Source organism: Meles meles, chromosome 12, assembly GCF_922984935.1.
Source record: "Meles meles chromosome 12, mMelMel3.1 paternal haplotype, whole genome shotgun sequence".
Taxonomy (NCBI): domain Eukaryota; kingdom Metazoa; phylum Chordata; class Mammalia; order Carnivora; family Mustelidae; genus Meles; species Meles meles.
In genome coordinates this window covers 36,045,260-36,117,348 of record NC_060077.1, presented here as the reverse complement: position 1 = coordinate 36,117,348, position 72,089 = coordinate 36,045,260, and the positions used below count along the sequence as shown (strand labels likewise).

Here is a 72,089-nt window from a genome sequence, read left to right as displayed (position 1 = left end):
ATCTCCTACCGACCTGCTGAGAGGTGAAAGACAAAGACCCAAAGGGATGATAGATGTATGCTGGAACCTTGGACTGAGCTAGTAAAAGCAATACCTAAGGGCAGCAGCAGGTGCCTGGGGGAATGAGGATGGAAGAAAGCAGAGCTGGTGGCCAGAAAGCAAACCCAGCCAAGGAACAGGTGTCTATAAAACAGAGACTCTGAAGACTGGGTATATCCGCAGAGGAGGTCAGTTTGAGAACCAAAGTCAAATGAGGAACTAAGGGACAGATAGGATGCAAGAATATATTTGAGATGGGGACACTTGAGTAATTTCCTTTGGGCAAGAGTTGTTTGCCAGAGCCTTCTTTGAGAGGCCCCGGCTCACAATCCAGGCTCAAGTTGCTGATGAGGAGCCCCCAGGAGTATAGTCAGAAGGCTCAAATATTAGGCATGGTCTGAATTGGGCCGACTTGGGCAGGGTCCCACAGTCGCCTGGGAGTGGCAGGAGATGCTGGAGTCTCCACTGAGAGGGGAGCAGGGAGTTGGCAAGGCTGCTGGGGGCAGTTGCCTTGCTACTGTTAGAGAAGGGCGATTTGTAATCAAGCCCCAAAGGTCAATCTCACAGTCTCCAGACATTCCCCTTTCTTCGGCTAGCCTTGCCCCTGTTGAAACCGTAGGACACACCCCTTGAAATACACCAAGGCATAGATGCCTAAGAGCTACTAGAAAAAGCCTGTTTAGGGAGGAGGAGTCAAGATGGCGGAGAAGTAGCAGCCTGAGACTACATCAGGTAGCAGGAGATCAGCTCGATAGCTTATCTAAACACTGCAAACACCTACAAATCCAATGGGAGATCAAAGAGAAGAAGAACAGCAACTCTAGAAACAGAAAATCAACCACTTTCTGAAAGGTAGGACTGGCGGAGAAGTGAATCTAAAACGACGGGAAGATAGACCACGGGGGGAGGGGCCGGCTCCCGGCAAGCGGCGGAGGAACGGAGCACAAAATCAGGACTTTTTTTTTTTTTTATTTGTTTATTTACAGTATAACAGTGTTCATTGTTTTGGCATCACACCCAGTGCTCCATGCAGTACGTGCCCTCCCTATTACCCACCACCTGGTTCCTCAACCTCCCACCCCACCCCCCCTACCCCCCACCCCCCGCCACCCCTTCATAACCCTCTGGTTGTTTTTCAGAGTCCATAGTCTCTCATGGTTCATCTCCTCTTCCAGTTTCCCTCAACTCCCTCTCCTCTCCATCTCCCCATGTCCTCCATGTTATTTGTTATGCTCCACAAATAAGTGAGACCATATGATACTTGACTCTCTCTGCTTAACTTATTTCGCTCAGCATAATTTCTTCCAGTCCCGTCCATGTTGCTACAAAAGTTGGGTATTCGTCCTTTCTGATGGAGGCATAATACTCCATTGTGTATATGGACCACATCTTCCTTATCCATTCATCCGTTGAAGGGCATCTTGGTTCTTTCCACAGTTTGGCAACCGTAGCCATTGCTGCAATAAACATTGGGGTACAAATGGCCCTTCTTTTCACTACATCTGTATCTTTGGGGTAAATACCCAGCAGTGCAATTGCAGGGTCATAGGGAAGCTCTATTTTTAATTTCTTCAGGAATCTCCACACTGTTCTCCAAAGTGGCTGCACCAACTTGCATTCCCACCAACAGTGTAAGAGGGTTCCCCTTTCTCCACATCCTCTCCAACACACGTTGTTTCCTGTCTTGCTAATTTTGGCCATTCTAACTGGTGTCAGGTGGTATCTCAATGTGGTTTTAATTTGAATCTCCCTGATGGCTAGTGATGATGAACATTTTTTCATGTGTCTGATAGCCATTTGTATGTCTTCGTTGGAGAAGTGTCTGTTCATATCTTCTGCCCATTTTTTGATATGATTATCTGTTTTGTGTGTGTTGAGTTTGAGAAGTTCTTTATAGATCCTGGATATCAACCTTTTGTCTGTACTGTCATTTGCAAATATCTTCTCCCATTCCGTGGGTTGCCTCTTTGTTTTGTTGACTGTTTCCTTTGCTGTGCAGAAGCTTTTGATCTTGATGAAGTCCCAAAAGTTCATTTTTGCTTTTGTTTCCTTGGCCTTTGGAGACATATCTTGAAAGAAGTTGCTGTGGCTGATATCGAAGAGGTTACTGCCTATGTTCTCCTCTAGGATTCTGATAGATTCCTGTCTCACGTTGAGGTCTTTTATCCATTTCGAGTTTATCTTTGTGTACGGTGTAAGAGAATGGTCAAGTTTCATTCTTCTACATATAGCTGTCCAATTTTCCCAGCACCATTTATTGAAGAGACTGTCTTTTAAAAGTCTGTTCCACTGAGGGACATTGCTCCAGAGGCTAAACCAGGGTGAAGCCCACGCAGGGTCAGCGTGGCCCCAGGTCCCGCAGGGTCACAGAAGGATCGGGGGTGTTGGAGTGTCGCAGAGCTCGCAGGTATTAGAACGGAGAAGCCGGCTGCAGAGACAGAGCCAAGGACTGAACTCTCAGCTCGGGGTTACCTTGAACTGGTCGCGGGCTGGGTGAGCTCGGAGCGCGGCTAGAGGCTGGGGATACGGGAGTGATTGGGTGCTGTCCTCTGGGGGCGCACTGAGGAGTGGGGCCCCAGGCTCTCGGCTCCTCCGGGCCGGAGACTAGGAGGCCGCCATTTTCATTCCCGTCCTCCGGAACTCTACGGAAAGCGTTCAGGGAACAGAAGCTCCCAAAAGCGAACCCGAGCCGATTACTTAGTCCGGCCGCCAGTAAGGGTGGTGCAATCCCGCCCCGGGCAAAGACACTTGAGAGTCACTACAACAGGCCCCTCCCCCAGAAGATCAACAAAATATCCAGCCAGGACGAAGTTCATCTATCAAGGAAAGTAGGTTCAATTCCTAAGACAGAAGCGCAATTCCAGAGGAGGAGAAAGCAAAGCACGGAACTCATGGCTTTCTCCCCATGATTCTTTAGTCTTGCGGCTACTTCAGTTTTTTTTTTCTTTTTTCAATTTTTTTTCTTTTTTCTTTTTTCTTATTCTGCTAAATTTTTTAAAACTTTTACCCTTTTCTTTTTTAACGTTTTTTGACTAGCTTATCTAAATATATATATTTTCTCTTTCTTTTTTATATTTTTTCTTTATTTGTTTTATTTCTTAAATTTTTTTCTTTTTTTTTTTCTGAACCTCTTTTATCCCCTTTCTCCCCCCCACAATTTGGGGTCTCTTCTCATTTGGTTACAGCGCATTTTTCTGGGGTCTTTGTCACCCTTTTAGTATTTTATTTGCTCCTTCATATCCTCTTATCTGGACAAAATGACAAGGCGGAAAAAATCACCACAAACAAAAGAACAAGAGACAGTACCGAAGGCTAGGGACCTAATCAACACAGACATTGGTAATATGTCAGATCAAGAGTTCAGAATGACGATTCTGAACATTCTAGCCGGGCTCGAAAAAGGCATGGAAGATATTAGAGAAACCCTCTCTGGAGATATTAAAGCCCTTTCTGGAGAAATTAAGGAACTAAAATCTAACCAAGTTGAAATCAAAGAAGCTATTAATGAGGTGCAATCAAAAATGGAGTCTCTCACTGCTAGGATAAATGAGGCAGAAGAAAGAATTAGTGATATAGAAGACCAAATGACAGAGAATAAAGAAGCTGAACAAAAGAGGGACAAACAGCTACTGGACCACGAGGGGAGAATTTGAGAGATAAGTGACACCATAAGATGAAACAACATTAGAATAATTGGGATTCCAGAAGAAGAAGAAAGAGAGAGGGGAGCAGAAGGTCTATTGGAAAGAATTAGTGGAGAGAATTTCCCTAATATGGCAAAGGGAACAAGCATCAAAATCCAGGAGATGCAGAGAACCCCCCTCAAAGTCAACAAGAATAGGTCCACACCCCGTCACCTAATAGTAAAATTTACAAGTCTTAGTGACAAAGAGAAAATCCTGAAAGCAGCCCGAGAAAAGAAGTCTGTAACATACAATGGTAAAAATATTAGATTGGCAGCAGACTTATCCACAGAGACCTGGCAGGCCAGGAAGAGCTGGCATGATATATTCAGAGCACTAAAGCCGATATATTCAGAGCACTAAACGAGAAAAACATGCAGCCAAGAATACTCTATCCAGCTAGGCTATCTTTGAAAATAGAAGGAGAGATCAAAAGCTTCCAGGACAAACAAAAACTGAAAGAATTTGCAAACACCAAACCAGCTCTACAGGAAATATTGAAAGGGGTCCTCTAAGCAAAGAGAGAGCCTAAAAGTAGTAGATCAGAAAGGTACAGAGACAATATACAGTAACAGTCACCTTACAGGCTAATAATGGCACTAAATTCATATCTCTCAATAGTTACCCTGAATGTTAATGGGCTAAATGCCCCAATCAAAAGACACAGGGTATCAGAATGGATAAAAAAACAAAACCCATCAGTATGTTGCCTACAAGAAACTCATTTTAGACGCGAAGACACCTCCAGATTTAAAGTGAGGGGGTGGAAAACAATTTACCATGCTAATGGGCATCAGAAGAAAGTTGGGGTGGCAATCCTTATATCAGATCAATTAGATTTCAAGCCAAAGACTATAATAAGAGATGTGGAAGGACACTATATCCTACTCAAAGGGTCTGTCCAACAAGAAGATCTAACAATTTTAAATATCTATGCCCCTAACGTGGGAGCAGCCAACTATATCAACCAATTAATAACAAAATCAAAGAAACACATCAATAATAATACAATAATAGTAGGGGACTTGAACACTCCCCTCACTGAAATGGACAGATCATCCAAGCAAAAGATCAACAAGGAAATAAAGGCCTTAAATGACACACTGGACCAGATGGACATCACAGATATATTCAGAACATTTCATCCCAAAGCAACAGAATACACATTCTTCTCTAGTGCACATGGAACCTTCTCCAGAATAGATCACATCCTGGGTCACAAATCAGGTCTCAACCAGTATCAAAAGATTAGGATCATTCCCTGCATATTTTCAGACCACAATGCTCTGAAGCTAGAACTCAATCACAAGAGGAAAGCTGGAAAGAACCCAAATACATGGAGACTAAACAGCATCCTTCTAAAGAATGAATGGGTCAACCAGGAAATTAAAGAAGAATTGAAAAAATTCATGGAAACAAATGATAATGAAAACACAACAGTTCAAAATCTGTGGGACACAGCAAAGGCAGTCCTGAGAGGAAAATATATAGCGGTACAAGCCTTTCTCAAGAAACAAGAAAGGTCTCAAGTACACAACCTAACCCTACACGTAAAGGAGCTGGAGAAAGAACAAGAAAGAAACCCTAAACCCAGCAGAAGAAGAGAAATCATAAAGATCAGAGCAGAAATCAATGAAATAGAAACCAAAAAAACAATAGAAAATATCAATGAAACTAGGAGCTGGTTCTTTGAAAGAATCAATAAGATTGATAAACCCCTGGCCAGACTCATCAAAAAGAAAAGAGAAAGGACCCAAATCAATAAAATCATGAATGAAAGAGGAGAGATCACAACTAACACCAAAGAAATACAGACAATTATAAGAACATACTATGAGCAACTCTATGCCAACAAATTTGACAATTTGGAAGAAATGGATGTATTCCTAGAGACATATAAACTACCACAACTGAACCAGGAAGAAATAGAAAACCTGAACAGGCCCATAACCAGTAAGGAGATTGAAACAGTCATCAAAAATCTCCAAACAAACAAAAGCCCAGGGCCAGACGGCTTCCCAGGGGAATTCTACCAAACATTTAAAGAAGAACTAATTCCTATTCTCCTGAAACTGTTCCAAAAAATAGAAATGGAAGGAAAACTTCCAAACTCATTTTATGAGGCCAGCATCACCTTGATCCCAAAACCAGACAAGGATCCCACCAAAAAAAAGAACTACAGACCTATATCCTTGATGAACACAGACGCAAAAATTCTCACCAAAATACTAGCCAATAGGATTCAACAGTACATTAAAAGGATTATTCACCACGATCAAGTGGGATTTATTCCAGGGCTGCAGGGTTGGTTCAACATCTGCAAATCAATCAATGTGATACAACACATTAATAAAAGAAAGAACAAGAACCATATGATACTCTCAATAGATGCTGAAAAAGCATTTGACAAAGTACAGCATCCCTTCCTGATCAAAACTCTCCAAAGTGTAGGGATAGAGGGCACATACCTCAATATTATCAAAGCAATCTATGAAAAACCCACCGCAAATATCATTCTCAATGGAGAAAAACTGAAAGCTTTTACGCTAAGGTCAGGAACACGGCAGGGATGTCCATTATCACCACTGCTATTCAACATAGTACTAGAAGTCCTAGCCTCAGCAATCAGACAACAAAAAGAAATTAAAGGCATCCAAATTGGTAAAGAAGAAGTCAAACTATCACTCTTCGCAGATGATATGATACTATATGTGGAAAACCCAAAAGACTCCACTCCAAAACTGCTAGAACTTGTTCAGGAATTCAGTAAAGTGTCAGGATATAAAATCAATGCACAGAAATCAGTTGCATTTCTGTACACCAACAACAAGACTGAAGAAAGAGAAATTAAGGAGTCAATCCCATTTACAATTGTACCCAAAACTATAAGATACCTATGAATAAACCTAACCAAAGTGGCTAAGAATCTATACACAGAAAATTATAAAGTACTCATGAAAGAAACTGAGGAAGACACAAAGAAATGGAAAAATGTTCCATGCTCCTGGATTGGAAGAATAAATATTGTGAAAATGTCTATGCTACCTAAAGCAATCTACACATTTAATGCAATCCCTATCAAAATACCATCCATTTTTTTCAAAGGAATGGAACAAATAATCCTAAAATTTATATGGAACCAGAAAAGACCTCGAATAGCCAAAGGAATATTGAAGAACAAAGCCAAAGTTGGTGGCATCACAATTCCGGACTTCAAGCTCTATTACAAAGCTGTCATCATCAAGACAGCATGGTACTGGCACAAAAACAGACACATAGATCAGTGGAACAGAATAGAGAGCCCAGAAATCGACCCTCAACTCTATGGTCAACTAATCTTCGACAAAGCAGGAAAGAATGTCCAATGGAAAAAAGACAGCCTCTTCAATAAATGGTGCTGGGAAAATTGGACAGCCACATGCAGAAAAATGAAATTGGACCACTTCCTTACACCACACACGAAAATAGACTCCAAATGGATGAAGGACCTCAATGTGAGAAAGGAATCCATCAAAATCCTTGAGGAGAATGCAGGCAGCAACCTCTTCGACCTCAGCCATAGCAACATCTTCCTAGGAACAATGGCAAAGGCAAGGGAAGCAAGGGCAAAAATGAACTATTGGGATTTCATCAAGATCAAAAGCTTTTGCACAGCAAAGGAAACAGTTAACAAAACCAAAAGACAACTGACAGAATGGGAGAAGATATTTGCAAACGACACATCAGATAAAGGGCTAGTATCCAAAATCTACAAGGAACTTAGCAAACTCAACACCCAAAGAACAAACAATCCAATCAAGAAATGGGCAGAGGACATGAACAGACATTTCTGCAAAGAAGACATCCAGATGGCCAACAGACACATGAAAAAGTGCTCCACGTCACTCGGCATCAGGGAAATACAAATCAAAACCACAATGAGATATCACCTCACACCAGTCAGAATGGCTAAAATTAACAAGTCAGGAAATGACAGATGCTGGTGAGGATGCGGAGAGGGGAACCCTCCTCCACTGTTGGTGGGAATGCAATCTGGTGCAACCACTCTGGAAAATAGCATGGAGGTTCCTCAAAATGTTGAAAATAGAACTACCCTATGACCCAGCAATTGCACTACTGGGTATTTACCCTAAAGATACAAACATAGTGATCCGAAGGGGCACGTGTATCCGAATGTTTATAGCAGCAATGTCTACAATAGCCAAGCTATGGAAAGAACCTAGATGTCCATCAACAGATGAATGGATAAAGAAGATATGGTATATATACACAATGGAATACTATGCAGCCATCAAAAGAAATGAAATCTTGCCATTTGCGATGACGTGGATGGAACTAGAGCATATCATGCTTAGTGAAATAAGTCAATCGGAGAAAGACAACTATCATATGATCTCCCTGATATGAGGACATGGAGAAGCAACATGGGGGGTTGGGGGATAGGAGAAGAATAAATGAAACAAGATGGGATTGGGAGGGAGACAAACCATAAATGACTCTTAATCTCACAAAACAAACTGGGGGTTGCTGGGGGGAGGTGGGATTGGGAGAGGGGGAGGGGGCTATGGTCATTGGGGAGGGTATGTGCTATTGTGAGTGCTGTGAAGTGTGTAAACCTGGCGATTCACAGACCTGTACCCCTGGAGATAAAAAATACATTATATGTTTATTAAAAAAAAAAAAATTTGGAAGGGAGGCGAACCATAAGAGACTATGGACTCTGAAAAACAACCTGAGGGTTTTGAAGGGTCAGTGGTGGGAGGTTGGGGGAACAGGTGGTGGGTAATAGGGAGGGCACGTTTTGCATGGAGCACTGGGTGTTGTGCAAAAACAATAAATACTGTTACGCTGAAAAAATAAATAAAATGGAAAAAAAAATAAAGAACAGGTGAAAAAAAAGAAAAAGCCTTTTTAGGTAGCAAGCGCTGGTCTCCTTTTGAGCGGGGGAGGGCATAGATCCCAGCTGGTCACTGTACACACAGCCTTTTCCAAGACCCTCCCCTGTTTCTGGATTTTAAACTGGTTCACCCTAGCCAAAGGCAAAAAGCCTGCTTGGCCCCTGTTTGCACAGCAGTGGTAGAGAAATGGCCCTGAGCTCCTATTAAGCTAGCTGACTCACACTGAAACTCCGGATTTATTTCCAATTAGCAGTGCTGTTAAGTAGAAGGTGCTCCTCAGACAGTCTTGAAACACTCCCGCTGTGTCAACACGGTTCACAAAGCTTGTGTTTGGAGGCATTGTCATCCAGCAGGCCAAAATGGAGGAGGGATTAATTCGGAGCAATAGAAATTCATTTAAAAACCAATATTAGTCACTTTAGTGTACACCCAAAAGCTGACAAAGCCAGAGTGGGCACGCCTCCTCACTGATGTGAAACTTGGAACAAAGATTAGAACAAACCAGCACGCACAGGGTCAGAGTGGGAGTAGAAAAAAGCCACAAATGAACTATAAAGTAAACGGTGTTCCCGAAGGGGCAAGATGCCTCCTTTACAGGAAGCGGCGGAGTAGAGAATGTTCTGGGCACAAGAGCTGAAAGAGCTTCTCACTTCCTCCCCTGTCCTCGGGCTCCATAAAGAATGAAGGCTATGGCCACTCTACAGCTGGGAGGTTGTCAAAGTCATGGTGTCAACACGCCTAGTGAACAAAGAGGCAGGGCAGTGCAAACGTTCACAGTCTCCTATCTCCGCCTCTGAAAGGATGCTCTGTTTATCAGCACCATCCTCTCAGCTACCCTCCAGTCTTCAATGCCTGGAACCCAGGGCAGCAGGTCCAGCCATCGGTTGGCTAGAATATTTCCTATCTTTCCCCCTTACCCATCACAACTCAAACACCTTGCCTCAGGTCACACCCGCTCTCGCTGGATCCTTGAATTCACCCCAGCGTCGTCTTCTTCCTGGCTCGCCTTCCATGGCTCCCTCTTTTAATGGAGACCATCCACCAGACTTTTGAAGTGATTTTCCTAAAACATAAACCTTAGTAAGATTCTCTACTGAGGGTCCTTTCATGGCTAACATGGCTTCCCTGTTAGGGAAGGTAAAGCCCTGTGACTTGGCTCCAGGGAAGGTCGGGGTGTGACTCATGCCCACCTGCCTGGCTTCATCCCCTGTCATTCCTAAGTGAACAACCATCCAGGTTTGTCCTGGTTTTCGTCTTGTATCCTGGGAACCTCCCAGTCATTGAACAACCAGTAGGACTGGTATCCCCACTGGGGCCCTTCTCTACAGCCCTAAGGGCTATTTATAGCTTCCCAGAGGCTCCCTGTCTAGGCCCTCACACTCCATAGACTTTCGAAACCTAGAATGATCCTGTCTTTCTCCTTTGACAAAACTCAGCCGAGCACCTCATCATCTGGGACAGCAGTTCCCAAGCAGGGGGTCCCCGGTAGCAGGTTCAGCATGTTCCCCTGTGAACATGTCAGAAGTGCATAGCCTTGGGCCCTACCCCAGCCCCACTGAATCAGGAACTCTGGGTCGGAGCCTGCTAATCTGTGTTATAACAAGCCCTTCAGGGGAATCTGATGCTCCCTGAAGTAGGAGAACCACGACTCCAGAAATCTTCCCTGAGTAAGTGTCCCTCCCCCGCAGCAGCCTTGCCAACTGCCTGCTCTCTGCTACCAGGAGGCTGGTTCAAATTTGGATCGTTGTACTTAGACACCAAACTGCAGTTATTTGAAGATATAGCGATCTCCCCAGTCTGACTACAAAGTTCTTTGAAGGTAGCCTCCCCACTTTCTATTGCTTTCCAGGTGATACCAGTCTGTTTATAAATTTGGGGAAGTTTTATTAGCTCTTTTATGAAGGGAACAGACTTACTAAATTATATTTAGTTCCCTAAGTCAAACCATGTTGTCGAGAAGTGTGTAATCCTGGGAGAAAGAATGTCAGAGAACGACGAAGAAGCAGGTGTTCGAGTGCTGCCTGGAAGAATCGGTAGATTTTGCCCTAATTCTCATTAAAAGCCACGATTCTTGGCTACTCTTATTTAATTGTAACGATAGACATTCTTTTCCTGCTCAAAGGATTATCACTGCTTTTCAAAATATCTTATTCCTTGAGCTAAGTCTCCACACTACATTTTTAAGCATTAAAAAAAAAAAAAAAACCCCAAGGGACTAAAAATTGATTTTGAAAATTTCACAGCCTCTGAGTTTGCACCGTCTGTGTGCTATGAAGAATCCACACTTTTGGTCTCAATTAAAAACACTGCCACATGTCTGCTATTAATAATGACAGCAATTTACTTCTGTTGAAATTAAAAGCCTTCAATTCTCTTTGAAAAACCTAAATGCAATTCACGTGGTTTACAGACATGTTTCAAAGCTTTCTTCCCCTCTATAGTTTTTTGTGTCTGCGGGGAGGGGGGTGTTGTTTTTTAAAATAGACTTAAATCTTCAAAGTCTATGATTGCCATTTGGTGTCTGAAGATACAGATCTGAGCACACACATAAGCATATGCCTGTGCGCGTTTACATTGACATTGATGTTTGTATGTTGCGGCCAAACAAATAGTCCGCTTTCTGAGGCAACTTGTTATTGGTTCATACGAATGTAATTTAACTGATATTTTTTTCCTAGCATTTTTACTTGACATTTAAGAGTCAGTGAAACTATGAAGAGAAAAAAGAAAAGAAGGAAGAAGAAAACCTTTCAATGAAAACACATAATTGTTTTCTGTAAACCACATGTGCCATTTCAGATGTATGTTTTACATGGTGTCGTCTTGAAAGAGTATACATTAGGGGAAATTTTTTTAAAAGTAAATCATTAGACAAAACCTTAAACAACTAATTAACATTCATCAAATACATAAGAAGAAGAGATGCAATTTGGACCACATCAAATGTCCAAGTCTTAATGGTCCAGTTTCAGACACTGAACATTGGAAAAACAGATTCTGATTCAAAAGGATCATTCCCTCCCCCAAAACAAGTGCATATGTTAGAGTTGCTGGTGTGGGTTGGGGAGAGCCATCTGGAAGCAATTGGAAAAGACTTCCCCAATACTCACCAGGAAGCAAATCCTATGCCAGGGTCCTGGATTTCTGAAGGACTAGGAAAATTTAGGGTCAAAATTAAGTGGAACGTTTTTAAAGCAATAATGCAAAAAATTCATTTAAACATTTTCTTAAAGCCATTAATAATGATGCTTGAGATTTTGTTTGATATTTGTTCAGTTTGACCCATGTCCCTTGATATTTGTTGAAAGGGCTTGTCTGCCCCATTGTGCTGAAGAGACACAAAATAAACTCATATGCAATCATGTAATCACATACAATACAGTTCATACAGAAAACGTTCTATATTTATGATAGCGCAAATGGGCATTTGGGGTTTTTTGTTGCCCCCACCCCCATGGCCGTTAGTTTTATTTATTTATTTATTTTTCTTTCAAGATTTTATTTGAATTCAAGTTAGTTAACATATAGGAAAGTGTGAGTTTCTTGTCAAAAGAGCATTTCGCCTTATGTGCTTATCTGCTCACTGCTGAAACAATGATTGGTTCATTATAGATGCTTGATGGGTTAGATGTGTTAGTAATTGTTCAACCACTATGGTAAATTCCTAACAGACATTATCTTGCACTATATTGTCTTTTTAACTGAACTTTGTGTGTAGGAGCTGAACAGACCAGATATTTCAGGGTTATTCAGTTTGGCTATATTGGGAGACATGATATGAAAAAGAGTGTATAGATACATAGACGTGGGTGGTGATTAAGGAGAAACTAGTTGGAAGTGACCATGTTTGGGTGGATCAAAAGTAACCAGGTAAATAGACCCAAAACCCAAATGCTGCTGTCACTAGCTCCATAGGATTCTGTAATTAAAATCAAGTAAAACACTAATTATGAAGAACTAAGTTAACATAACTAGACTTCGCTGAACCTGTAGAACATATAAATCTTTTGGATGAAGTTAATGTGGCATAAACATTCCCCAAACATCCACTTAAAAGTATATTATTTATGTTCTAAAAATCATTTAAAAAAAAAAAAAAGCTCGGATATTTATTAAACCATTATCTAAAATGTCTCAAAATTAGAAGCTGAAAATAAATATTTTAAGATAAATAGAAATTAAACAGCCTAAAATTCTTCTGACTATATTCAACTGGTCAGTTTTGTCTGTCCTATTATAATTTTCAATCTACTACAACCAACTGTTTTTGACTTTGACTTATTCAGGCAGTGTTTTAAAAAATTTAATAATCAACATATTTATAAATAGCTCAGCAAAATCATACACATTTTCTCAAGTTAATACTTTAAACTTTGTCCTTAACTTTCTGAGACACAAAACTGGCAAAGTTCAATAAACCCCTTGAGGTTTTAAATTTAGCTTTACATGGTACATGCCTCTAACGGATGAGAAGACCATCTTCCAATTGCCTTTCCTATAGGATGGGGTCCAATTTTTTCCAGTTTTATAAAACATCTAAAGCTGAGATCTCTTAACATTTTTGATTTTATAGCCCTATCAGTTAAAAAAAAAAGGCAGTACTTTACGACATCCTTGATAAAACATACATAAAGACGATTTTTAAAAGGATGAAATAAAATTAAACTAAACGGTATCTTAAAAATTATTAATGGTGTTAAACAATATCTTTTTGCTTTATTCTTTTTTTGGACTGTGTTGTTTTTTAAAAAATCATCTTTGAAAATCTTGCTTTAATACTTTGTGATAGGGAGAGTTAAATGGTTATCTTCATTCTTGGCTGTAAGATCTCTGGCAGCTGAAGCAGGCAATACTCACTTACATCCCTCCAGATGGAAGAAACTTTGTATTGGTGGGTGCCCTGAATCATGACATTCATTTTTCAATCCTATCTACCAATTTGATCAAGGTTTCTATTGAAATTGGCTAAAAAAAAATTCCATTTTCTTATGTCAATCAAAACTTCGAACTGTTCTGTTTCATTGCAAACTAGTCGGAAACTTTGACACTTTAAGTATCTGGGCATTTCATTGGACAGTTTAGAAAGTTTTCTTTCCAAGTGTTTTAGGGGAAGAAATATGAGGGTGTTTATACTATGTATATTATGTGTTTATACTGTACGGTGATTACAACAACTGCAAGGATATATTTGCAATATTTGAGGGTAGAATAGTCTCTTTTGAAAACCAGTTTCTTCCTCATTTATTATTTTTAAAGTCACCTTTGCTTGGAGGGTAATAAGTAACTCCTGATTACTTACTTTTGAGCCTCAGTTTTTCAAAAGATTACTTCCCTCATCTGCCCCTTCCCCACCTATCCCCCCAAAACACCCTACTAGGTAGCTTTCCATTGACATGGACTTATGGTTAAAGAAAAGGTCAGAGTTCCTTGGGTTCCTGGGTGGTTCAGTTGGTTAAGCATCTGCCTTTGGTTCAGATCATGATCCCAGGGTCCTTGGATTGAGTCCCGCATCGGGCTCAAGACTCCTAGGATATGCACAGCTGTGCCTCCACAGGCCGTAAACAGCACCTGTGAGGGTCCTGCCAGGGCCAGGCATTTGATCCCTGAGACCACCTCCCACCCCACCCTCCCCCAACATGCACAGACCAAATGAGGGTGACAGGTCAGTCTCTATGTGAAAAGTTAAGAAACCTTCATTCTTTTTTCTTATCTTTGACACAAGAATAAAAGTGCTACTATCTTCTTCCATCCTCTCTTGAGCCAGGAAGTGCACACAGACCACTTTAGAAGTCGCTGTCTTGTGGCTTTCCCACACATGTCTGTGTATCCATCCTCCTATCTCCAATCTAAGGTCTGGGATAAGGCAAAAGTATAACCACATGGTATGATGTTAAGTCAGCCCCTGACAGTTATATTCAGAGAAAGCTGATGCTGGCAGCTCTTTCCTCTCCACGTCATGGACCCCGGAATAGGGAAAGCATTGGTGAGCTTTCAAGAATTTTCCTGCCTTAAGGAGGAGTAGAAGTTCCATGAGCTCCCAGTTGGGGCTCCAAGAGCTTCTTCAACGCTCATCAGTACACAGGGTTGGGACAATCCATGCTCCAGCCAGGCGACAAGGCATAAGCTACTCTGAGCTGACTTCCCGGCAACCCAGGGGCTCTCCCTGAGCTCGGAAGGAGAGCCAGTGATACGCTGGGGATTTTGAGCCTGTGCCTATGGCTGACTTCCCTTCTCAAAACCCAGTGATGTCCTCTTTCATACTCATATTTCCATATATTGCTTTCTATTCCCACTGTGTGTTCTGTCATTTAACCCCCTAGATGTCTTCTGCATGGAGAGCCACCAGTTCCCACTTTCTAAGCTTCAGGGAAAACAGAGACCGTTACAGATGGGTAGGCCAAAACACCCAGAGCCCAGCCACCAACCAGTTCTCAAATATCCCTTCTTGAGCCACAGTAGGCAGGTGCTGAAATGAACTTGATCCCCACTCCGGTATCAGGCAGCCCCTAGGGGGCAGTAGTGCAGCCAGCCAGAATGAGGGCACCCTCCTTCCCCAAAGAGTAACTTCAAGGGATTCCAAGGGTGCCAATCCAACTCACCCACCCCAGGTTTGTAGCTGGAGTTCATGGTGACAAAAAGGGTCCCCTAGGAATCCATCCTGGTGTGGGTGGAGCCAGCAGGTGAAGTCCATCATCACCTTTGAGGGGAAGGAACAGTAGTTCTAGTGGTCATTCCCAGGCTTCAGTTTCAGTGGGGTCCACTGGGCAATCTTCACGGTCTGGCCCAGGGACAGCCATGGCTGTGTCTTTACCTGACCGCTATGTGCTTTCAGTTTAAACCAACTGAAGTTGGTCTCTGTTGCTTTATAGGCAAGAATCCTAACTTGTACAATTAGTGATTCAAACACATTTCAGGGAGAACGTGAAAAGTTTCCATGGGCTCTCATACTGGCTGCTGGCACCATCTAGCACCACTGAGAACTCATCTGCCCAGATTATCGCAAAGGCAGCTCAGCTCTTCCCACTAAACACTCTTTTATTGGCATCTGCTAGGCGCCAGGCATGGTGCACAGAGCTTTCGGTGTCATCTCAGCTAATCCTCACACGATGCCATGAGATCCACACAGCTGTCATTACCATTTTACAAAAAAAAAAAAAAAAAAAAAGGGTTTCGAGAGATTAACTAATGCACCAAAGCCCCATCGCTATAGTAAAGATTCGAAACTGGGCCCATCATACACCCAAGTCCACGTACTGACCTCCAGTCCTGTCTTCTCTTTCCCCCAGATGCATAGTTATCTACCACCGCGCAGACCAACAACACGTTCCTGACCCTGACCGGACCTCATAATTTGATCCGGCGTGAACTAATTTTAAAACTGGGAGCAGACTGCAACCTAGACATCAGAACTTTGCTGCCAAAATGTAGGTTTGAGAGATAGCTGTCAACTTGGCCAGTTCGCGTCACTGTAGCCATGGCCATGACTTTCAGGGTCACTGAAAAAGAAATTGCCAAAAACCATGGTTGATGCCATAGCCTTAAGTAGCAGAAGAGAAACCTGTCTCCCACTGTGCAGCAGTCTGTGGGTCTCTCTACTGGGACAGAGTACTCACTTGAATCAAGTGGTTGAGTGACCTTATCTGACTGAATGCTTACCAGGAGACATTATCAGAATTTTTCCTAAACATCTCATCAGCAGCCTTCCTGCTTTGTATCTAAGCCAGTGCCCACCACATAGGTGCTACCTAATTGAACATCTCTTTTGTCATCTGTCTTGAGGCTGAGCAGCATCAATGCTGATGCTGGAACAATAGAAAATCAGCGCACTGAATGCTCTCATTCATTGCAGATCCTAGCCCCGGTCACGCCTTCCCTGCGCACCGGTCCTTGCCCAGCAGATGGTTTAGTTTACTTTTACAAAGCTGTGTTGTCTAATCTAGTGACACCATCTACACTTCATACACTTCATAAAAGGAGTTGGTTCTCTTCGCCGTGGTTTTAATATTTTCCCTCTTTGTAGGAATGTTCATGCTCAAATGCTCACAGGAGATTGTTAACTGGCTGACATGTGAACTTTGTCCAGTCCTGTTGTGTTTTTCTCTGGTTTATTCATATTACCGTGTTTGTTCCGTGAATATGAAGCAGGCACCCCCCACCCTCACACCCACACAAGGCTTGATTGTTTAACAGCTGCCTGAAGATGGCTTCATTGTGTAGTAAGATACAATGTTGTTTAATATGATTACTATTTTTCTTTGTGTGTGTGATTTCAAGCTAGCTTTTAGCTATACTGTATATTTTATGGATTATAAGTAAAACTGAGCCCCCAAAAGCAAATGAGTTAAAACTATTCCATTTTTCCTTTGTAATAACTTCCATTTCCATTGGAAATTACCTGAATAGGTTGAAGATGCTACATCTTTGAATTACTAAAAGAAGTTTTTCTACTTTGAAAGAAGAAATTAAGCCAAAGGGAAATTTTAAATAAACATGGACAGCCCACCTCTCAGTGGGACAACAACAACAAAAATACACACCACTTTTCTTTGCATTTCCTATCTCATAAAGAATCACAAGGCTTACTGCAATCCAGAGAAATGTTTTTCGTTTTACTGTTTGTTTTCTGCCTTCTTATTTCTATTTATTTTAGCTTCAAAGAACATTGCATCCAAAAGAAATAGAAATTGTAAAAAGTTATTTTGGAACTCTGATACGAAAATGTCTCTGCTTTCATCCTCAAAAGGGCAAACCTCTTTCCAAATGAAAGAAGTGAGAGTAAGTTGTTTGCTAGAGTGTGTCCTGTTTATTTATTTATTTAAGCCAGCTACACTAATTTTCATAATGAGTTAAAAAATAAGTTTGTTATAGCTGAAATTTATCACACCAAGTCCCACATGTAAAAACAGACTTAAATTTTTCCCTTAGTTAATACTGAAATAGCAGAGTGACTTTCTCAGCTCTTGGGCCAGGCAAACCTCAACCCCAGGCCACCATGACCATTTCCAGGGTCTTTGACCCATCTTTAGATTCATCTAGATCCTGCAAAGTCCATCCTGACACAAAGGGCTGCTTCTGGCGGCCATCCACATTTCCCCATTTCATAAAGTGCTCTTAGACAGCAGGGGAGACCATCAGCGTGTTCAATGATGGGACCATCGACCACCTCTTGAAATGCACCAACTTCCCATCTATTACAGAGAACTCATCTATTACTAGAACTCATCGGGATGCCCCTGGCCAGTAGAGAACAGGAGCCAGGAATCTCGATCCCTGCTGACTGATGACGGAGAATTCACCACCGGGAAAGCTAAGATAGAGCAATCTGTGCAAAGCAGGGAATGAAAACCAGGTAGAACTTCTGGTTATGCCCTGTACGTCAAGCCTTTCCCCAGTAATACTTTAGAGATGATAGTGACTAGCCAAGCGATAGTAAAAGGAGAGGAGAGGAGAGAACTTCTTTACATGTGAGAAGCAAATGATCCTACAAATCTGACTAAATATGGGGGCACCTGGATGACAGTTAAGTGTCTGCCTTCAGCTCAGGTCATGATCCCAGCGTCCTGGGATCGAGCCCTGCATCAGGCTCCCTGCTCCGAGGGGAGCCTGCGTCTCCCTCTCCCATTCTCCCTGCTTGTGTTCTCTCTCTCTCTCTCAAATAAATAAATAAAATCTAAACAACAACAACAAATCTAACTAAATAACGTACACGACTATCTGTAGCCATGTCTCATATTCCTCTCGGCTTTCACGTGGGAAAAGGAAGGGTTTTGCAACCCGATGAATGGTTCAGGTAATCTAGATACTGAAGTTATATTACATAAAGTGGAAAACAGAATAGAACGAGATAACACTTACAAGTTAGAACAGAACGAGCAGACAACACTCCAGTGGTATCACCAAATTCTCCACCCCCAGCTAGAAAGAAAACATAAAACAACCAGAATCATAATGTAAACGAAAGAGAAATCTGGCTTCTCTGGAGTTCAAAACAAACACAGCAAAGCCAAGTCTCCACCACTCCCTCACTCACACCCCCACAGGGGAGTGAGCAGCCTCTTACATACGAGCACAGAGGTTCACGGGCAACGTGAGTGCTGCAAGAAGGTGAGATGCTCTGGGATCTGGCAGTTACTCAAAATGGTGCTTGGATATCCTTCTACTTCCAACTGAGATGCTCTGGGGTCGGGGTTGTTACTCAAGACAGTGCTTGGAGAGCCTTCTGCTTCCAACTGATCCCTAAAATTCCATCTCTCCATTTTCATTCTGGGTCAGGGTTTCATCTGCAGTTTAAATGCTGACACTTCAGACTTACTAATTCTTTGCATTTTAGTATGAATGGTTTTATGAGATCAATTCTTGTTTTGTTAGGGAATAAGGGCAGAGGACATAAGGGCGTTCTGGTATCTTTGGGGAGGATGGGCAAAGGAAGGAAGAAGGTCAAGTCAGATGAGTGCTGAACATGACCCAGGGCAGCACCAGGGAGAAGGGGATCTTTTGGAGACTTATTTCTCTAATCCTGATGCTCTTCTGTGTTTTTCTGTTAAAAATAGTGATGCACTTATGTAAACACCATCTGGAATACAGTGGATGCTAAGTCAATGTTTATTAAATGAATGTATGATTTAAGGTAGATGCGGAAGGCTCTTAGGCTGTTTGAGCAATATTATAAAGGAGGCCCAGAACGCAGGAGGACCTCATGGCCAGAGCAATATCCTTTGGAGAACCTATTTCTTAAGATCAAGTTCACAAGCTACACTTTCAGTGCGTTCTGAAAAGTACATAGCATCGTGCCGGGAAATCAACAAAAAGATAATTTAGAGTTTCCCCCGGCTGCATTTTCTCCTTCTAGCAAAGCCCAGTTGATATAAAAATTCTTCCACTCCTCTTTCAAGACAGGACTTAGAAGTGGGAGGGGCCTAAGAAAACCCTGACCTTGCAAATAGGGAAACTGAGACCTTTAGCTGTCAGGAGCAGGGCTGAAAATAAATGTCCCAACCCTCCCAGGGTCTCCCAGATTCCCTGTGGTCTCATGTTGCCCTGACTCAGATTATCAACAGAATATGTCCAGAAGAAGATATGGTTCTCAACATACTCTTCACGCTGACTGTGAGCTCCCAGGGGCAGAATTCTATTGGATTCTCATTTATCTTTCTAGCACCTAGCTAGATGTCCAGAACATGGTATTCATTCTCTTAACCATTCAGCAAAAAAGTAATTAATGCATAGTTGTGCTGTGCCTGTCTTCGAGGCTGGCCTGAGGTCCTGCCTTCCCACAGTCATCGAGTCAAGTGGACAGGCATCGCTCCTTGAGGTCCAGGCTGGTGTGTAGCATGGCCTGAGGCCCAGGAAGTCTTCCAGGAGGAAGCGGCATCTGAATTCTGACCTGCGGGATGTGTAAGAGGAGAAATAAGACTCAATGATTATTTGTTAAACAAAGCAAAAAATATTTTGAATATTTTCCTTTCTTTGCATTTGGCTCTCTGTATACATCAGCTTTATCCTAAGCTTGTTCAGTTACATTTTTTTTTCCCCTTATTCTTCTTTATGCTTAGCTTGTTCTTGTTCTTTGGCTCATTGGAGAGAGCTGCTATTTGTTTTCAAATTATTTTGTTATCATAGGATTTCTGTGATTGCTTGTGCAGAAGTCTCCGATTAGAGACATGCTTAACCACCGACTTATCTCTTTGAGCTGACCTGGTCAGCCATGGAACTTACTTATCCAAGATGGGAGTTTTGTTTTGTTTTGTTTTGTTTTGAATTAAGTTTTCTATTTTAGTTCCCGGATAGTCAAAAGTGATTCAACACTCTCATACATCACCCAATGCTCATCATCACAAGTGCCCTCCTTAATCCCATCACCTACTTCACCCATCCCCCACCCACCACCCCTCCGGTGACCTTCAGCATGTTCTGTACAGTTAAGAGTCTGTTTTTCCCTCTGTCTCTTTTTCCCCCCCTCTGTTCATTTGCTTTGTTACTTAAGTTCCATATATGAGGGCAATCATATGGTACTTGTCATTCTATGCTCATTTCACTTAGCACTGTACTGTCTGGCTCCATCCATGTGGTTGCAAATGGCAAGATTTCATTCTTTTTGATGACTGTGTAATATTCCAGTATGTATAGAGTGGATATGGAATTCCATAATATGTTCCATATATAATGGACATATATACCATATATATTATGGAATATATTACATATAATGGAATATATTATATATAATGGAATATATTTTATATGTAAGGGTATGTTGGACACTTTATATGTAAGGATATATTGATGGATACTTGAAGGTGAAGATTTTAAAAGTGTTGGAGACAGACAACTGCCCATGTGGCTTTGTCCCCTGGCAGGCATTGTAATAACCAGTGCTGACTGTCCAGTGCTTTGTGGCTCTTCTGCTCCAGCGCCCACCTCCTGCGGCCAGACTCAGCTCTGTGCAAATACTTGGGCTCCACGGAAAGGTCACATCTCTAGGGCAGAGCTGTAGAGGTGTGTGTGGGAGGGGGGAATGGAGGATCTTCTGTGAAAAATTGTGTCCAGGAGACTGGATTAAGATGTTAAATCTGAGTCACTGAATTCAAGTATCATATATGGGGTCAGCCGTCTTCAAATGGCCTTCCAGAAAGCTGTCCCACCTCTAAAAAGTGGCAAGCCTCAGGAGGTCTGTCTGTCACTGTGGCTTCCATGGAATTGATGGCAATAGGACACTGTGTTAAATTCAGTGTGGGTCAGGCATGCCTCAGCCTCTCCTCCGTGAAGCATGGAATCAACCCCTGCCCCTCTCCCTACCTACCACGTTCCTGCAGAACCACCAAGTCTTGGCATACTTGCCAGTTATGCAATGGCAAGGAAGACATCTCTGCATTTCATTCTGCATTAGAATATTAGAAAGATGAATCAGAGGGTCTATGAAGGTATGACAGAGTCTATATCAACACATAACCTCCAATTTCTTTCCTTGTCCGTCTCTCCCCAGGCCTGCTCCACAACATGAATGAATTTTCAAGAGTAGTTTTCCCCAGCAGGTCACCTCACAGAATCACAGTGGCCCTTCTGCACAGAAGGGCACAAAGTCAACAGCTACCATGATGGAGACAAAAAAAAAAAAAAAATTGTAAGTACCACAGATAAAGTTGAATCACTTAGTTTACCACGTTAAAAACTTATGAGATTATAAATTAGGCGCTTTTTGTAAAGTAGAAAATATTTTGATCCAGGACAGAGGGACCTCATGTACCTCCAGAAGCAGCAAAGGCAGAAGAGATGCAGTGAAGGAGAGAATTAATGATGTAGAATATACATTGAAGAGGAAATCCAAAGTATAAGCAATTCAACAAACCTAATGCCTCATGAGGTCCTGCTTTCTGGGATTTTCCCACGTTTTTGATCATTATGAGAAAGAAAATACAGATCTGAAGCAACAGGTGGAAGGGAGAGATGATCTGGAATGAGATGGGACACCTGGAGTCTGGCCCCAGCTCTGGACCCAGACCCTGGTTTGTGTGACCTCGGGAAAGTTTGACATCAGGAGGCCTCCATCTCCTTGTGGCTGTGAACCCTCTGGTTAACCTCAAGGTGGGCGGGACTCAGATTGTTCCCTCCTTGTCTGTTTTTCTGCACAATTTGCCAACATGTTTGCTGCTTTTCATTTCACTCGATGGAGCCATTGCAGTACAACGTTAGGTTCGATCCCATCTCATCAACTGAGGGTCTGTGAATAACTACGAATTTAGGCACCAGGCTAAAGCATATGAAAAATCTAGAGATAAAATGTGAAAAAAGTAAACTATATACCCTTATAACTTACCTAGATTAATGTGATTAATTTATTTTTTTAAGATCTTATTTATTTATTTGACAGAGAGAGAGCACAAGCAGGGGGAGAGGCAGAGGGAGAAGCAGGCTCTCTGCCGAGCAGGGAGCCCAGTGTGGGGCTCAATCCCAGGACCCTAGGATCATGACTTGAGCCAAAAGCAGATGCTTCACCAACTGAGCCACCCAGGTGCCCCTGATTAATTTATTTTTAACTGAACTCTGGTGCTTTTTAAGTGCTCTGTCTATTCAAAGAAGATTCCTTCTGCTGCCTGCATAAGGGTAGAGGCAGCAAGGACATCAAGTTCTGTATAAAAAACAAAACGCTTATGGGGGTCTGGGTAGCTCGGTCATTAAGTGTCTGCTTTCGGCTCAGGTCAGGATCCCAAGGTCTTGGGATGGAGCCACGCATGGGGCTTCCTGCCCGGCAGGAAGCCTGCTTCTCCCTCTCCAACTCCCCCTGCTTGTGTTCCCCCTCTCTCTGTCAAATAAACAAAATTCTTAAAAATTTTTTTAAAAATAAAATAAACAAAACAGTTAGGGCCTAAGCTAGGGCCTCCTGTGTCCCAACAGAGCTGGAGTAATATTGTCAGTGCGTGGAGATGCAAAATGGTCTAGTGTTCTGTGTCATGTGTTCTTAGCACGGCCATCGTAATCCTCTCTGAAACTCGAGTTGGCATCCCGACATCAGCACAGCCCTGGCGGTCCTCTGGCCTTCACCAGATTGTATGAAGGTCAAAAGAGAACGTGTCCTTGGATGTCTTTTGAGAATTATAAAGCGTGACACTGTCGTGGAGGTTAGATGTTGCTACGGACTCCGTGAGGTTGCTGTTGGTGGCCCAGAGAACTGTTTTGTTTAAGTGGGTTAGAGACCTGCACTTCAGGAAGATGAGATAGGAGCGCATCTAGTTATGCCTGCGCAGCTCATCACTCCGCATGTACGCCACAGAGTGCATATAAGCCTACGAAAGCATGAAAGCACGGTGACAGACGTGGACCGTCTGATAGGGCTGGGCCCGCCCTCCTGCGGAGAAGTTGAGAGACTCGAGGCAGCGCGCAGTCCCCTTTATGACCTCCTGCTGCACCGCCCTATCTTACAGACCTCAAGAATCTATTAGAAATTAGACTCTTTGGATATTTTACATGTGGAGCTGCAGCACCAACCATCCAGATGACCATTGCAAGAAATGTCCAAAGAGCCTCAATGGCATTGTCTTTTTTAGTTTGCATGTCTCAAAACCCAACTCAAGGTTGTTTGTTTGTTTTTACTTCTGAGAGGTAAAAGGCACTTATTCTTGGTGGTATGGCCTTAGAGCTGAAGGTAACACCTCCTTTGGAAGTGAGGAACCCTACCACCACCGCCCTTGGAAAGCTGTAAGGCTTTTATGCAAACCGTTTAATCTCTTTGGCCTTGACCTTAGCGTTCCCATCTGTGAAGAGAGCTAGTAATTGTTGAAGTATCTAAATCAAAGATAAACAACATTTGAATGTGGTATCATGATGATGTAATCAGATGGTAGAATGCCACACCAGATGGTCAGTTGAAGTAAAACATATTTGGTTTCGTATAATCAAAACGTATCAAGTGAATTAAAGAATTGAAGTTATTATAAACATTTGCTGCATGATTAATTACAATAGAACTCACCTCAACTTCATTCCTCTAGTACTGTTACTCAGACTTTTCTCATTATTGTCCCCCAAGGAGCCTTTTATTTTTTTTTTTTTAAGATCTTATCTATTTATTTGACATAGAGAGACACAGTGAGAGAGGGAACACAAGCAGGGGAGAGGGAGAGGGAGAAGCAGGCTTCCCGCTGAGCAGGGAGCTCGATGTGGGGCTCCATCCCAGGTCCCCAGGATCATGGCCTGAGCTGAAGGCAGGCATTTAACAACTGAGCCACCCAGGTGCCCTGTCCCCAAGGAGCCTTTTAGACATCTGTTCCTAACTGCTTCCTGCCCCCATTAAATCGTAAGTAATGGGACGCCTGGGTGGCTCAGTTGGTTGAGCGGCTGCCTTCGGCTCAGGTCATGATCCCAGCGTCCTGGGTTCGAGTCCAGCATCAGGCTTCTTGCTCAGCAGGGAGCCTGCTTCTCCCTCTACCTCTGCCTGCCACTCTGTCTGTCTGTGCTCACTCTCTCTGACAAATAAATAAATAAAATCTTAAAAAAAAATCGTAATTAATCATAAGTAATGTGGATATACGGTACACCTGTTTAAGCCCCGTGTTGCTTTGGAGAGCCACAACCCATCAGAAAGGCTTTGTTTTTGGTTTTGATTTTGTTTTCCACACACACCCTCTTCCCACCCAAACTCAATTTTCACGCTCTTGGGGATGATTTCACCATCACTGAGAATATGTGGGCTCATATGATGTCATCATTGTCAACGAGTGATTTATTTCAGGGTGCTCTGGCATGGCCCTTGACCCTGTGCAGGCATCTTCTACTCTTATTCCCACTTCACGGCCATGTTAAATAACTTGCCCAAGGTCCTGGAGCTATGAGACCTGAGCCTGGTGGATCTGGCTCCTTACCAAGCGTGCCACACTGCCTCCCCATTTGACAAACATGTTTGAGCGTTGCTATGTGTGCCATAACAACACAGGGCGTGCCCGGATTGAAACTCGGGGTTTTTGTGTCTTCCTGTTTCTGTAGTTGTGTGCTGCAGTGGCTTAGGGAGGTGTCGGCCTCATAAAGACCCTTTCTTGATGGTCTGATCTTATCCTTCCTCATCTACCAGCCCAACAAATGCCCATTATGGAAAGACTTGTGAAGGGAGGGGATGGGGGGAGAGGCAAATATAATACCCAATTTTCTTCTTGCCCTCCAAGAGTCGAGTAATTTCGTTAAACAGATAAAGCAGTTAGACCTACAGGGCAACCAGGCGGACAAGAAAGGATGTTATAAGGCACACATGAAAGTATAGACAAAAAATGTTACTGAGGTCCGTTACTGCCTCCTGTCCCCATTGATCTCATATTTTCCTTCGGTGTTAAGGGTCCCAAGTCTTGTCATTGGCCCTGTAAAGGCTTGTGGCATGGGATAAATGGATGGGTAAGCTGGGCCATCCTCGTATACCTCTCTCCCTATTTTGGGATGATTGTACATATATATCTATATTCAGCAGTGGTCATGTGTTGGATGATTGACTGGATGGGTGAATGAATGCTAAGGTCACAGACATTTTAGTGGCTTCCTCTGATAACCTCCAAGAGGATGCAATGGAATGTAACCTTTAATTTCTGAAGCTCAGAAGACCATGTCACTCAGAAACACAGCTCAGAAACCACACTTTATTTTCAAAATAGAGTTTGTTCTAGCAAATGTATTTTTAAAATGTAACTCAGACGTATGTCCCTTTCTAAGGACTCCTCAGGATAATGTTATTAGCTCTGCCTCTGAGGAAGCTGTACAAGATTTTCTAAATGTAATGTCTTTATCAACTGCGAAAGTCCTGCTAGGAACAAAAGACTGAGAACACTGACCCAGGTGCTCAAAGCGGGGGCCGAGTGATGACTAGACACCATTCCTGTCCTCCAGCCTCCCACACTCAAAGGCATTTCCACGGTGTCTTAGGTTGGTCACTGATGTCCAGCAGGTTTCAAGAAAAGCCTATTCCCAGTGACCCTTCCCATCTTCTGAGGATTCAGGTGCAGTAAAATGCTTTCACCTTTATTCATAGCTGACTCCATTTCAGAATTCGTGTTTTCATTCCTCCGACCCTTCTTGACACTATCATTTTCTCCAAGAAAGACATGGAACCTTCAACATTACAAATGACTTACTTGACAGTACGCCTTCAGTCAGTTTTCCCAAGAACTGACTGGGAAACCAAATTTTGGCACAGGTTTTAAAGGACATTGGTCCTTGTGCCTTCCGGGATATCAACGCAGTTGAGCCTTCCGCTACTCTGCTCGGTCATACTTGGGACGACAACCTCCTAAGAAAACCAAGCCAGGGTGATCCACTCAAGCTATGTGGCCAGTACAGTCCATTCCAGAAAATGCGCTTATGGTTCAGAGTGACTGGGAAAGAGCAAGAGGGTGGTTCTGACTCAGAGACGGAGGCGAATGCAGAGGCTCAGAGTTAGGATCAGCAGTGATGGTGGGAAAAGACCACTCCCTGAACATGTGAGAGGCCTCGTGAGCTGGTGATCCAACAATTACAGAGTTCCAAGTGCACCCCTGACTTGCCAAATGCCTGAGAATTTAGCCCCTTTGACTTTCCTCTTACCCATCGACACGCCCAAAGTTAATTGAGTAGCTCTGACTATTGCAATGTACTGGTCAATACTGGTGAGGGTATCTTGTCCAGCTGTCCCGGCTAGGGACTCTCTCATTATCACCAGGACCTGGCTACACACACTCCTGCTCAAGGAGTCATTGAATGTGGACTTGGTCCTTGCATGTGGCCCCGGGAAAATTCCTTGCAGGTGGCCAGCTTCTGAGCTGAAACTCACTGCCACTCTGTTACCTCCCAGAAAAGGCCCTCCCAATTCTATTATTCTAGCCACATACTATACAATCACTCTAATACAAATTCCTACTGTTGTTTTCATTAGTCCCTTCCAGAAGCGAGCACACTCAGGGCAAAAGCAAAAACGAATACAGAGAGTGAACCCTACAGCTAGGACAAGGCAGAAGGCGATGAGGGAATTTCTGGGAGCAGCGATTTGGGCTGGATATTATGTGGAGGGTTGAGGGTCAAGCCTTTAAGTCTATGACACTACATGTAGAAAATAAACTGGCAAAACACATTTTAAACTGATGACACCATTCTGGCTATGTTTATACCATACCAGTAAAACCAGTTGGAAAAACAAAAATTGAATGAACTTGACTGTCCAGATGACACCCAATTATTGGCTGGCCTGCTGATTTTCTTCTTCTTTTTCTTAAATAACAGAATCAAATAATTATTTAACTAAATACATGACCTAATTTTTCTGCTAACATGTGAGGAATGACCTTAACCTTTTTCAATTACTATCAACTCAGTCTCTTATTCATCCCTAACGTTCTCCCCTCTTGTTTGCTTCTTTCAAATATTCGCTGATAGACTTAAAAAGCATCAAATGACTAGAAGGCATAGAAAAGTTAAACACTGCCTAGTATGTGTTCTTGGTGACAAGGCGAATGTTCTGCTGGAAGCAGCCAAGTTGTCTGTTTACATCATTTCCAACTGCCCAGCACTTGTGAGGAAACCAAGTTCCTGCTTTAAACACGACTGACCTTTGGGCAGCATTCAAATCCAGCAAGTCATAATCTGCTACCCAAACCTCCTAATGGGGACAAGCCAGAGGCGGGGTACAAAATGGGCCCAGAAAGATGCTGCAAAACAAATCCAGCACAAAAGAATGCTCTGGCTCAACCTTGCCTTCTCTCACACAGTGAGAGAGTCTTTCATCTCTGAGATTTGCAAACATTGGCTTGGAATCCTCACAACAACCTTGTGAGCCAGGCAGGTGGTACATGTTATGATCCCCTCATATTAAAGATGGAAAAGATGAAAATTATGGTGATAAAAACTGAAGCACATAAAACAGTATCAGCACCATCCCATGAAAAGACTCATGGCTTTCTCAGGAAGAAAGAAAAAGAAGGAAGGGAGGAAGGAAGGAAAGAAAAAGAAAGAAAGAGAGAGAGAAAGAAAAAACGGGAGAGAGGAAGGAAGGAAGGAAGGAAGGAAGGGCAAAGTAGAAACTGTCAAATACATTCTTATCCATTTTACGAAGTTTTACACCCATGCTAAGGTCCCACTAGTTTTGAAAGTCTAGAGCATAAAGAGTTGAATTGTTACATTGTTCAAAGGGGCAGAGAACTCTCTTGGGAAATTAGGCATTCTTTTTAAGTGTTTTATTTATGAAAAACACTGGCAGAGTCAAGAAATGTTCTCTTGATTCCATCTGGCCCCGTGGCTGCTCCTTATCCCAGTGTGAGGAGGGGGTGACATTTAGCCTAAGAGCCTGCAGAAACCTCCAGGGAGCTGGTGAACGGCCCATGGAGGAGCTCTGCAGAGGCTAGGGCTCCAGAGAATTCAGAGAGCCCTGGCACATCAGCCCAGCGGGGTAGCTGCCATGGACGGAAACAGCTTGTACCCGCGCCCCGGGGGAATCAAGGGAGGGGAAGCCATTCCCGCCGCCGTTGGGTCTTAAAAACCACTGTGAAATTGACCATACCCCACAAAGGCCCACAGAACACAGATAAAATCGAGTTTTGGGCCGGACGAGAGGGGGAACCAGAGAAAGGGCCTCGGTGCACTGACAGCGAGTGTTTCTCGGAGATTTCTCCCGTGTTTCAACAAGCCCTTTGCCTCCTGCAAGGGGAAGGGGAGCAAGAGCTCCTGTTGCCTCCACCATTCCCTTCACAGGTTGGGGCCTGCGACCGGGCTCCTTGCTCCCTAGGGTAAGATTGTCGGCGAAGCCGCGCACGGCACCCCTGAGGCAGCAGACACTGCAGCGTCCCCACCCTGAGCAATTTTCCAGAACTCAACTCCTCTTTGCACTAATCTCCTGTCTCTCCTAGTCTCTTTTTCCCTCCTGCGCCCGGACACGCGCACGTGCGAACACACACATACACGCACACCAATCCTTGCAAGCGGACTTTTCTCAGACGCCCTCCACAAGTCCTCCAGCCCCGCAGGACCCCCCCACCCCTCTTCGAAACACCTTTCACAAGCGGTGCCCCCACCCCTGCGGAGGGAAGGAAAAGGGTCCAGAGCGCCCGGGGTAGAGGCCAGGATGGCGTAGGGCACCTCTTTCCTGGCCGGCGCGGGGAGGAGGGAGAGGGGCGCGGAGCCTGGGGCTGGGAGAGGGGGACGCTGGCGGGAGGGAGGAGGTTAAGGACTAGGAGGGGAAGGGAAGGTGGAGGGGGGCGGCGGCGGGGAGGGAGAGGGAGGAGGAGGCGGGAAGAGGCGAAGGCGCAGGAGAGGAGGAGGGCGGGAGAGGAGGCTGGAGAAGGAGGCTGGAGAGGCGGTGCCCCACGCGCTCTTTCAAGTCTCCGCGCCCCCGGCCCCCGGCCCCCAGGCTGCGGCCCGGGAGGCGGTGGCCCGGCGGTACCGCCCCGACTCCTCCCCCGACTCCTCCCCCGGCCCCTCCCCCGGCCCGCGGCCCGGCCGCCCCGCCGGCTGCGCTCGGGAAATATGAAGAGACGCTGCAGCTGCGGCGGTGGTGGCCGCCAGTGCAGCTCGGAGCGGCTCGCGCTGCGGTGGCGGCGGCGGCGGCGGCCGGGGAGGGATTCAGAGGGCCCGGGTGCCGGGAGGCCGGGAGGGGGACAGGACCGGGCCGGGAGCGCGGGGCCCCGACGGCGCCCAGAGAGCGCGCGCCCCGCAGCCCCCGCGCCGCGCCCTCCGGGCATGGGGCGCGCAGCTGCCGCCTGACGCGCGGGGCCTGGGCCGGCCGCCCGTGTCCCCGCGCCGCCGCGCTCGCCTTGCTGGGCGCCGCCGCCTCGTCGCATCCTCCGGGCTGGAGGCGGGGGAACAGAGCGCGCGCGGCGCCGCGGCCGTTCCCGGGGAGCGGCGTCCCTGGACGGCGGGAGGCTCGGGCGGTCCCGGAGGAGGACTGGAGATGTCCGGTCTGTGCCGCCTCCTGCTCGCGTACCTGTTCCCGGCCCTCCTGCTTCACGGTGAGTTCCAGCGCGGGCGACCGCCGCTCCCCCTGCCCGCCTCCCGGGAGAGGGGGCTCGCGCGCGGGTCCCCCGGCGGCGCCCGGAGCTGGTTTGCGGCTGGAGCTTGCTTTCTGGAAGGGTGCGGAGCTCACACACAGACCCCTTTTAGCTCCTGAATGGTTGCACCAAGTTCCAGGGGAAACTTTTATGCGCTCTTGGGGTTTCAGAGTGCGGACTGTCATGAAATCGTGGGTTTGGCCATCCCGTCTCCAAAGTGTCAAGAGTGCCTGCCAGAGGGGCTCTTGATGTGGTGCAAGCTTTTGTGGGCCTGGAAAGCGAAACTGTGGTCATTTAAGGGGGAAAACAGCCCGCGCGCGTTTCTCTGTGCCCTCAGAGAGGACTAGTGTTTGCTGAAGGGGGGGTGGGGGGGGGCTCCCCCCCAAGTGGACTGGGTGCAGTCTCCAGGAGCAGGGGACTCTGAACAGCCAAGGTGTAATCATGAAAACCGGTCTCCGAAGGTTCTCCGGCCCCGGACACCTTGTTTGCCTTCAGATTCTTGCTTGATGGTTTTGTTTCTGCGCCTCATGGGCCCCATTTCCCCGGGGGCTCCAGTAAACCCTTAGCCAGAGAACGTCAGCTCTTTCAAAGAGTTCCAGGAATTGCACTGAGAAAAATAAGGCCGATTTTGTGGGAGATTGGTGTTGATCTTCGCTGCAGGCGGTGGCAGAACACGTTGTGCTGATTGAGAAGTCCTGAGTGAACTTTCCCTAATGGTGGCCACCTGACATTTAAGGGAGCGTCTCCACCCGGAGCTTGGCTCTCCTTCCTCCACTCGACCAAGCCTCCCTAACCTCTGCAGGTCAGATGAGCACCCTCAAGGACAGTCAGTTTCTCTCCGTGGAGCTTCAGAATGCATGGATGCACTTGTGGCTAGCACCCAGACCAGACTGTGACCCCCATCCCACCCTCCCTGCAGCACCCCCCCCCCCCCCCCCCCCCCCGCATGATCTAGAAAGGCAGGAGCCAGTGAATCCTGGAGCTATGGAAGTGGCTCTTTGCTTTGTAGTCCTGCTTCAGGGCAGACAGCTCCAGGCCCTGCTAAGGTGTCAGTGGGGCCAGACCTGCCTGATTGCCAAGGTGTGTCTGCCGAGCCCCAGTGATCCCAGACTTTAAAAGTCAGGATGGAAGGCTTGCAGTCGAGGGCCAAAGAGAGAAGGTATAATTATAGGGTTGCACTCCTAGGCCCATCTGCTTAGAATTACAGAGCAGTTTTAATCTTTGGCTGAAACATGAAACAAATCAGAGCCAATGAACAGATCAAACAGCAGCTGCCACACACACCAGAAGAAAGAGTGAGAGAGATGAAACAGAGAAAATTGTCCCCCTTAAAAAAAAAAAAAATCTGTTGTAATATCTGCAAACAAAAATGGCAGGATGGTCAGATGACTTTAACATGAGAAATTACTTGAAAATTGGGCATAAACGGAATTTTTTTTTTGCATTTTGAACTACAGAAGCGGTCCTCATGTACGTCTTGGACCCGCTAATTCTGAATGCTTTCTCCCTCCTTTCAGAGATGGGTGTTGTAATTATACTTATTACCCTGCCCACTAGTCTGAGCTGGAATAGTAACTAATAGTTAGAAATAAAAGCCCCAGTATATCCTTGTGAGTGTAGCCCCAAATCTCCCAAGTTAAGTCTGTATTGGCCTGAACTTCTTGGGATTAGAGATTGACCCGGTTGAGCTAGGAGGAGAACCTTGTGATGAGGAAGGAAGGGGTCAGTCTGCACTCTAACCCAAGTCTGGGGGGGTGGGGGTGGGCATCAGACCCTGTGCATGGTGATGAAGAGGATATAAGAGAAAAAAGGCTTTTGCAGATTGTAACTGGATGATTGGATACCCTGAAAAAAATGACCCAATTTCAAAGTGAATCTGCAATGGCAAAATTATTCATGCTGTAGTTGCTCACAGATCCCCTTGGATCTGGCAGGGAGTATTGGACTCTAGCACAAGAAATAAACAGATGGAATGGTGGTTCAACGTATAAATCCTTGGGATTTAAGGAAGGCTTGTCCTAATTAGTTAGGATAATATGAAGCACCAGGAAACGATTGCGCATTCTCCTTTTCCTCCTGATTTTTCCCAATTCATGTAATTTTGACTGAAAATGGGTGTTGATCGTCTTAACCCTAGTGAATGGCTTGATGAATGTGTCCTACTCTATAGGAGGTTTTACAAGCATTTAAAAATTCTGTAGCGACAGATGAGCTTGATCGTATATTTTAATAGTTATGAGTTGAAGGAAATTACCTGAAATCTTCTTAGAATGGTTTAATTGGTTTTTTTCCTGATACCTAGGCATCTTCTTTTACTAACCCTAGGACATTATTTGTCTGTTTATGGTAGCAATTGTTAGGTAACAACAGATTTTCTGGGGTCAGGAGTGTATTTGTGACAAATTTTAAGTACAGTTTCAGACATCATTTATAGATAGTTACACTAGCAAGTACAAGATTAAATAGTACAAATACAAGATTAAAAAGTACATGAGGCCTTCAGGAAGATTTGTGTAAGGATGACAGAAAAACTATGATGTTTGGCCTCCAGTCTTTGCTCAGTTTGTTGGTTACTTTTATTTCAACTCATTGCAAGTCATAAATCACCCCTATGTCCTACTGGTGAGTAAATTAGGCTCTGGCCAGACTTGGAGCCTGTTGTTTGTTTTTGCTGTTTTTTAAACTGTAAATGTAGAGCAGGACTCAAGTTCAAAATCTAATGGCATAAAAGTATACACGTCAGTTTTACTTTCCTCTCCTTCCACTTCTGAAAACAATTGAATTTCTTAATCCAAATAAAACCTATTGAATGTCACGGAGGTATGCAGCTGGAAGACGTCCGTTATCACTGTTTTCTTTGCTTAGATGAAAAGCCACAAAAATCATCTGGCTCCAGAAACACAGATTAGCATGAGGTATTCCAGAATAAGTGGTGCTTTAATGCACAGCAAAGTGCAGACTCCCCTTGCTAATGGAAATATTTGATTTTAAGTTTTGGAACTGAAGTCGAGGGAGATGTTCTACCCCCCCACGCCGTTTACTTGTGTAACATTCGTTGACTTTTCTGAAAGGCGAAGGCACTTTTGGGCTATTCCCTTTCATCCAAGGAATTCTAGCAAAATGAAAAAAAAAAAAAAAAGAAAGAAAAACTAAATTTCCAAATGCGAGCTCACCCAACAAAATTGGCCAAAACACTTAAATAGGGTAAAATAAGAATCTTTGAAATACCATTTTACTAAAGAAGACAGTTTTTGTAACCAAGAAAACACTGTGTTTTCTGCACCCTCTCCCCCTTGGTCATAAAATGAAATCTTGAGAAGAAATCTGACTCAGTGGTACATAACAAGGGGCAAGGGTCTTAGATGTTAAATATTCTCTTGTGAAATCAATTGACTTGCTTCAAACACGCAGCTAGGCAGATCTGTAATAACAATGTTCATTCTTTTTCTCCCCAAACAAGAAGAGAACTAAACCTTAAGTGAATGATATGACTGTGTAATTACATAGTGTTTAGGGACAGACTGATGACAACTTGATATAATCAATTAAAGTGAAGCATAAAACATTTAAGACTCGAAACATGAAAAGCTAGGTTAGTGATTGTATACATCTGCTGAAAGCTCACACAGCAGGACATGTCTTCGATAGACCCCCGCCTGTGCTTTGAAATGAAGACCCTGCCATCGGTGTCCACGCACGCCTTCTTACTGTGTCAAGATTCTGTGTTTTCAGGTCCTTGTGTAGCTCTGATTTGGGTATAGAATTATTCTGGGATGTTATGGGATGGGTATCGAGGTCAGAGAAATGATAGGGGAACACCCTCAAATTATTAAGGGTGTTCTGTTCTGTAAGGGTTTTCCAGTTGCATTTGTTCGGCAAGTACATTTATGAGGTCCTACTGTGTGCCAGGTACCACTGTGTGCCAGGGACAGGAGCTGTGAGGAGGCTCATCCTCCCTTTCCTGCAGAGCCCCAAAGAATGTTGAGGGGTGAGGAAGGAAAGCTTGTTGCAAGGCTCCAGAGCTGGGAGGATGGCATGCTCTGTAGAACTTTCCTTGCTGAGAATCCCACCAAACTGCCCCAAACCTACATATACCCCCACGCACACCATGCACGCGTGCTTGCACATGCGCGCACATGCACACACACACACACACCACGGACACCTGCACGTGCGCACAACTGTGCTGAAGAGCACTGTGCGGCAGCAGCAGTCAGCTACAGATGCTACATGCAAATTGTGCAATTGACACAGGATGTCAACCCCAGTGTCTAGCCTGGGGACTGTGGCCTTAGAAGAAAATGACATAGACAATTACCTCATTTGCAGCTACGGTTGAATGGAGCCAGGAATTTGAAATCTTGACTTTATTATATTTCTCATAAAGGGAAAAATAGTTTTAGATAAAAAGGTTTAAAGATTGGCAGGAGCAGCTCTTTCAGCTTTTATCTCAAAAAAACAATTTGGAAATAAAAATAAGAGCTTGGTAGGCATAGCTACCCACGTGGTAGTCAAATCCAGTTCGTCTGCAACACATACAGGATTTTATTCCAACAGCATGAAAAGCTGTGCTGGAGTTTATCTAGCAGAATCCATGGTAAAGCATACATTTACAGTAATGACTGCTTATTTAATTGGGCAGGGCAATTTCATGGCTAAGTAATTACCTGCATTTAATCTAATCAGTCACATTTTATCTGCTTTGGGTTTTTACATATCCCACCAGTTCTAACTTGAGAATACTTTCTCACTCTGATTATCCAAGTGATACATGTCACATTATTTAAAACAGAGGCATGCAAAGTGAACGAGAAAAGAATCACTCAGAACCCCCTCCTTGGAGACAACCATTGTTAATATTTTTCCGTATGCTTATTTAGCCTTTAAAAAGTTTCTTTAAAGCCTTGCACTACATGTTATAGAGACTGTCCTGATCAAAGATGAGTTCAAGTCCCAAGTGTGCTTGAAAATCATTTCCTTCCCCACTAATTTTACATTTTATTACACATAAAATAGTGTGGAGCTTTTGCTTCTCCATCTCGATTGGCAGGTGAGAAACTCTGGAGTGTATCTAAATAATTCATATTTTTAAAAATGTTATTGAAAAATTGGGGATTTGGACATGGGGTATATTTTCCTTCTATTTCATGTTTCCTTTCATTTAAAAACAATGGCCCGTGCGTGAGAGAGAACCTTACATGTACTCAGCTATTTGATAAATGAATGAATGTTGACTTTCAAACATTCAAGTAGTCACTGCTCACCCGTCCCCTGTTCACCCATTTTTCACTCTTCTGTTTAGTCCCTCCCTGTCCCTGGACCGACTACTTTCTGAAAACACCCTGGATTTAGGAACAAGCTTTGCTGGGGATGACCACAGCAAAAGTAATATATTCATTCCCTTTGACAGCTATGCTAAGGACTGCTTTCTGAATGCAAACTGGTGATTTCAGTGGTGTCAATGGTCACCTGGTCACACGGTCTTTGTATTTGGGGTGTCAGTCTCTGCCTAAATGGTCAGCCCTATGCTTCCTTTCATTTCAGGAAATCTGGGGCTTTTATCGATGTCCCTGAGAGTTTTCAGTCCCTGAACAGTAGACTGTGACAATTATGATAGTGCTTGAGGTCCTTCTGCAGTCATTTTGGATTACTGTTACAGAATGATTTGTTCCCTGGGAGTAAATCACTCGTGCACGCACACGCACACACATGTAGACATGTGAGTCAGCCTTCCAGAGCTCCGGGATCTCGTTTAGTTCTCTAGAAGTGGTAACCTGTAAAATAATACCCTAAAGCCTTTAGGAATTTTTTTTTTTCAATAGGTGAATAATTTCCTTCCAGAGTCTACTATTCTCTCCCACACTTACTTGAAAGAAATACTCACTTGTCATCATAATTTTACCTGAGCCCAGGCCCTCGGACCCCGAGTCTTGGAGACCATTTTATGGGGAAGTCCTTTTCCTGATTGAGAGCTCTGCTGGACAGGGAACAGGGCTATGGAGAGCTTCCCGCTTTGTTGGTGTCGTGGACTGGCAATTTATAGAATACTGCACATTCAAGAGTGGTTCTGTGCTTCTAACTTTCTTTACTAGGTAGTAACTGGCATTTGAGAATGAGATAGCCTGTGCATAAAGTAAATTGTTCATTGTCACACAAACTTTGCTTATTATTATCATTGTTACCATTTTTACTTTTATCCAAGTAATAGGCACATATGGGATGATCTGCCCAAAGCCATCTTGAAGACCAAATTCACAGTCACTTTCTTACTGGGTGGTGGTTGTTTTTTAATCCTTTGAGGTATTTTTTTTCCCTTATTAAGCAAAATCTTAATAAAACAAGCCAATTAACTTATCTTCTCAGTTAACCAAAATATCTAGAATCCTCAGTTGACCCAAATGTTGACATGATTTGTGTCTGCCCTCGCCCCACACAGACTTTGTCACTCTGGTCTTATAAGAAAAAAAAGAAAGAAAGAAAAAAGAAAAAAACCGCTTCAGGGCTTAAGCAGGGTGGTTACCTGTTCGGTCCAGCGTCTCTGTATCTGGCACTGATGTTCCTCATAATGACCTTGAGTCACTTTGAAAACCTGAATCATCAAAGAACGACCATAAATGTCAACTGCATTCAACATAAAACGGCAGAATTTTCAACACCCAGCTCTTGTGATTAGCCACACTTTGAGTTACGTAGGTAGTCCAGTTAAATGGGGATTTTAAAAAGTTATTATATATAACAAGCAGATTTATTGTAAATAATAGACAGCAGCTATTCTAATAGTTGCCACCCCTGAGTACTGCATTGCTAAGTACCAGGATGACGGATTTACACAATTTAAGATTAGGACATATAGGACATATAAATTAGGACACATAGGACATAAAAATATTTTGCACAAGTCTTTTTAGATGCAGTGCTAAATTAGTATTCATTCCTGCTTTTCACTCTCCCTCCCTTCCCTCCTTTTTCCTTTCTTTGACTATAACTTCTTATATACCTTCTCCACAACATGCAAAAGATGGTCAGGACAAAAGACTCAAGAGACTACGAAAGAGATTTACTGCTGTTTGTGCAGAGTGCTTCCCATCTCTTATCTTTCTCATTTACTCAGGCAAAAATGATATGCTGAGCCATCATCATAGACGCTTCAGAATGGATCTTCCTGTTTCCCATCTGTTTCCCATACCTCCCATATTGGGAAAAGTGATCTTCCCAAAATGGAATTCCTATTGTGCTAGTACACTGGTAACATCTTTTGTGGTTTCTCTTCACCTTTCCAGTGAAGGGCATGCTCTTTCTGCTATGTGGCACTCTTGATCAAGGGCCTGCTTCTCTTCTTCTGCTCCTCTGTTGTGGGCCACCCCATGGTGCCCATTCCCTGAGCCCAGCCCCAGCTCCTACATGAACCTCTTCTGTCCACCTCTTTATATTTGGATATGCTGGATACTCTGCCCAGACCACTTCCATTCTGCATTCAAGGCACAGTTGCCCCTCTACGAACCTTCCAAGGATGAATTCCGAGCCTGTTCTCTCTGTCCTATGAGTCCCTCTATAAACCCACTTGGGGTCTGGTTTCTGGTCCAACTGAGACTCCCTCAGGTCATAATGTTTACAGCTTCCATGTCTAGAACAGAGCCTGGCCCTTCAGAACTTTTCTGATGGTTAGAATGAATGAGCTGCTAGTTTCAGTCCCAAACTGGAATTGACCTATTCTGAGCGACACAGTGAACACCTGGGTCCCTGGATTGACCAGAAGTCCTTGGAGGGCACTCCATGGGTGATCCTAAGATGGAAGTCTGGGGGATAAGGAAAGCTGTTAACCTTGACCTCTCCTGCAGCTAGACTTGGTGCTTCAAATGGCCTTTTAATTCTAAAAGGCATTTCATAGAAGTAGCACTCATGAGAAGGCCAACCAGAGTTTCCATGCCAGAAAAACTAAATAAATATTGGAGACCACTCTTGGCAGTTGACTGTAGACCTAAGAGACAAGTTTCTCTGACTGTACAGCAGCCCCAGCTTTCATATGACCCATTTAATTTTGTTCCCACCAAGGTTATGGGTACTGGAAGGGCAAAGATAGAAACCCATTTTTTTCTACCTTAAAAATACAGTATCAGCCTCAAGTATGAACCCTAACTCACTGTATGCTGAAGAGCTATGCTGACTGTAGAATTCCACCCAGCTGTTCATGCTGCTGCTTTTCAGCACTGACAGTCTTGCTGTCTGTGACCTTTGGTCTGTGACCATGAGAGCAATGGCCAAGTGCAGAGTTGTCCCTAGAAACCCGAGTGACGTATGATCTCGTGCCTGCTTTCGAATGATCGGGGTATTGGTGGTTCTGGGATTTTATTTCTTCCACCCCTGGTTAAAAAGCATCTCTGTAGTTTCCTTCCTTTGTGACTGGCCTTCTGAACGACCCCTGCATATTCTGACCACCACTCCCTCTTCCTCTGTCTTTGAACTCCCAGCTTCCTTCCCAGAAACCCCCTTCATCATCCCCACCCTTGTTCTTTGACATTCAAGCCAATGAGCCCCTGAGAGCCTCAGGGTCGGAAAAAACTTATCTGCATTCTTCTTCATGCTTCCGGCTCCTAAAATACACAAAGAGTGAATAGGTATTTGTTAAACTGAGCCACAGAGCCTGGTGCTTTGGGTCCTGCCTCTTCTGCACGGGGGTCACCAGTTAACTCGGTCATGGCGCCCAGTGTCTTTTTTTACTCTGAGCTCTCTGGCCTCCTCAGCGCTCAGAGGGAGCCTGGCTGTGGCTGACTTTTGCCGTTATTTTAACTCTGCTGTTAGTTAGGAAGGACTTTTTGAGGGTGGTCTAAAAGCCTAATCATTATGGAAAAAAAACAACACATTTCATGAGAACTATGTCTGCTCTCAGGAAGACAGTCTCAGGAAATCCTGAAACCAACCCTGAGAGACGGGTAATGTTATCCCCTCTTCACAGATGAGTAGACAGAAGCTTGGAGGTTAAGTTGTTTGTTTCAGGTAACCACACTAATGGTGTGCTTCATTGATTGGAAGACCTACCTTTTTTTTTTTTTTTTTCCTATTTTAAGATCTCTGCGGTGAAAGTGCATCTGAGGGTTGGTGGGGGTCCCAGTCCACGTTAGCTTGCAGGCAGCAGTCACGGGCAGGGTGCTGCAGGCTTGGCCTGGGTGAATCTGGACACAGCAGCTCACACTGTCATCACATCACTTCCTTTACATAGCCCCTAGTTACTCCCCGTCTATGGACTAGTTGCAAATAGGTCAGTTTTGAAAATAGAGGCAATGTCTGAATCACGCGTGCTTGGCTATTTTCTCCATAAGTCACTTAATAAATTTCACCCTTCAAAACCAGCATGGCCTTGGAGCAGAGCAGTGGGGGGCAAGTTTGGCCTCAGTGTGGCAGATACTTACATTGCAACCGTCAATTACGTAGAAAGGAAGATACCCACCAAAAGATGAGGCTCTGTTCCTGTTTTACTGTTGAGATGTGTGCAAAGCAAACCCATTACCTGTCACACATGAAGCGTTGCAACAGAAGGCAAGAAATGTTGCCAGATCTCTCTGAACAGAGCAATAGCAGAGAAGTAGGGTGCTGCTGTGCAGGATTCAGGGGGATTTCGGGACGCTTGTGCAGACATCATTGAACGGCAAGTGTTTTTGTCCTGGTTGTAAAATAATAGTGCATCTTAACAATCCTTGAAGTCTTGGATTCGGGGAAATTCTCTAAGTGGTAGATCTAGTTTCAGACTCAGGCAGACTAGCTCCAGAATCTGCCCATATCCACTCTCCTTCTGGCTTTCATCATCTCTATGGGAAAGCAGTTGCAGGGTGTAAAGGGGTTTACAAATCAATTTTTAGAACACAGCATGGTCAATAGGGAGATGATGATGGTTCTCTGCCGCACGCTCGGTGTCCCATTTAAAGCAGCATCTTCCCCAGCTCCCAGTGCTTCATAACTTGACTTCAAATCTGTTTTAAGTTAACCACATCGTAATTGATCACACAGACGGTTGAGCCACCAGACAGCGGGCTGTCGTATCCTTCATTTCTTGATTGCCTAAAGGGGAATTCAGGAACTGCTTCCCATCTTGGAGATAATTACAACTCTTAGGATCGGTAGAGGTCCCTAGTACCCTCCACTCCCTCCTCTAGTTCAAAGCCAACAGAGAGATCAGCAGAGGTCTCAGACAAATGGGGATGAAAACATGAGATCTGTGATAAATACTCAGTCAGAAATCACAGTATCGGGGCGCCTGGGTGGCTCAGCGGGTTAAAGCCGCTGCCTTCGGCTCAGGTCATGGTCCCGGGGTCCTGGGATCAAGCCCCGCATTGGGCTCTCTGCTTAGCAGGGAGCCTGCTTCCTCCTCTCTCTCTCTCTCTGCCTGCCTCTCTGCCTACTTGTGATCTCTGTCAAATAAATAAATCTTAAAAAAAAAAAAAATCACAGTATCAGGGCACCTGGGTGGCTCAGTGGGTTAAGCCTCTGCCTTTGGCTCAGGTCTTGATCTCCGGGTCCTGGGATAGAGCCCTGCATCAGGCTTCCTGCTCCAGGAAGCTTCCCTCTCTCTCTCTCTCTCTGCCTGCCTCTCCACCTACTTGTGATGTCTGTTTGTCAAATAAATGAATAAAATCTTTAAAAAAAAGAAAAAAGAAAGAAATCACAATATTGACGGATGTCCATGGTGGGATTGCTAACAGTTCACCCCTGAATTTCTCAGCCTTTCTACCTTGTGCCACAGCCAGATATCCAAAGGGTCTGGGTGCCTACTACATGGCAGGGCAGGCACTAATAAAATGCATGTGCAGTTGGCCCTTGAACAACACAGCTTTGACCTGTGTGGGTCCATTTACATGTGGCTTTTTTTTTCTTCTGATACAGTACAGTACTGTATGTATATTTTCTGTTCTTGATAACATTTTCTTTTCTCTAGCTTACTTTACTGTAAGAATACAGTAAAGAACATGGTGTTCAAGGGTGAACTGTATTTTGAAAAGAGGTCAGCGCGGCAGACGGAAAAAGACGAATGGTGTAGTTACGCACACCTGTTCCCGTCGTGCACACAGCTTCAGAGGGTTGCGGAGAGAACTCCCAGAAATGTCATTCTGCTGTCCTCCGTGCAAGGAGGGGCCACTGGTAGGAAGGGCCTTGTTGAACCTCGTTGATGTGGATTTCAGGGTTTTAATGTTTCTCACATATTCTTGCTGGGGTCCGAATCACCGGGTTGGGCTTGAGGTTGCATTTCATTGGAATGCAGCACCGTCCTCTCATTTTGAATCTCTTTCCACTCTTTTTATTTAGTTGAATCATACTCATGGGTGTCTCTCCCTCATTCGTTGCCTTTCGCTTCACTTAAGATCCATGGGAACAATTCAAAGTCACTGCTCTAGTCCAAGGCCAGCATTTTGCTCAGAGGAAGAGCCCAGAGTTCCCACGTGTCTTCTCAGTACCAAAGACTTCCAACAGAAGATTAATTCAGCCCTCTCAGTTATGGCCAATACCTGAATATTTTCTAAATATCTGAATTATCAGCATGTGGTCTGCGTTTCTCCTGTAGATTTCCACCCTGTTGCTCTGAGTCACCATGTTCTGGGTCTAACTTTTCATCTTTAAACAATCCCCCCTCAAGCCCTGGTTTCTCTGTGAAGTTATTTAGGTGTATAGGTATATTAGGTATATAATTGCCTCTTCCTAGTACAATTCTGAGGGGTGCATTTTATTTATTTTGTGTACATTTTTATTTTGCTTTTGTCTATTTGTCAGGGGCTTTTTGTTTTGGGTCTTTTCTTTTTTGGTTAACAAGGTGCTGAATACTTAGTAGGTCTACGATAAAGACCTATTAATGTGTTAATTACCTCAGGCGTAATTGACAGCAGAAGTCAGTCAATTTCCTATGAGAAGGAAAGGAAAGGAAAGGGAGAGTAGGCTTTCAGATTATAACTCAGCTGGCTGTGCTTTCCTCTCAACAGGGGCTGGTGGTTATTTTGCATTCTTTGAAGTGTCTGCCAACCTAAACTGCTTATACTGAAGATGAACTGAGTCAGAATATTCCTTTACCTGTGGAAAATAAAAATGTGTAGTCTTCTTGGAGTTATTCTTAATTTAGAACCTTGTTATTAGCACTGCCTTTATGGGTGTGAGGGACTGGAGTGGCAAGGTAATTGGGCAAAAATGTCCCCCACGTCCCCCACTGAAGGGGGGTATATGACTTATGCCCCACTGATGGGCAGCCCTGTAGAAGGTGTCCATCCAGAGATAGAACCAGAAGATGCCTGGCTTGGGGGGAGCCACTGGGAGCCAAGCCAGGGAACAGATGTCAGTTAGGAGTTATTCCTGGGCCTTTTTCCGTTCCATCAGAATTCCCGTCCACTGAGGCTGGTCTCCACGCTCTTGCCCCTCCTCACGGTAATGTGTCACCGCACAAGACCACCCTTCCTGCCGACCCCTTTCTTATGCCTCCCTCCGCTGGGTGGCTTTGGAACACACTCATTTCTCTCTTCAGCCCCTGTTGCGTTCATTTGTCTGCACCGTAAGCTGCTCCCTTAGAGGTACCAATTTATGTGCCGTCGCAGAGAGGCACAGGTTTGAGCTCAGGCTTTGCCAGGAACTAGCCGAGAGATCTCCCAGGAGTCTGCGTTGTCTCCCTGGGCCTCGGTTTTCCTGGCTTTCTCACCTGGGAAATACATTCCCCCTTTGAGATGTGAACTCCAGGAGAGCAGAGGCAGGGATAAGCCTGGTGGGGCAGGAGTGCATTTCCTACTTGCAGAGATTTCTTTTTTAATCACTTTTTAAAAGATTTTATTTATTTACTTGAGAGAGAGATACAGAGAAAGAGCAGGAGCAGAGGGGAGAGGCAAAGGGAGAGAAGCAGACTCCCCGCTGAGCGAGTAGCCTGAGATCATGACCTGAGCCAGAGGCAGACACTTAGCCAACTGAGCCACCCAGGCGCCCCCCACCATTTGCGGCGATGTCTTGTCAAGGAGGCCATTTCTCAGCTTGACTCCTGTGTGCTGCGAGCTCTCCCTTCAGCAAACTTCCACTTTTTTTTTCAGGGCTGGGAGAGGGCTCTGCCCTCCTTCATCCAGACAGCAGATCCCATCCCAGATCCTTAGAGAAAAGTGCCTGGAGGGCTTTCAAGGAATCACAGTGCCATCACATGCTCAAACATCTCCACAATGGCGCCAGGATCACCGTGCAGATGCCGCCAGCGATCGAGGGCCACTGGGTGTCCACTGGGTAAGAGGGTCGGGGCTGGACCAAGGTGGGGAAGGTGGAGGGTGGGGGTGGACCAGAGAGCACAAGCCTGTGGAAGGCCTTCCTGGGAGCTTCTCAGGTGCCCAGAGACTGTATCCTATCTGCAAAGGTGCACTTGTTATCTAAGTTCTAACTAAAAACCAAGCAACACTTTGAGACTCCAGTGGGTAAAGCATGGGAGCTCCGGACTTTAGAAATGTTAGCCAAAGCAGAGATGATGCTTACCACTGTTAACCACAGGCTGTGAGTGAATGGGTCCTTGTTTACCGAACTCTCCTGTATGAAAAGAAACCATTAGCAAGTGAAATTAGGAGTCTGTGTTTCACCAACCCTGAAACATGACTTGCAAGCTTCTGAGGGTCTAAATATTCTAGCCATATTCTGGTAATTTAATATATGGCTTCAGGGTTCTAAGAGTACGTGGGGAGGTACTCAGGCTACCTCTACCAGCCAGGGCGTAGTTCTTGGACTCTCCCAGGCTACAGAGCTGAGATTTATCCCCGTTTGAGCTCTGGCTTATCTTCCATTAGAGCTTTTAAAAATAGCCTAGAGGCAGACCTGCAGTTTTTCCCCTATCCATTAAATTGTTGAGAATTAACAAGGCTCACTCTGGGATCTGATCACTTCTCCCTTGCAGCCTCCGGGTACCCTGGGGAGGGATCAAATGCACACAGAGAAGAGAAAAAAAGGAATTTTTATAAGATGATGAAGACCCACAGGTGGTTTTTTTTCCCCCTAAAGAGGGGGTTTCTTAAAATAACCGCATGATAAATATTTGCACAATCTTAATGTGATGTACTTTTAAAGAATTTATCATCTTATTCCAACACCTATTTATTGAGTGTACAAATATTTACGGTGTGCCCAGCACCATTCTAGATTTTGTGTATCTAGCAGTGAACAAAACAAGACACGATCCCTGTCTTCAGGAATTTTACAAATAAACATACAAAGAAGTACTATGAAGAGGGAAAAAAACAACAGGTGCTAAAGGAGGATACCAGGGGCCTTATTTTAGGACGAGGGTGGGGTCAGGAAAGGCTACCAGAGGAAAGGACACTTGAGCTGGGATGTCCTTAGCTGGGATGTCCAGGGAACAGCTTTCCATCTGGAAGAACTGGCAAAGACTGGGTTGGAGAAGCAACTGACCAGGAGTCCTTATAGCAGGGGAGTAGTAAACCCTGGTGGAGGGACGGTGGGGGGGGAGGGGTGTGTGAGGGGGGCGAGGGAGGCAGGGCAGCTCCAGATGAGGCTGCCAGGGAGGGCGGGGACAACTCCAGAGCAGATCTGGCCAGATTGGGGTTAGAACTGGACGGTCATTGAGGAGTTCGAAGCAAGGACCATGCTTAAGACATGATCCAGCTTTCACATGAGGCACTCTGGCTGCAGTGTGGCAAATGGGTAGTAGAAAAAGTGAGAGGAGGATGACCAATTAAAAGATGGTTGTAACAGGTGCATCTAGAGATGACAAGCATAGGTGAGGGGGTGGCAGGCCGGTGCAGTGCCTGAGGACTTGAGATAGGTTGAGCCCTGAGGCCAGGCAGCACACCTTCAGGGCCCTTATGAACAGACCGCAATACGGCTCACGCTAGACAGGGCCTCTGGGCTCAGGATTTTACCGAGTGCCTTCTGAGCATGCGCCCACCCCGGACTTCCACCGACAACCTTTCCCAGAAGCGGGTGTCCATTTGGAGTGATGTTTACCTTTCAGCAGTGTGTTAACTGAAACATGGAAGTGTTTAGCGGTTTTGAGAATAACAGGTCTTTGGGATTTCAGCTCAAACCATGCTGAGTCTGCTCAAACCATAATTTTTATAAATAATGCATAGTAAATATATGTATGTAATATACAATATATGTATATATTACTGAGTTCTGATATTATATCATTATATTTTATATACATATAATATATATGTATATGTAAATATATATATATGTATCACAGACTCGAGCAGAGTTATAAAGCCAAACCTGATGGATGTAAGTCATGATGTAACTGAGATTCTGATCTACTGGAGAGTTCCAGAGGTTGGATTCTGTGGTGGGTATGTTGAAGAAGCCCTCCAGCGTTTCCCTGGTATGGGCTGGGCTGCAGCTATAGGAATGGGCCTCAGGTAGGGCAGTGATCAGTTTTTGCTGGCCACATGTGCCCTGTAGACCTAGTCCAAGTATTTCTGGCCAGCGAACCTAGCACTGATTTAAGGCCACAGCAGAAAACCACTTTGCCATTGCCATTTTGTCAGTCAGCACAAACAAAAGGAACCCTTACTTCTGTTCCATTACCTTTGCTTTCACTGATGGACCCTTTTCCCCAGTAGAGGAAAAATAAATTTTCACGAGATGAGAGGGTGAATTTCCACTTGCCCCTAAGAGACTTCTCCCCAGACTAGATTCCATGGCAGAACGACAGACATCTGGCACCCGCCCGCTCTAGACAAGGACCATAAAACGGAAGTGTTCAGGGATCAACTCTTTTTGAGCTAGCATGAGGGGCCTTCCTTCATAGGCCAGCACCCCTCTCTTCCCTCTTTCCACCAGAAAGACCCTTCTCTAAAGTCAGGCCCCCAGGGGGATGTGAGAATGACAGGTTTGGGCTCTGGTGGCTTGTTCCTACAATGAATAAAGACTGTGGTGTAGAGAGATTAGGAGCACTGCTTGGAGCCAGAATGCCTGGATTCATGGTCTGGCTTTTCTCCTGGTTACATGGCCTGGGGGCACTTCCCCTAATCTCTCAGGCCTTGGTTTCTGCACTGTGCAATGGAAAGGATACCTCCGTTAGCCCTAGGTCATTGTGAGGAGTCAATACATGGGTGTCTGTGAAGGCACAGAATAGTGCCTGTGACCCTAGTTTCTTGACACCTAGCGAATCTGCCCCTCAGTGCCTTTGGGCTTGAAAACATCTTCCCTCCCTTTTCCTCCTGCAGCTGTGAAGTGAGGTCGGGCCCAGAGTTCATCACGAGGTCCTACAGATTCTACCACAATAACACCTTCAAGGCCTACCAGTTCTACTATGGTGGCAACCGGTGCACCAGCCCCACCTACACCCTGGTCATCCGGGGCAAGGTCCGCCTGCGCCAGGCCTCCTGGATCATCCGCGGGGGCACTGAGGCCGACTATCAGCTGCACAACGTGCAGGTCGTCTGCCACACGGAGGCCGTCGCCGAGAGGCTCAGCCAGCTGGTGAACCGCACGTGCCCGGGTTTCGTGCCCGCTGGGAGCCCCTGGGTGCGGGACGTGCCCTATGACCTGTGGCGGGAAGAGAACGGCTGCGAGTGCACCAAGGCCGTGAACTTCGCGATGCACGAGCTGCAGCTGATCCGGGTGGAAAAGCAGTACCTGCAGCACAACCTGGACCGCCTGGTGGAGGAGCTCTTCCTCGGGGACATCCACACGGACGCCTCGCAGAGGACGTTCTACCGGCCGTCCAGCTACCAGCCCCCCCTGCAGAACGCCAAGGTACTCCCCGGCTGACCACACTTGGGACCTGCGGGCAGGTCTTTATGAAGTAAGATGAGCGAGCCACGGGGAGGCATGGCGGTGGGGTCCATAGGGACCTCTGTGAGGTGACCTGCATCACGGTGGACATTGCGGAGGGCCGCCCAGGGAGGGACCCACAGCAGAGTCAGGACACCTGGCTGGGCCACCCGCTTGCTCTGCCGTGAGGGTGCTGTGCTTTCCTGCATGATGTGGGTAATGGCAGTGGGCTCGTTGGTGTGCTAGGGGCCCTGGTGTTGGGGTTCTAGCATATTCCGAAGGCTCTCCTCAGCTCTAACACTCCACAAACTGGTTCTGAAAGGAGAACACAAAGGCAATATGGGATGTTAGAACCATGCTTGGGAGAGATGCCACCCAGGACAGGAGTGATCCCCGCCCTGCGGGGAGGGTGAGGCAAGCTGAGGGGAAAAGGGACAGTGCTCTTGTAGGCTGCAGATGGTCTCCCACCCCCACTACGGCTTCTGGTCTTCCCAGCGAACCCCTGAGGCAGATATGGCTGCCCCCTTAGGCAGCAGGGAGAGGTAGCGGAGATTCAGGGGGTTGTCTCTTTTGCCCAGTGTCACCCAGGCGGTGAGGTTCTGCATTGGAACTTGAACCCAGACCTCCTTCTCTAGACCCCACATTCTTTCCATTCAGCTAAGTGAAATGTAAAGTCACTGTGATTCCCTGGGGGAGGACGGAGTGGGGCAGGAAACAATTAAAACCTTATAATGTTCTTTTCATGAATGATAGTCCAGTAATTATATTTGGAATTCACAAAACATTTCCTTTCCATGGGCTCGGGATCCGTGTCAGCCTGTAACACCATCTTCCACCGCAGAAGTCAGGGAAGCTCCAGGCGGGGAGGGGCCTGCAGGGAGGTGGTCAAGGGAGATTTCTCCTGTGGCCGCCCCTGCCACCATCGGACTGGCTTCTGTGGAATCCTCTCTCCAACAAGGACTCTCTAAATGAGGGGCCCCGTTTGACTTTTGTTTGATGGTTTATTCATTTTTTTAAATCTTTTTTTTTTTTTTCTTAGTCCTTTGAGCTTATTTATGACTGGTAGAGATATCCCAGAGTACTTCTCCTGCCAGAGACCACTCGGTGTTATCTTCTGTTTATCGGTGTTACTGTGAACTCCTGTAATGAAAGTCGCCTTTATTCTAATTGTGGGAAATCTGCTGAGGAAGCCCACTTGGCCAAGACTCCTTCCTCTAGATGCGCCTCACCAGGGACAGTCCCCGTGTGTGAGGTGAAGCCAGACCGGGGGCCCTGGGCCCCAGACCCAGCCCTCCCTGGGCTCACGGCATGACTCTGGGCGCCAAATGGGAGTCAGGGCTCCTGTATCCTGCCTGGAGATTCCAGATGCACTGAGGAGGAAGAGGGGAACAGGGCAGTGAGGGAGAGCATGGCCTTTCTTGTCTGTCTCCATCCCAGGATCGCCCTGAGATGCCCCAGGCCTCCTCAGGAGGGGTAGGGAGCAGAGGAGCTGAAGCTGCACCCATTCCACAGGTCACACAAAGGCATCAAGAGGACAGTGGCCATAGGTGGCCCCTAGGCAAGGGCATGGTCTGTTGGGGGAGGGGCAGACAGGACTCATGGACTCCCTGTCCCTCCTGAGATGCTTCCAGATGGAAGCATGGTCCAGAGTCGGTGCTGAGCACTGCAGCTGAACAGCACTTCTCTTGATCGAAATCTCTGGTGCGAGAGAGCAGCAGGGTAAAGGAGCTCTTCGTCTGAACATTTGGCTTCCTCTGCGTACGGTCTAGCCAACTTTTAAATTATCTCTGGTAATGGGAGGTAAGAATGTCATGAATAAAAATGGCCCACAGATAATCCAGAAACTTTCTGTCAGCCAGAGCGCCAGCCCGGTCCTTTCTGCTCCTGCTTGCCCTCCAGCAGAGACACTAACAAGCAGCGAAGGGCCAAGAGGCAGGAGCAGTGAGGCAGGGAACTGAGTAAGGAGGAGGCAGTCTGAGGGAGGAGGTAGGTGCCGTCCCAGAGCTGTCTGGGCTGGCATCTGACTGCTCTCCCATCCACACCTGACCTTGGATTAGTCCTTTGCACACACTCAGGTTCACATTCCTTTTCCTCAACTGCAGACACCCATGGAGGCTCTTTTTAGGACTGAAAAGAAAAAAGGACGAACCATAATACCTTTCTTTTCTTACGTCCATTCCCTCACTCTGATCTTCCGGTGGATGCCCGGTCAGCAGGCTCGATACGTAAAATCAGTATTCCTAAGACTTGCAGCTCTGGAAGATTCTCTCCCACTCCCTCCCCAGGCCCGTAGGAGGCATTTCTCCTGCTGTCAGTTGACTCCCTGAACAGAGCCTGTCTGTTGGGAGAGCAAAGGCTCACATTTGTGGTTCCTGGAGGAAAAATGTCTTGACCATGAGTTATTACCATTGGCATAAGGACTAAGGATGATAGTTGTAAGGCTGACCTTAGAATTTTTATAAACACAAAAGTGGGAGACATGCTTTTTTTTTTTTTTTTTTTTTTTTTTTTAAAAAACAAAAAACAAAACACTGTCTGGATAAACTGGCAAGAATATGGACTTTGAAGATGGTAGCCAATCCTGGAGTCCACTTCTCCTGTGGCCATCAGCTGCGAGGTGCTGGTGGTGTCATCTGACCTTTGGGAGCCTTGATTTTTTTTTTTTCCATAAAGTGATAAGAATAGAAGAATCGACTGGATTAGCGTGCAGAATGCTATCTGCCATCTGGAAAAGACCCTTCACCGAAGTTCTGTCTTGCCCACTCCTGGAGTAGGTAGCTCTTCTGGGCAGGTGTCTCCTGGAGGGATGACAATGACAATGACATTGACCAGGGGTCTCCAGGTGTTTGATGATGTTTCACCATGAAGCATCTCCCATTTTCTCCTCCCCTCCCTACTAAGGCAACTGTGAAGACATTGACCCAGATACTTAAGAGGGAGACCCTCTAATCCCTAGGCCTGAGGCCCTGATGTAAGAAATTTTAAGGATAGAAAGAACCTTGGGCATACTGTTAAATACAAAACAAAGGAAGAAGATCATCTAGAATAACATGAACAGTGTGATACCATCGTGTGCAACTAATCGTGGAAGAAGAATAAGATAAACTTACAAAGAAGGCCGTATTTTTGGAAGGGCACATGAGAAACATGACAATTGCCTCTGAGGAAGGGAACAATTGGGGGACAATTGGACTGCAACTCATCACTGTATGCCTTTTTTGTACCTTTTGCACTTTGTGCCATGATCTTGTATTGTCCAAACAGAGTCCCCGTGCAAGAAGGAAATAGATTTTGGAAGCTAGGGCTCTGAGGCTCAGAGGAGAGCTGTGGCCACCACCAGAGCTTGTGGCAGGGCTGGGAGGAGGACCCAGGCGGCCATCCAGGGCCAGTGTGTGCTGCCGTCTGCTTCCGTAGCCAGCCTGCATGGCCACGGGCGTCCTTCGAAGGCCAGTGAGGTCTGCATGGCTCTGGGAGCTGAAAGGGCCCCTTCTTCTCTTGTTGTCCCTGGCATTGAACATCTTGGCCCGCAGCATGCCGCAGAGTCCTCAGGAAGTTTTTAGATCGCTCCACAGGACAGCTCTGAGAAGGAAGAAGCGGACTTCGCCATTGGTGCCTTTCCGGACTCGGCGCAGGCAGAGCCCCAGGTGCTCCCCACCCACTGGCCAGTGGCACGGCGCCTCACCCGCTGGGAACTGGGAACGGGAAGGAGGAGGGCTGGGAATGCATCCGGAGAGACCACACTCCCCCCTGCCACCCGCCTCTTTGAACTTTTTGCCTCCTCTAATTGCTGGTCCATAGAGACCTGGCTGAAAATTAGTTTAAATGCTAAATTGAGTTTGAAACCACTTGTCTCAGCCCCTCTGGAAACGGGACACCATGTAAAAATAGAAACTTTAAATCAACTTGTTTTTCTAAGCTTTATACAGCTTTGCTGTGAGGTTCAGAGTCCTTTGGCAAATGCATCGTGTTTGAAGAGAATCAGGTGTGCTGGGAGGATTCTTCCAGGATGAAATTGGCCTCTCTTCACTAGGAAAAATCAAGACCACATAAAATTACCCTCCAAGAAGATGCTTTCCCTCAATCGAGTTTCCCATCAGGGCAGCCGTCGCCCTCTGCTTTTCGTGCAGCTAAAGGGTGAGCGAGCCGGGTGCTTTCAGTGGTAGAATCAAATAGTAATTAAAAGCAAATGATCACCGGGGTTGTTGAAAATGCCAAGAGCCTCAGGATCAGACTTGTAAGCAAATGGAATTGGTCTTTCTCCAAACTCCTGCACTGATTTAGCCACAGCATCATAAATCAGAGAGGTTGTCTGAAACCAGACAACCTTCCCCAAGCCATGCATCTCCAATATTCTGCCCCAGGGCGTCCACAGCCCCTCTGGGGAAGACAGGCACCGAAGTATTTCGGTGAGCACCGAAAATGCTGAGCACGAAAAATGAAGAAGGTGATACTCCCGGGCTTTCGCTCTTGAATTCTGTAGAAACCTTTAGACTGCAAACGAGCATTCGTTTTTGAGGGAGCTGGCCTTTCCGAGCCTTTTCAGAGTTTGTGAGAAATACAGACGGACTGCGAAGCTTTCCTGTATCGGGGACATCTGAGGCACCGTGGATCAGGTGGCCACGGGCAGTGCACTTTTCTGCCCAGCCCCAGGAGCTGGCTCTGCCACAGGACGGGGTGGGGGAGGGGCTCCTCAGGTGAGTGCTTGGTGGGCTCCTGGGGCGGGGGACTGGGTGCGTGGGCATCGCAGGACGAATGGCAGGAAGAGCTGGGGAAGGTGGTTGTGGAAGAATTTGCCTGCCTTCTCTTTCTGCCTCTGGAGGGAGAGGAAGGGGGTTCGTGGAGATGACAGGGAACAGAAGAGGTGGTAGAGGACCAGCGAATTCAAGGAGTCATGACTGAATCAAAAGCCCATCTTACATCAAGGAGGAATCCTACAGAAAAGTGTGGCCCTGCTCTCCAGGGCTCGGTGTTCACTACAGAGCAGCCGATGTTGCACGTGGTTGGAGAAGCCAGAGCTGATGATGGGGGTTGGGTGATAGGGTCTTGACTCGGAAAGGCTTGCCTGTGTGGACCTTTGATTTGGGCCAAAGTATGAAGTATCATGCCTTCGATCTCTGTTCCCCGCAGCTGCTGGCGTCTACTTTCCTCGCAGAAAACAGTTCGTTACATTTCTTGACTCCAGAGCATTTCAGCAGATAAACAGACATGCGAGGTTGCTTTATTTAAGGAGTTGGCCAACCAGGAAATACTTGTTGTCAGGGACAGGATAAGTGGTAAACAGTTCATCCCTTAAAAGGCAAGAGAGCCCAGAGGACCAAGTGAGAGCCCCGGGCGTGCCGGAAGTCAGCGGTTCAGTCTGGAATAGGCCTGTAGTGTGCAGGGGGGCCGGCTCTGCACTGGGAGGAGAGCGTGGAGGAGGGGAAGAGGGCCTGGGGTGGGGGTGGGGACTCTGGATTTACAGTAGATTTAATGTCATTATTACAATGAATCTATTTTAACTATTGCAATGAATTTAAGTTGACAGGAGTAGAAGACACAATCAAATAAAAATATCAGTCAGAAATTTTTTTCCGAAACCGTTCTTGAAGAACTTTGTTTTAAAGAATTGGCTTCTCATGGTCCTTTCTGGCTGTTGAGTCTGTACATGATGTGTGTGTATAGGCAAGGTGGAAGCAAACTTATCTGTGAATGATTACCTAATGTTCTATAAACTGGAAAGGCCTTTGTGAGCTAACCTCCCCTGTCCCCAAGTGCCCCTTCTTAACTCCAGGACAGTGTTGGGTTGACTTTTGCCTCACTGAGCGGTCAGGAGACAAATGTGGTGCCTGAGACATTGGCAGCTCACCCTTCTTGTGTCCTTCCCTTCTTCTTTCATCCCCCATCCCTTCATGACTACTAACAGCCTCTCCAGCTCCTAAAGCCGCTGTCGGAGAGACACACCAGGCATGACCATGGCTATTCCACATCCTCCTGAAAGTGGAATCATCGTGACCCATTGGGGTGGTCAAAATGAGCCCAGGTTCATGAATTCCTGCAACCCCAGATCTGAAATGCACCCCAAGAGGCCCCTTCCACAAGGCCATCAGCTTTCATCATTTGCAATGACGGCTACCTACTCTGTTCATAGTGTTAAAGAGTCAGTGACAACATTCTAGCAATCAGTCTTACATGCTCCCCAAACGTCATGGGAGAGTACTCTGGTCTTGGCCTCCAAGAGCTTGGTGAAATTCTTCTCCAGTGAAATAGGCTCCAGGAAGGCTGTATCTGTAGAAATACCTACAGTAGAAATGCAATCAAATGCATGGAGAATTGCTGTTGTAAAAAAAAAAAAAAAAAAAAGCTTTTAGCTTCAGTCATTGGCGGGTCTCTTCCTGAGAAACATGAATGTGTTTTTGATCCCGTGGAAGGAAACTCTGTGAAAGGAAGTTTCCATCATCTGTTCCCATTTCTCCTCCTCCTCGGGCAAAACTTTTAGCCCAAGAAATGTTTTATTCATCCTGCTTCTGTAGTTGATAGGTTCACGGCAAGATGATATCAAGTAATTTCTTCCGTTCTGGGAAGAGGCTGGAAGCAAGTGGATACTGTCAGCAAATGTTGTTGGTGAACCATCTCTCCAGAAATAAATGTTGGCAGGGAACAGGAGAGAGCCTGGAGAATCCCTATCAGTCATCAGCCAGAGAAGACCTTTTCTAGGGACCAGAGTCCTTGATAGACATCTGTTCTCAGCCTGAGGAGCAGCCTGGGGCCAGGGGATAGCACTCAGCAAGCCCCAAGACCAGAGTATGTTCCAGACTCTACTTTTGGCTTGTAAACTTATCTGGGCCATGTTATTCTATCTCTCTGTGCCTTGGTGGCCTCATCTGTAAAGTGTGCCCATGGTCTCTTCGAGAGGTTGTAAAGCTAAGGGGATGGTGTACTTGAACTTGTTCAGACTCATTGTGCTCGACGTGCAAGTTGTGCTTAGCTGACCTGTTGCCAGGGTGCTGGACAGGGATTGGAATGCAGAGTGGGCAAAACCCCACTCTTTGCCTAGAACATTGCACACTTATGAAGTTGAAGGTTGATTGTCATTTTCTGAATAAGTTTGATTATCTTCGTTTAGGAAATTAATTCCATGGGGACTTTTTGTCCTCCCCTCCTCCTTCAAAATTAAAGCTTTTTATAGTTGGTGTGAAGAGTAGCAACAAAGAAACACATTCTGGTCCTGTTGCTTTAACCTTCTGATCTTCTGTATCCAGAAACCCTAACTTTAAAGTAGCCCATTCTAAGATCCCAGAGGAGGGAGGGAGATAGAAGCCCAGTGGGAGAGCCTACAGAAGTGTAGCTTCTCAGAGGAGAATCAGTATCGGAGCACGGACCTTGAAAGAGAGGAATTTCATAAAGCAAATGATATTTCAAAGTACACATCACTCTTCATGTCAGGAAACTTCCCATTTATTCTTTTTGAAAAGCTACTTTTTATTTATTTATTTATTTATTTAAGATTTTATTTTATTTGAGAGGGGCGCCTGGGTGGCTCAGTGGGTTAAAGCCTCTGCCTTTGGCTCAGGTCATGATCCCAGGGTCCTGGGATCGAGCCCTGCGTCGGGCTCTCTGCTCAGAAGGGAGACTGCTTCCCCCTCTCTCTCTCTGCCTGCCTCTCTGCCTACTTGTGATCTGCCTGTCAAATAAATAAATAAAACCTTAAAAAAAAAAAAAAAAGATTATATTTGAGAGAGAGAACACAAGCAGGGGGAGCGGCAGGCAGAGGGAGTAGCAGACTCCCTGTTGAGCCGAGAGCCCGATGCGGGGCTCGATCCCAGGACTTGGGGCTCAGGACCCGAGCCAAAGACAGAAGCTTAACCAACTGAGCCACCCAGGTGACCCAGAAAGCTGCTGTTTTAAGAAAAGCATCTGGAAGAAGAGAAAATTTAGAGCCAGAATATAGGCCTTAATTTCTGCTTCCATGTAACTGTTCCTATAGGTCTTTCAAGTTTTATTCAAGCCAAGGGTGGTGGGAATGAAGAGCACAAATTAGATTTTTTTTTAAATCTGTCCATACAACAGACAGGTTTCCCCCTTATCTAAACCATGGCTAAAACTGTCTGCTTGGTGACAGTATGCACAGAGAGGCCAAAAATCCCACCCGTGTTCATGACATCTTGGTTTCTTAATGGCTGCTCAAGAGTTGTTACGACAGATTACTACTCAGTTCAACAGTAACAAGAAAAACAACCCTATTACAAAATGGGCAAAGGGCTTGAATGGACCTGTCTCTAAAGAAGATCGACAGGTAGGCCGTTAAGCACATGAAAAGATGCTCAAGATCACTAATCATCACAAATGCAAATAAAAACTACAGCGTGATACCACACCATACCCATTTGATTGGCTAGTTGTGTGCAAGGATGTGGAAAAATGGGAACCCTTGTGCACTGGGGGTGGGAATGTAAATTGGTGCAGCTGCTGTGGAAAAACAATGTGGTGGTGGTTCTTCCAGAAGTTACACGTGGGATTATGGTATGATCCAGAAACTTCACTTCTGAATGTATGCCCAACAGAACTGAAAGTGGGGTTTTTAAATAGATTATATACCTGCGCTCATTGCATCATTATTCACAGTAGTCAAAAAATGGAATGTTCATCAGTGGATGAATGGATAAACAAAACGTGGTACATACATACATCGAACTCTTATTCAGTCTTAAAATGAAAGGAGATTCTAACATGTGCTACAGCATGGGCAAACCCTGAGGACATTATGCTAAGTGAACTAAGCCAGTCACAAAAAGGAGATATTCTGTGTGCTTTCACGTTTGTGAGGTACCCAGGGTAGACAGATCCATAGAGACAGAAAGTAGAATGGTGGTTGCCAAGGGCTTGGGATCGAAAGAATGGGGAATTGGTGTCTGTTGGCTACAGAGTTTCAATTTGGGAAGATGAGAAAGTTCTAGAAATGGACCGCGGTGATGGTTGCATAATGTGTTGATTGTGCTTAGCGCCACTTAACTATGCCCTTAAAATGGTTAAAATGTTAAGTTTTACGTCATGTATATTTTACCATAATAAAAAAAGTAGGAATTTGGCAAGACCAGTAGCTAAGGGCCAGATTCCTCCCACTCCACGGCACTCCATCCCTAAATTCTCACAGACCCAGCTGATGGATGGTAAGCTTCCCTTGCCTGTGGCTTTTCTCTGCTGATGAACAGAAATGCTTCAGCCGGGTCCCCATCTCCAAGGTCAGACCTCTGTGCCATTGTTCTTAAGAGCACCACGTGAACACCACATGCTACCATGACACCTTTCCAAGAGAGCCTGGGCCTGAGGGCTGTGCCATCTCCTGTCACCGAGCCTGTTCTAGTTCTGACGGAAGACTGCTTGATCCCTGGTGTTATGCTGGGGGCAGAAGCTCTTGTGAGAAGACCCCTATTCCCCCAACCCCTCTGCCCTACTCAAGAAGCTTCCTGAGAGGTTCCCAAACTGATACTGGTATTTGAGGAGCCAAATTCTGTCAGGAAATGAGATTCCCATCTCAGAATGGCCAGAAATGAAGTGGTCACAAGTGACTTTTTAAATCCCCAAACTACTGGGGCGCCTGAGTGGCTCAGTCATTAAGCGTCTGCCTTCTCTCAGGTCACGATCCCACGGTCCTGGGATCGAGCCCCGCATCAGGTTCCCTGCTCAGCAGGAAGCCTGCTTCTCCCTCTTCCACTCCCCCTTTCTTGTGTTCCCTTTCTTGCAGTCTCTGTCTCTGTCAATAAATAAAATGTTTGAAAAAAATAATCAGGCAATCCCCAAACTACAGATAGCAAACCCATTTGTGGGGAATGACACGAAAGAGCATTGTTAGTGAGCATTGAGATCTCCGCAGAGATCTGTGGAGGCATGACGGCCAAGAGCCCTCTCCCACTGTCCCGCTGTCCCGCTCTCCCGCTCTCTCAGATCTCCAAGCACCTAACCAGACAACTGCAGCGTCACCCTGAGTCACTGCTGGACAAGAAAAGGTCTTGAAATCTGGATTTTTGACTCTAGGAAGCATGGGCATGCCCTCCTGGGCATTCCTGTCAGTGCCTGTTTTTAGGCCTGAGACCACACTAGTGAACTGCCTCATACCATGGATCCCATGGCTGGGGGAGCCCAAGGCCAGTGTCCACGAGCTGTTTCCCCCGACAGTTGGCTGCAGTGGTGAGCCTCCTGCCACTGCACAGATCAGATTTGCCTCGTGCTTCTGTTAGCCCTGTCAGCTTTAGCACAGCTGGTGTGGGAGGGAGAGTACCAGAGATGTGGCCCCCCACATCCAGGGGCAGGCAGCCCACAGCCCACAGGTGTCCCGTGGCTCCCATCTAACAGGCCATGGAGGGTCAGGCCCAGAACCCAGCTGTCCTGCCCACTGGACTGTGGCATTCGGAGGAGAGCCCCGAACCTGCTGGGCAAACAGCATTTACGTGACTGCAGTCTCCGGCCACGTCTGCTGCTTGGGACGGTTTCTTGGCCACAGCTGTGGACAGACAGCCATCGTCAGGAGGCTGTGGGAGTGTTCTGAAGGAGACGCTCCGGGAGGCACCCCTGGAAGGCAGAGCTGCAGTTACCTTGATCTAGTGAAACGGCTTAAAGCTATAGAGCAGGGAGCAAGTGAAGAGACCATAAACCATCAGGCCTCGAGGCCGGTCTGGACGTGTGCAGGCTGCCTTCACGGAGGCCTCCGCTCCTGCCCACTTGCCAGCCGCCTCCTTAAGGCCCTCCTTGAAAGGACCCCTGCTTTACTACACAGCTCCCTTTGTCATCCCAGCAAAAAAAAGCCTGGCCTTTTTATTTAGTTTCATGTGTCTCCTAATTGTTTTTACACGTGAAAAAAAAAATCTGATTGTAAAAGACGCATAACATTTCCATCTTAGCTATTAGACGTGTCCAGTCCCGCAGTGTTAAGAACTTCACACAGTTGTGCGACCATCTCCCCCATCCACCCACAGACATTTTTCATCTTCCTGACCTGAAGCTGTGACCCCATTAAACACGAGCTTCCCATCTCCTCTCCCCCAGCCCCTGGCCACCGTGATTGTACTCTCTCTCTCTCTGAATTTGATCACTCCGGGGGGCTCATAGAAGAGGGGCTGGGATCGTACGGTATTTGTCCTTTGGTATCTGGCTTATTTCACTTCGCGTCCTGTCATCGGGGTTCATCTGTGTTACAGCGTGGGTCAGAATTTCTTTCCTTCTTCCAGATTGAATAATCTTTCATTGTATGTGTGGACCTCTTGTTTCTCCATTCACCTGTTGACATATCCTGGGTTGTTTTCATCATTTGGCCCTGTGACTGCACTGCTAGGAACATGGATGCGTGGCTGTCTCTTCAAGATCCTGGTGTCCTTTGGACATAACCCAGAGGAGGAACTGCTGCACTGTATTGGAGTTCTTTCCCTCAGCCACTGTCCCATTTTAACTTCCCAACAGCGGTGCACGTGGGTTCCAGCTCCCCCCACCGTCCTTGTCCACACTGTTCTTTTCAGATTTTGTTCCTAGTACCCATCCCAGTGGTAACCCTATAGCCTTGCTGAAGTCAAGCATCTGGGACATATGATAGGATTCTAAAGAGAGTACACTTCACAGCTGACATATTTAGGTAAGTTTGGCTGATGTCAGCCAAACACTCATGTGCACTTGTGAGCCCACACTTAGACACACACACACACACACCCCACCGCCCTCCCCTCCGTGCCCGAGGACCTAGTTCCAGGTGCCTCCTGGGTCCCCAGGTGACAAATGACAGGACCCCCCCCCCCCAAGACCCACCGTGGGCCTCATTTGAAGGCAGCACGCGTGCACTGCCCAGTCACGATGACCGAGATCTCTCCACATGTGTGTTTCTCGTCCCCAGAACCACGACCACGCCTGCATCGCCTGCCGCATCATCCACAGGTCAGATGAGCACCGCCCGCCCCTCCTGCCCCCCAAGGCCGACCTGACTGTTGGCCTGCACGGCGAGTGGGTGAGCCAGCGCTGCGAGGTGCGGCCCGAGGTCCTGTTCCTCACACGCCATTTCATCTTTCATGACAACAACAACACCTGGGAAGGGCATTACTACCACTACTCCGACCCCGTCTGCAAGCACCCCACCTTCACCATCTATGCCAAGGGCCGCTACAGCCGGGGGGTGCACTCCTCCAGGGTCATGGGAGGAACGGAGTTCGTGTTCAAAGGTAGGGCTCCTGCCGCGACTCGCAAAGTCACAGCCCAGCCGGTGAGGAACTGAGCGGTTTGGGGACCTTCGTGTTCAGGCAGAGCCTGAGAGAAAGGGCCTTTTCTTTTTTTTCTGGGAAAGATGTTGGGGGAGAAATTAGGGAGTCCTTTCTGTTTCACGGTCATCATTCACATCAGCCTCCGAGGTTCCTCTCTGTTCATAATGGGGCCAGCAGGGGTGGCTCAGCCCGTGGGCCACAGTGCAGAAGGGCCCACATGGCTACGCACGGTGTCAGAGGTGGCCAGGGAGGACGTGACTAGGAATGAAACCTCACGTCTGCACATTGCCTTTTTTTGTTTGTTTTTAAGAGAGAACACGGTTGGGGGGGTGGGGAGAGGGAGAAGCAGGCTTCCCACTGAGCAACTTGGGGCGTGATCCCCCGTGTCAGGTCCTGGGGATCAGGACCTGAGCCAAAGGTAGATGGTTAACTGACTGAGCCGCCCAGGTGCCCCTACCCATTTCCTTTTTTGTACACTGCTCAGGCTGATTTTGAGCTGCCCCTGTGATGGCATCATACTTATCGCTGCATCTGTCGTGCAGCTGAAAGTTGTCCTGTGCCTGGAGGTGGGAGGTTTGGGGTTTGTAATGATTACTTAAGCGAGGAACATAAGGGGTGAAATTCACCAGGCTGTTATCAGCAAGGGAGATCTCGCAGCCTCTCTTTCTAGAATTTCTTTTTGCACTTATACATCTTTTCAAGCTGGTGTCAGTCATATCACAGACAAGTAACAGAGATGTGGCCTACGTACCACGTGTGACCCCCTCCTAGGGTAGCATTCCATGGTTTAGTCTATTTAATAGGAAGTATTTCTGCCAACCTGATAAGACTTAGGCCTTCTTAATCCCTCACCTAGGAAGGAAGGTTTTCTCCGGGCAGGGTGGACCTTGGCTAAATGTAGCCAAGAAAACAGCCACCTTGGCCAGGTTCCACCCCGAAGCTGCCGAGGTGCACATAAGATACAGTCCCCTGGGGTCCTTCAGAAACAGCCCTCTGTAAGTGTGGGGTTTCTGTTTCATACATTCACGTATATTTTTCTTCCTTGCAGCCTCATTCATTTTAGATGCCTGATCTATGGGCCAGTATGAATTTGCAAGGCTCCCGACTAGGATAGGCATTCAACACCAAAAGTATTTAAAAACCTCAAAACCCTTTTCACGAAAACAGAATTCCAGTTTGTGTTGACTGACTATTGTGTCAGTCCCAAAGATGCCGTGTTACCAAAGGCAAGTCCTGGGAGACACTCTGCGTGACAGTTTGAGGTCACGTTAACAGCGGCAGTCACATTCACATGTGGAACTCTCCCGACTGGGGGGTGGGAGCCGCTCTTCAAGGCTGCGACCAGTGGGTGGCCGCACGGGACTGAGTTTAGAGCTAGAGTGCTTTCTGTACCACATGCCACCCCCGGCTTGGTGTCACCGACCTGTCCTCTCTCCTTCACAGTGAACCACATGAAGGTCACCCCCATGGACGCGGCCACTGCCTCGCTCCTCAACGTTTTCAACGGGAATGAGTGCGGGGCCGAGGGCTCCTGGCAGGTGGGCGTCCAGCAGGACGTGACACACACCAACGGCTGCGTGGCACTGGGGATCAAACTACCTCACACCGAATACGAGATCTTCAAAATGGAGCAGGACGCTCGTGGACACTATCTGCTGTTCAATGGCCAGAGGCCCAGCGATGGGTCCAGTCCGGACAGGCCCGAGAAGAGAGCCACCTCCTACCAGATGCCCTTAGTCCAGTGTGCGTCCTCTGTGCCCAGAGCCGATGACTTCTCTGAGGACCCCCGGGGTCACCAGTACGGGAGCTGGGCGCCCGAGAGGAGCGCTTGTCCCCTGCTTCTCGCTGGGCTCGCCGGCCTTTTGACGCTCCCGCACTGGAACGTCCTCAGATAGATGTTCTTAAAAAGCGATATTTTTCCAAACCAGGATTCCTTACAGTGGGCAAATTTCTTTACAAAAAAAAGAAGAAGAAAAGAAAGGGCACTCCTTCTCATGACGCACTTGAGTGCCCCAGAACTGTGGCTCCCTTTCTGCCGCCAGGCCCCCCTCCCTCCCAGCCTGAGTCCTGAGCAACACTTTTTGAAGTTTCTGCTTTGAACCCTGGCCAGTGGGATCCCAGGCCAGGGTGCCTTCTCAAGAGTAATTGCACTTTAAGACCGCAGAGAGCGTGGAGCTCATGTGTTTGGTAGAAGGAGCAGGGTGACAGCTAAGTCCTCTTCTCCTCTTCCTCGTGATTATTATTTCTGAGTTACACGTAGACGGATATCAAGATCCAGCTTTTCCTGCCACTGTCCTCCCCCGAAACTGTGTTACGACCTGGAATCCAGTGCAGAGTTGGGTTAGGACCGCCAGCAAAACACCTTCTATTAATAAAGAAGAGACTCGAATGTAGATATGTATATAGGGAAAGACACACGGTTTCGCTTCATCATCCCGACAGCCTTAATGCAAAAAAAAAAAAAAAAAAAAGGGGAACCCCAGCTTTCCAATGTGGAGGGGAAAATTATCTGTAATTAAAGGTTCAACATAATTTAAACTATCCATTGTTTGAACTTGTGGGGAAAGGAGACTGGGCGAGATGCTGGTTTCTGGGCGGTTGTGGAATGCACACTGCTTGATGACTGCCCGGCTGACGAGGGTGGTCGAGAAAATACCAGAAGCAGAACACACAGGACCAGCAATGTACGGGATGGTGACAGTGCATTAAATGCCACCAGGATGATTAAAAAAAAAAAAGTGCCTGTTCATTCCACAGTTTCCTCTTCGTGGGGCCCTCGGCCCGGCTCCTGCTGTATCTGGTCAGGGTGGGCAGATGGAGCCTCTCGTGGCCATCCCGGCTACCTTCAAAGATGACTATGCAGAGACCACACTTTAATGTTCGAAGAGAGTGTAGCGGGGATATCCTCACCGGGGCTGTACTAGATCCTCAGTGTGCCTGAAACCCAGGGTTCTGGTAAAGCCCCCTTATTGCCGGATGCAACATCTTGACATCTTTTTCTGTCCTGCTGTTGCCTTTGGCCTGTGGCTGCACAGGGTCTCAGGGTCACCTTCCAGAGAGTCTGTGAGCTTCTTCCTCACAGACATTGGGAGGGGCCGTGCGTCATGTCTGCCCACGTCTACTTTGGACTGTTACAGATGGTGCTCTCTGAACACCAAGTGCTATTGCCGATAGAGACCGACGGAGGGGAGTAGCAAGTCTGCGGAAGCCTGGACAGAACCGGAAGTGAGTGTGGAAACCACGGTCAAGGTTGAGAGTCGTACTTGTATTTAAAAAATGACTTTATGAAATGCTGTAGCATTCAGTGTGGTGATGAGTTACAGGATAGCATGGAGTCCCAAAGTGCTTTATCTTTAGAAAATATTTTAAGTTGTGGGGCATACTGAGGGGGTTTATTCAAATGAAAATACTAACTTAATGTCTGCCAAGTTTAATAAACAAAGATGTCAAAAATACTCCCACAGAATACATTTTACCTGTGGATCTATTTAATTAATGCTAACGCTAACGCTATCTTTAAAGGATATAATAAAGTTACTGAGAAACTATGTTCACTGCTAAAGGATACCTCAGTGATTCATCATCGAAGTGATAGATTTATAGCCATTTAATTCACATGATGTGAATTAAATAAGTCAACCCATTGACTCACCCAGACTTAGCTACTCAAACTTTTAAACAGTACACACACATACACACACACACGCATAGGCACACATGTATCAAATATATAGGTATTTACATGTATATAATGTATGCATATGTGTATATGTCTTAGAGACAACATGATATTCATGGGATCATATCACTTTCTGACACACCAGAAATCATTACAGAGAATGGCCAATGTATTTTACTCACAGAATATCAACACAATTAGATGTACGCCTGTCACTTGCTGTATCACCCACAAATATCGCATCTTGGTTGTGTCATAATGACACAGATAAGGGTCAGGACATTAGTGGCAGGTAGCTCCACTCTAAATCCTGGGCTTGGTGGAAGAAGTAAGTAACTAAAGGATGGCTGTCCTTGACCGCCCTGGCCGGGAACTAGACTTCTTCTCTTCCTGGGTAGTGGGTTGATGATGGTCAGGGTCAGAAAGTCGTTCCTCGGGCAACCCTTGTCAACTCCAGGTGGACCTGAACTCAGAAAGGAGCTTCCTAGAGCCTCCAGTCACCCTGTATGGAACAAAAGTAATTTGTGCAGGCATGACAAATCTGGCCATCTGCATAGATGCCCAGCCTCTGTGACTTGCAGATGGTGTCCGTCCTGCCATCCTGAGAAGTCCATCGTGGCGTCCCGGTGTTGTGGCTGCCCACTAGGGTAACTCTTAGCAGCGCCCGGCACCGAGGTTCCCTGCACGAGAGGCTGGGGCGTCAGGGCGTCCTCGACATGGTTTCACACACACTTGTAAAAATGACTATAAGACTGTAAGACCTGCGGTTCCTGGTTGAAGGGGAAGCTCTCAAAGAATAGAAGAGATTCTCCAACCCACCCACTCCTTAAATAGATCTTGAAGACAGAGATGAGGTTCAAAGCGATCCACACACGTTGCAATATTTCGTTTAGAACGGTAGCCCCCCCCACCTTCTGTCCCTATGACTTACCAGGCGCATGACAATGGAGGGCAGCAACCAACAGATAGCCTCTAAGTGGGCATTTCTGGACACTGTTCTCAAAGGAAAATGCAGACCATTCCGAGGTGGTGTTAGGGGAGCAGGGATGGTGGGTGGAAACACACAGGAAGCGGACTCACTCTGACACGGAGAATTTATCTATCTGACACAGATTTTTCTGGCCTTTTCGAGACACTGAAAGCTTTCATGAATCCAAACATCTTTCATCAGGATACACCTGCAGCAAGAGGAAACAAAGGTAGCTTGGATAAATGTTTCTCACTGATTTCTAGACTCTTGAGAATTGCATAAGCATTCTTTTCTTATACGTAAGAGAATCCTTTAAGTCCCTTTGATGATCCAAGAGCCTTTGGCTTGCAGGGTAAACAATCTCCGCATGTCCGTGGGCCTCCTATTCTAGCACGACCCCATTTCCCTGGGGTTTCAGTAGGTAGAAGTAACACTATCATGAGAAAATACTGGGGAGGTTATGCCCTCCCACTTCTCCATTGACTGAGACCTGATGACACAGACACTTGACATAATCACAGCTGCTCCAGGGGAGACCTAACACACTGGCCAAACCCACACCTCTCCCTGGACAGCAGGTTGTGGGATCTGACCGGTGGCCTCCCGTGGTGTCCATGGATTCATTTGGGTCTCTTGGTTTCTGACATCGCTGTACAACTACCTCTGCAACTCCTATGCCCTCTGGAACACCACCCAAGCGATTCCATGCCCCTGTCACTTAATCCATCTTGTAGAGCCATTATGTTAGAATCTGGAAGCCAGAGGCTTTGTGAGTACAGGAAGCAACACATTGCGAACCCAGGCCTCGAAGCTTCTTCAACCACCAGCTGCGTCTTTGTCCTCCGGAGCTGGAGGGCCACCTGGCAGCTTTGTCCTGCTGCTCGGGGACTGTTCCAGCCTCTTCAATCCTCGAAGTCTCTCCTTTTCAAGCGGTGGGAAAGGCCGAGAGAGATCCTTGGCAGATTCAGGATTGTACTTCCTGAAGACTTGAAGCATGTGAGGTCTGGGCTTTTTCTGCAGCAGATGAGGATGCATATGTAGGACAATCGAGAGGAATGACTTTCAGAAAATCAGGTTTAAGAAGCAAGGGAGGAACACTGTGTGTTAAGAAACCCATTTGCAGAATGTCTTCCCATTCCCTAAACGCAGGCCATGTTCTCACGCGCTGGGCCCAGTGTAATACGTCTGCCCTGGAATCAGCTGGAAACACTGAGCTATGGCATTGAAACTGAGATCTCCCATAGACTGAAAAATCGAAATACATGTTGCATGTTCAGTTTTATCCTCCAACTTATTTGGTAAGTGGAGCTATCGTATATCGGAGTCCCAGCATGCCTTATGTGAAAGAGACGAGTGAACCAGCCTCATAGCACCTAAGTAGAGCATTAAAAGAAAAAAGTTCCTAAAAAGAGTGTGTCATCTCGAAGCAGCAGATAGCATTATGCATTGTATTAGAAGCCGGTAGCTTGGCAGGGGAAACTCACATAGGCAAGAAGAGAGCTCCCTTCCCCTGTGGCAGCTTTGCTATCCCTGAAAACAAAAGACACCGTAGTAACATATAAGACCGCTTTGCCTTCAAAGCCCTTTGCATTAATTAAGCTTTTGAAATGAATTGTCTTCCCAGTATCAGATGGAGAGCACAGCAGTACAAGTACTATGGCCCGTTAGAAAGACATAGCATTTGTTATAGAGTTCCTTGCCACTTACATAGGAAGAGAAGCAATCAGTATCCAATTCTAGTGGACACTTGTGTCCATTTTCAATGCTTCTTCCACCCTTTTGTCAATGTGAAGATCTTTCTGTTTTTAATTATATGTATGTTTTGCCAATCTACAAATCAATTCTCCTTTCCCACTAACTACATGTTCCAGATTAAATCTGACCTGTTGTTGAAGTGTTTGTTAAAGTAAGGGTAGCGAATAGAGCATTGGATTCCTTGGAAACCTCAACTAGCTCTAAAGAAGACCAAAAAGGCATCACTAATTTCTGGTTCTAGATGATAAAGGTGACACTCCCTGAGGTCAGGGATTAAGGAATCAAAGAGTTGTTGTGGGAGCCATTCTTTTCACGCCCCAGAATTTCAGCCTGACCTTCTCAAGCACAGCAGCCATTTCTCGAATGCGCAGTGTCTGAGGCGTTGTAACCTGTTCTTTACATCCATTATCTTGTTTCATCTTCACTACACCCTAGTACTTTACCGTTTGAATTCTTGTGGGGAAATCCGGTTAGAGTTTGCAGAATGCTCGTCCTAACTCCCCACAAACAAGCCAGTTTTTCTTTAGGCACTTTATCACCCACCCTTCCAGAACCTGGGAGACACAGCAAAGCTGGTGAAGCTTATGTCATTCCCTGAATTCAAGGGAGAGAGAGTAGAAATTAGGGTAGCGTCAGTCTCTGCTTTTAACTTTGAAAGCTCCTTATATGATCATTACCCCCTGATCAGGCTTAGGGAAGCCCAGGGAGCCTCCTTCCTCCCAGAAGCCTTGGGGAACCATCTGGATGGAAAAACGCGTGCCCTCTTTGCAACAAGTGGGCATTTTCAACTTCCAAACATCGTCAGGCTTCAATGACCCTCAGTTCCTCAGCCAGATCTTTCCTGGTCCAAGGTCTCCAGACCAGTGAGTGAAGGTGACTTCGGGATGGGCTTGTGCATCCACGAGCACACACTTGATATTTCAAGCTCAAGGGACAGGTATTTGAGCAGCTCGGGTCAAGCTGGAGAGAGATTTAACGCGCTCACTGAAACTCCTGAGGAGAAACCTGATGTGCAGTGTAAGGGATCCTCTGGGTGGAAGTACGTGTACCAGTGTCTGTGCTCTCTGGGGCCAAAGTAGGTTCTAGCGAATTCTTGGAGCAGACCAGCTTTCATCTTGGCCTTGGCTTAGCACACTGTCCTGGTCAAGCCATGTCTGCCTGCGTTTATTAAATAAACACTGCCCAGGCAATCATTCACTTGAACTCCCCATACTTTCCTTCAGTCTTTGTACTCAAGTCAAACATTCAGCCATGGCTCCCATCCATGGTGGGGCAGTGGTATCCTCCAAGCCATAAGCTGGTCATTTCAGACAGACAGGCTTGTCCACATCTTGGGGATGAAGGACTCAAAAGTCACGTTCAGCAAAAGAGGCCCCAAGGAAAATGCAGGAGAACACGTTGGTAAGCTGGGCAGGATATTGTCCACTGGGCTCTCCAGGTCCAAATCCAGGCTCCACCCTTCCTGACCTGGGTCCCCACACAGACAGAAGCCATGGGCTCCCCTTGCCTCCGCCATCCGACTGAAATCAGCCAACAGGGGCGTAGGCAGGCAGTCCCAGCCAAAACAGGAGGAGAGGGGTGGGAGAGTTATCCTCCAGCTGTCTATTGGCTGGGTCCCTGTAGAGTCAGCTGCCACTCAGTCAGAGAGCCACAGTTCCTATCTGATGGTCCTCTCCAAAGAGGAGAGCCCTCTCTGCTCTCTCTGGAAGCCCTTCTGCCCATACCCTTCATGGCTCCCCACCAGGCCTACCCTGGGAGTACCACACTTGCCTTTGTTGTTTGTCCTTAATTTTTGATACATTCCTTCATAAATAATAGTCCTTTCCCCTTTCTGGTGACCAGCTCTGTTTTTCTATCTCTGTGGCTCATCAGATCGTTTTAGAGGGAACACAGAAATATGAGTTTGCCTCATTTTTTTCAGAGGATGCCTCTTGTAAATGCAATCCTATAGCATTTGTCTTTCTGAGTGGCTGATTACACTTAGCATAATGTACTTCCAGCTCATTCACGCTATCACATTTGTAGGATTTCCTTCTTTTTGAACGCCAAGTAATATTTCATGGTGTGCATATACGATCTTTTGTTAACCCATTTGTCTGTTGACGGACATTTAGGTTGTTTCTACTTCTTAGTTATTAGAAATAATGCAGCAGTGAACATGGTACAGGTAGCTTTTTGAGATAATGATTTCGTTTCCTTTGAATAAATACCCAGAAGTGGAATTTCTGGAGCAGATGGTAATTCTATTTTTAATTAACTGAGGAACCGCTGTTTTATTTCCCACAGTGGTCACACCATTTTACCTTCTCATCCACAGTATACAGGGTTCCAATTTCTCCACCTCTTCTCCAACACTTGTTAGTGGTTTGCGGTGGTGGTGGTGGGCAGGCGGGTGGTTTTATAGTGACCATCTAAGCATGTAGAACGTGATATTTCATTGTGACTTTATTTGCATTTCCCTGACAATTTGAGTATGCTTATTGGCCATTTGTATATCTCTTTGGAGAAATGCTTATTTAAGTCCTTTTCCCATTTTTAAAATTCAGACTATGAAGTTTTTGGAGCAGTTTAAAGTTCACAGCAGAATTTCGGGGTAGGCACAGAGATTTCCCATATACCTCCTGCCCCCACACATGCACAGCCCTCCCTCCGAACCCCCATTATCCACATCTGGACACCAGAGTGGTACATTTGTTAGGACTGATGAACCTACATTGACATGTTGTTATCATCCAAAGTCCAGAATTTACCTTACAGTTCACTCTTGGTGTTGTACATTCTATGGGTTTGGCCAAACACACATAATGATGTACACATCATTATGGTGTCATACAGAGTATTTTCATTGCCCTAAAAATCCTCTGTGTTCTGCCTATTCATCCCTCCCCCATTCTGTCCCCCCCCAAGCCCCTAGCAACTACTGATCATTTTACTGTCTCCATAGTTTTACATTTTCCAGAATACCATGTAGTTGGAATCGTACAGTATGTCGTGTTTTCAGATTGGCTTCTTTCACTTAGTGATAGGCATGTAAGGTTCCTCTGTGTTCTCATGGCTTGATCAATCATTTATTTCTAGCACTGAATAATATTTAATTTTCTGGATGTAGCACAGTTTATCAATTCACACACTGAAAGACATTTTGGTTCCTTCTAAGTTTGGGCAATTATGAATAAAATTGTTATGAACATCCATGTGCAGGTTTCTGTGTAGACATGAGTTTTCAACTCCTTTGGCTATATACCAAAGAGTGTTCTTGCTGGAGCATACAGTAAAGGTATATTTAATTTTATAAGAAACCACTAAAGTCTCTTGCAAGTGGCTGTACCATTTTGTATTCCCATCAACAGTGAATGAGAGTTCCTACTGCTCTACCATCTCACCAGCATTTGGTTTGGTCCATTCTAATAGGTGTGTAGTGGTATCTCATTTTAATCTGCATTCCCCGATGGTATATGATATGGAGCATCTTTTCTTGTGCTTATTTTCCTTCCCCATCCATATATCTTCTTTGGTGAGGTTTCTGTTAAGGGCTTTAGCCCATTTTTAAAAATCAAGTTGTTTGTTTTCTTATTGTTGGATTTTAAAAGTTCTTTGTATATTTTGGCTAATGTTCTTTATCAGATGTTTATTTTGTAAGTATTTTCTTCCAGTCTGCAGCTTGTCTTCTCATTCTCCTGATGTTGTATTTCACAAAGCCAAAGTTTTTAATTTTAATGAAGTCCAGCTTATCAATTATTTTTCTCATGGATCATGCCTTTGATGTCCTACCTAAAAAGTCATTGCCATACCCAAGGTCATCTAGGTCTTTGCTTATGTTATATCTTCTATATGTTTTATGCTTTCCATTTAGGTCTACAGTTCATTTTGAGTTAATTTTTGTAATGGGTGAAAGGTCTGTGTCTAAATTCATTTTTTAAAAGATTTTATTTATTTATTTGACAGAAAGACCACAAGGAGGCAGAGAGGTGGGCAGAGAGAGAGAGAGGAGGAAGCAGGCTCCCAACTGAGCAGAGAGCCTGATGTGGGGCTCGATCCCAGGATCCTGGGATCATGACCTGAGCCAAAGGCAGAGGCTTTAACCCACTGAGCCACCCAGGTGCCCCTAAATTAATTTTTTTGCACGTGGATGTCCACTTGTTCCAGTACCATTTCTGGATCCATTGCATTGCCTTTGTTCTTTGTCAAAGATCTGTTGAGTCACAATAATGTGAGTCCTGAAATTCTGTAGTGTTAGCCCTCCAACTTTGTTCCTCTTCAAAATTGTGTTGGTTATTCTGGGTCTTATCCCTCTCTATATAAATGGTAGAACCCGTTTGTCAATATCCACAATAGAACTTGCTGAGACTTTGATTGGGAATGCATTGAATCTAAGATCAGTTTGGGAAGAACTGACATTTTGAAAATACTGCATCTTCCTATCCATGAAAAGGGGAGTGTTTCTTCATTTATTTAGTTACCTTATGTCTTTCATCAAAGGTTTGTAGTTTTCCTCATAGAGATCTTGTACAATATATTCTCTTTGGTTTATAGCTACATATTAGTTTTTTTTAGGATGCTAATGTAAATGGTATTGTGTTTTTAATTTTAAATTCCACTTATTTGTTGCTAGTATATAGGAAAATGATTGACTTTTGTGTATTAACCTTGTGTCCTGCAACCTTGCTATAATCACCTATTAGCTCTGGAAGGTTTTTTTTGTTGTTGATTCTTTTAGATTTCCTAGGTAGATGGTAATGTCAACTATGAAGTTTTATTTCTTCCTTCCCAATCCGTATACCTTTTATTTCCTTTTCTTGCCTCTTGCATTAGCTAGAACATCTAGTATGATATTGAAAAGTGATGGTGAGAGGGGATATGCTTGCATTGTACTTGATTTTTGTGTGAAAGCTTCCAGTTTCTTACCCTAGGTATAATGTTAGCTCTAGGTTTTTGTAAATAGTCTTTATCAAGTTGGGGACTTAATCAAGTCCTCTATTCTTAGTTTAGTGAGAGTTTTTCTCATGAATGGATGCTGGATTTTGTCAAATACTTTTACTGCATCTATTGATGTCATCATGTGGTTTTTCTTTTTTACCCTACTGATGTGATGGATTAGATTTTTGATTTTCAATACTGAACCAGAATTGCATACCTGAAATAATTTTCACTTAGTCATTGTGCATAATTCTTTTCATTATTTATTGTATAATCAAGATTTTATTTTTTGTTCTTGGGTTATAAGAGTTCCTTATAATTTTTTAAATATTAACCCTTTGTCAGATATATAGTTTGCAAATATTTTCTCCAATTCCAGAACTGGCTTTTCACATTAGAATGAACTTAGTAGTAGTACAAAACTACTTTTGTAGAAAACTACAAAACACTGATGAAAGAAATTAAACAAGACTTACAAAATGGAAAGGCATCCATGTTCATGGATTGGACAAATTAATATTGTTAAAATGTCCATACTCCCCCAGAGAGATATAGAGTCAATGTAATTCCTTCAAAATTTCAATGGCATTCTTGTGGAAATAGAAAAAATAATCTTAAAATTTATATGGAACCACAAAGGATTCTGAAGAGCTAAAGCTATCTTGAGAAAGAAGAACAAAACTGGAGGCATCATACGCTTTGATTTCAAAATATATTATAAAGTTACAATAATTAAAACAGTGTGGCATTGGCATAAAGACACAACCAATAGAACAGAATAGAGAGCCCAGAAATAAACTCAGATTTATACAGTCAACTGATCTTTGAAAAGGGTACTAAGACTACACGGGAACAGTCTCTTCAAAAAATGGAAAATTGGATATCCACACCCAAAGAGTGAAATTGGATCCTTCACCATACACAAAATTCAAACCAAAATGGATTAAAAGCTTAAAGTCCTGAAACTGTAAATTTCCTAAGAAAAAACAGAAGATCCTCGTGACATTGGTCTTGGCAATGATTTCTTGACTCCAAAACAGAAGGAAAAATAAACAAGTGAGCCTATATCAAACCAAAAACTTCTGCACAGTGAAATCAATAGAATGAAAAGACAAGCTATGAAATGGGAAAAAATATTACAAATCATATATCTCATAAGGGGTTAATATCTAAGAAATATAAAGTATGTATACTTTATAAAATACAGCTCAATAGCCAAACACAAAGGAAATAACTCAATTTTCAAAAATGGGCAAAGGACTTTCCTCCAAAAACAATATTATATTTTATATTGTTTCTTCCTTGGCTTTTTCTAAACTTTTTAATTACTTTTTTTTTTTGCTTTGGAAACAACTGAATGATGTCACAGATTCCATAAACACAGAAGTTCAGACTTCACAAAAGAGCTGGTCAAAGATGAGAAATAGCTCTGATTTCTAAATACAAATGAGTTCAATAGCCAAAAATACAAAAGTCCCTGGTATGATAAAATGCATTCTCTGCAGAAACTCCTTTGAGTGTGTTCCAGCACCAATGTCTACCTACAGTATTCATAGCAAACTCTAGCCAACCTCTGCATTTCCTTATTAGCTTGAAACTAAATGGCAGGAAACACCCAGGGGCACCAATAACACTTCAGAATCTTGTGCCAATTCCAAACTGGGTAGACAGTACTATGCAGCTAGTTTCTTTATACTTTGAAAAATTCCATTGAAATGAGAGATAA

The 72,089-nt window shown here is 45.5% G+C and overlaps 1 protein-coding gene across 1 annotated transcript; it reads left to right on the top strand.

The window, feature by feature from the left end:
- Positions 1-29,607: 29,607 nt before the first annotated feature.
- On the top strand, positions 29,608-62,584 carry APCDD1 (APC down-regulated 1). Its single transcript, XM_046025795.1, has 5 exons — positions 29,608-30,063; positions 43,149-43,332; positions 46,278-46,809; positions 58,682-59,003; positions 60,486-62,584. The coding sequence occupies exons 1-5, from the start codon at positions 30,006-30,008 to the stop codon at positions 60,935-60,937; spliced, it is 1,548 nt and encodes a 515-aa protein (XP_045881751.1). The 5' UTR covers positions 29,608-30,005; the 3' UTR covers positions 60,938-62,584.
- The last annotated feature ends 9,505 nt before the right edge of the window (positions 62,585-72,089 follow it).

What these genes read in the sequence shown, in the direction of transcription:
- APCDD1 (XM_046025795.1), top strand. Translation starts at nt 30,006, where the DNA reads ATGTCCGGTCTGTGCCGCCTCCTGCTCGCGTACCTGTTCCCGGCCCTC. An exon ending in CCCGGCCCTCCTGCTTCACG is followed by an intron (nt 30,064 to 43,148) that starts GTGAGTTCCAGC and finishes TTTTTTTTTCAG; the next exon opens with GGCTGGGAGAGGGCTCTGCC. An exon ending in CCCCCCTGCAGAACGCCAAG is followed by an intron (nt 46,810 to 58,681) that starts GTACTCCCCGGC and finishes TCTCGTCCCCAG; the next exon opens with AACCACGACCACGCCTGCAT.